The following is a 63763-nucleotide window of genomic DNA, read 5'->3' on the forward strand; positions in this document are numbered from 1 at the left end:
GGAGCCTTCCAGCTGTAAAGTTGCACGGCTCTGTGATGGAACTCGCTGACAGGTCATGTGTCGGCCTTCAAGGACAGTGCATCCCAGGGGCAACAGTGGTGTGGGGTGGACCAGACCCCTCCTTGGGCCAAGACTCCGACTGCACATTTCCTCTTTAACTGTGGATCTTGAAGCTGCGCCCTCTCCAATAAACAATGAACCTCAGCTTCCTCGGACAATTCTGGGGCAGCTGGATGGGTGGGTGACGTCTCGCTGTTTCTCAAGGCATTTGGGGAAGGACCCCAGGAAGTGATGTTGCCCTCAGTGTCACATCAGGATGTCAATAAGATGCCCTTGACACTCAAGCTTCCTCTAGTATGCTTTTCTAAATGTGTCTTCAGATACTTGGGGCCTTAGCTTGAGTGGAATATGCACTACCAAGAGAGCACATGATTTTTGGGCTGCAATAACGAGATACCACAGACTGGATGGCTTATAAACAACAGAAACATATTGGAGGCTTGAAGTGCAGTCCTGGAGGCCAGAAGTGTGAGCTCAGGGTACCAGCGTGGTTGCATTCTGGGGAAGGCCCTCTTCCTGTCTCATAGCTGGTACCTTCTCACCATGTCCACACATGGGGAATGGGCAAAGGAGCTCTCTGGAACCCATTTTTCAGGACACCAATCCCACTTATGAGGCCCCCACCCTCATGACTTAAATATCCCTCAAAGACCACACCTCCTAGTGCCACCATCTTTGAGGACCAGGGTTTCAACATATGAATTTGAGGGGGACACAAAAATTCAGACCATAGCAAGGGCATTCAACAGGGGCACTCATATAGCACAATGTGAACCCCTATATTTAGAGGGGACAGTGGACTGGGCCTGATGTGTGTCTGGAAAATCTAAAAAGCAGAGGTGGGCTGGTTAGACTTCCTGGGAACCCCTTGAGTCAATTTTCGTGTCCCTCTCTTTAATACATCACTTTTTATCTGGCTTTGGGATATACCTGTGTCCCAATTACCTACTGCTGGGCAACCCCCCCGTCCCCCGAATTCCATGGCATAAGACAGAAGTCATTTCGTATTATTATCTCTCACAGTTCTGGGCGTGACTGGGCTTAGTTGTCACCGTGGTACTCACTCAGGGTCTCTCCTGCGGTTCAGCGGGACAGTGGCTGGGACCACCATCATCCTGAAGACAGACAAGCTTCAAACCGCCGCATCTGATGTCCCCACTAGACACTGGGCTCTCTGAAAGCAGGAACGGCAGTTCATTCATTTTTCTCGCTCTGTTTTCCCCTCTCCCTCTAACTTTCATTGCTTCGTACAGAACAAGCCCTGAGTAAGGGTCTATTAAAACAAAATAATAGCTACAACAATATCAGCTCCCGTTGCTGCGTTTTCACCCCGTGCCGGGTCTTGTACTTGGTGACTTGACCACATTATCTCATCCTAGGAGGCCTAAGAGGTATGTATGCTTTATCCGCATTAAAGAGAAATTAAATATCTTGCTTGAAATCACACAGCTAGTAAATGGGAGAGCTGGGATTTGAACCTGGGAGTCTTTGGTTCCAAAGCCTAAGGTCCTAACCTTCACTCTTGACTATTAATATTACAAAGGGGGGGATTTAACCTCAGCCTGTTGGCCAACCAGCCAGTGGCCTCCACGACAACCACTTTCCCCTCAAAGGGGATTGGGCTTTTTAGACTGGTTTATGATGGAAGACTGAGAGACCCTGAGGCAGGGGCTATGTGTGACTCTCACTTGGCTATTCCTAAGGCTACACTTAGGGTCGCAGGACTTGAATGACTGGCCCATAAGACGGCAGAAAAAAAAAAAAAAAAAAAGACGGCAGAGGCGGCTGGGAAACCGAAGAATTCTGCTGCCTTTTCTCAAAATGTGATCCTGGGGTGTTTCATAAACGGGTACTTGTTAAAAGCAAAAATTCAAAGTCTTTCCCCAAGTTTCTTGACTCCGAGTCGTGGAAGTGCCGTAGGTTGGGTCTGGGAACCTGGGCTTTAATCAGCTCCCCAAAAGGGTCTTACTAGTCACACACACCCCGCCTCACAGCAAACGCTTTGCGGGACTCGGTCGCTGCAGTTTACCGTTTCACCAGCAGAGGGAGGGCCACCACTTCTTATCGGCCCCGGCATCTCTGCCACGGTCAGGAATTCCTAAAACCTTTTTCCTGGGGCTTGGAGTGAAAAGGGTGGCTTTTGTGTTTGAGGAAGCACACCTCCCCCTCTGCGATTCTGAGAGAGTTAAAGACAGCTCATCTAGCCAAACGTGTCCTCTTACAAAGAGGGACAAAACTTGCCAAGGACAGTTCGTGGCAGACCTGAGCTCAGAAAGATGGCACAGTTCTGTCCACTCTGACAGTCCTCTTTTCCTCTGAGCTCAGACTTGACTATAGGTTGGAGGGGAAATAGAAAACACCCAGTGGCTAGGGAGCAGAAGACTCTGGCTGGCCTCTGCATTCATTCATTCATTCATTCATTCATTCATTCATTCATTCAATCATCCCCAGCGATTCAATCAGTTCCTGCTACTGTGAGCAACATGAACACATTCTCATTGGTGGGGGACGGCGGCAGGAAGCGCACACTCACCTGTAGCCACACACTGTAGTATGTGGTTCTGAAAGGCAAGTTCAGGAGTCAGGGTCAACGGAATAGGGACTCGCCTTGACCAGGGGTACGGGTGGGGAGTTAGGAAGGGTTTACTGAGGAAGGGACTCTTAAGCTGAGCAGGATGAGGCAAGTTAAAGGAGAGGAGTTAGAGCAGGGAACCGTTTCACATAGGGGAACACCCTGTACGATGTCCTGCAGAAGAATGAATCCTGGAATGATGATGGGGACAAAGATGACAGTGTGCGTGGGGAGTCGAGCTGTGAAGGGCAGGGTGCTGGGAGAGGATGGGGAGAGCTGGGCATTGGGACACCAGACATAACCTTGACCTTAGGGGGGCAGGCGATAAGGTTTGAACACAGGCAGCATCAACATGAGGCAGCCCCAGGAAGGCCATACATCATAGAACAAGGGGTTGGGAGGGGAAGACAGGGTGGGCTTCATGGAGGAGGTGACTTTTGGTTGATCCCCAGCTTGGTTTGATTCAAGGGTATTAGGCTCCTCTGCCTGACTATGCAAAGCAAGTATCCTCTTAGCCATGTGGATTTTCTTTTTGATCCTAAGCAGATTATTCCAGAAGGTAAAAATCATTCTGACCTCAGAGGAAAAGGAGGGGATGAGGATTTCTGTTCTTTAAAGACCAGTACGGTCCTCCAAGCTCTGTGTCTCTCCCTACTGTGGCTTCAGCCCACCCCTGGCTCTTTTGTGTGCACTGCCGGTTCTGTATAGCTCCAACCAGAGGCAGGCCGAACACACAGTCTAGGATGGAGCTCCCTGCGTATGACCCTCTGCATCCCTCAGCTCAGAGTCACCTGGATCTCAACACGTCCGAGTTGCTGAAGATTATGGGATAACAAGGAGAAATGGGTTTTAAACATGTGCAGATATAAGGGGTGGACAGCAGGCCCTTGGAAAAGAGTCTGACTCCATTTTTTGATATTTCACTATTGACAGCTTTTTAGCCTTATCCCTCCCTCTCTTGTTTCCTACCCTCATGCACCTGAGTCCTCACACCAGCACCACCCTCAACCAACATAAAACCCCCAAGCCACCTACAGTCCTTGTTTTCTCCAGCCATTTTTGGACCATCTTAGGAGCCCGCCCTGCTCTCCCCAGAAAGCCTCGTTGTGTGAGCAATAAACCTTTCTATGTCCTCTGGGTGCACATGTGGTGTCATCAGTGTTGACACTCAAACCGAATTTTAGGTGCGGCTCTGTTATGGGCTGAATTGTGTGCCCCCAAATTATATGTTAAAATCTTAGCCCCAATACCTGAGAATGTGACCATATTTGGAGGTGGGGTCTTAGATTAGATGATTAAGTTAATATGAGGTCATTTGGGTGGGCCCTAATCCAATATGACTGGTGTCCTTATCAGAAGAGATTAGAAACAGACACGGACAGAGGGAAGACATGTGAAGACACAGGGAGAAGGTGGCCACCTACAAGCCAAGGAGAGAGACCTGGAGCCAATCCATGCCTCCCAGCCCCCAAAAAGAATCAACCCTGCCAACACCTTGATCTTGGTCTTCCAGCCTCCAGAACCATGAGACAATCAATGTCTGTTGTTTAAGCCACCTAGTCTGTGGTCTCTGGTTATGGCCCCCCAAGTTGACTAAGACAGAATCCATCCCGCCTTTCTTCTCAACAACCTCCCGTCTCTGGGGTCTGTCCGACATACTGGACAGTCTCCACAGCCATGCTCAGGCCTGAGACTCTGTCCCCCAGTCTGGAGCTGGTGGCAAAACTGAATGATGGGTCACTGAGCCTCTCTCTTAGAAGCGGAGAAACAGGGACAGGGAATCTTCAGAGCTGGGTCGCAGTTGTGGCAGAGCCTATAAGGTAGTCATGGATCCCTGTGGCTGAGGCCTGGGGTGACCCCTCTTGTGGTCCAGTCACCCCACCTTCCCTCCGACTCCATGATGTTCTCTGGCAGACTCCCAGTCCTCCCGATAGATTCTCTCTCTTTCTTTTGTTTGTTTAAGCAATCCAAAATGTCCTAAGTCTCTTTGCAATCCAAAGGAGAGTAACTAGCACAGCTCTTAATGTATTTTACAAATAATGAGATGATATTCTCTTAAGCTGTTCTCTGATATTCTCCTTCAATTTTGCCCTTAGTGTGAGTCGGGTCAGTAAGCCCATCCTTTATTGCTGAGCCCATCGTTTGGCGTAGTCTTCATGTGAATAATGATAATTCTTATGTAAGTGGCACTGGGTGAGACCCTACCCTGTGTCCCTGGAATAGACATTCCTTTATCCAGGTCCTTTAAGCAGGGCCTGGGAAGGGATGGTCACATCTGGCTGGCACGTCCTGGCTGCTCTTCCCATCAGGAGGTGGCATCTATTTCCCACCCCCTCCCTTTGAGTCAGGGCTTCCTTTGTGACTTGTCTTAATAATATGGGGCAGAAGCGACGCTGTGTAAACGCTTGAGGCTGAGCTGTGAGATGGACAGCTTCTGTTTTCACAGGCTGGAATGTTCCCTTTTGGAAGCCTGCTGCCATGTAAGAAGTCTGACTCCCTTGGATGGCCGTGCTGTGAGGAAATCCAAGCTAACCAAACAGAGAGAGGTCACGTGGAGAAGCACCAAGGCACCAGACATGGGAGTGACGCTTTTGAGGCCCTCCAGCCCAGCCCAGCCCAGCCACAGTCTGAGCGAGTGACCCTGGCCAACACCACATAGATCGGAAGAACCGCCTGGCCAATCTCACCTTAGTTCTCCACGCACAGAATCCCAAGCAGATTGTTTTAAGTCATTGTTTTCAGCCATTGAAGTTTGGGGGTGTTTGTTACGTTAGCAACAAATATTGCAAGATGTGGGGACAGAGTCCCGGAGAGCAGTTTCCAGGCTCTCGGCCTCACGTGGAAAGGTGCTGGCTCGGGTAGTAGATGGCCATCAGCTGTGACTAGTTGGCCATCAGCTGTAACCAGTTAGCCTTTGGCCACTGATATAACTGCCGTGGCTATGTTGGTTGGTTGGTTGGTTGGTTGGTTGGTTGGTTGGTTGGTTGGTTGGTTGGTTGGTTGGCAGAGAAGCGTAGGGCAGCTTGCGGATCATGTGGTTCCTGCTTCCTGTGTCTCCAACCCAGCCGCCAGCGAGAATATAGTGGTATAACTCCCCTATCTATGGCTCCGTGGGTGTTCCTTTTTGGCTTCACCATATCCTGCCTTCTTGTGTGGGGAGCGGGACTAAAGACCCTGCATGACCCAAGGCTTTTCTAACGTCTGTTCCTTCGAGTTTTGAAGAATTCCGAAGCACAGTTACCTGACAGACCTGAGGAATCCAACACCGCACCAGACAGATGATGAGGACCCTGAGATCGGGAGAGAAGGCAAAGGTCCACATGTAGAGTTGTTGTCAGTCACTTATGGAGCCCCTGCTATGTGGCAGGCACTGTGCAAGGCTTGAGGGATGGAGCGTTGAACAGGACAAAGTCCCCGCCCTCATGAAACTTACGTTCATGTCAGGGTGATTGTGGGGGCAGAGCCCCAGAAAGTAGTTTCCAGGCTCTCGGCCTCACGTGGAAAGGTGCTGGCTCAGGTAGTAAATGGCCAACTGTGATTGCATGGCCATCAGCTGTGGCTAGTTGGCCGTCAGCTGTAACCAGTGAGCCATTGGCCACTAATATAACTGCTGTGGCTATGCTAGCAGAGAGAGAGGAGAGAGGAAGAATGGGGGCTAGCAAGAAGATGGTGGCTGGGCTGGCAAGTGTGGATGGCGGTTTGCGGACAGTGTGAATCCAGCCTCCAGTGAGAGTATGGTGCCGCCAGAGAGAATATAGTGGTATGACTCCCCTACCTATGGCTCCGTGGGTGTTCCTTTTTGGCCTCACCATATCCTGCGTTCTTGTGTGGGGAGCGGGAGCAGAGACCCCGCAGGCCTCCCTGCACGACACATGGCGCAGCGAGCAGGGTCTCCTGCACGACAGTGATGGATGGTAAACAAATGAACAAAACAATTTTAGTTTGTGATTAGCACCAGAAAGAATACTGAGGGGGAAGAAGAGATAAAGACTGATTGGGGGTGGGGGCTCAGGAAGTCCACTCTGAGGAGGTGGCCTTTGAGCCCAGACCTGCGTGGAGGGAAGGGACAAGCCATGTGAATAAGTGTGACCAAGCGTTCCAGGCTGAGGGAAGAGCATGAGTTGCTCAAGTCACACAGGACATCGGCAGTGGGGGCAGGTGGTAGGGTCATCTGAGTGACACTAGGGAGACACTGAATCTACAGCTTCCATTGCCATGGAAACCTTCTCCAAAAAAAATTGGTATCCCTCTTCCTCACTCACCATAGGAACCAGGAGAGGAAGACAGGGCAGGGGGAGGAGAAGCAGTGAGGTTGCCAACCTCCAACAAGGGTGTGGGTGGACGATGGTAGGTGTCAAGGCCGTTAGCTGACAAGTCACTATGCGTCAGTTGACATGACTGGTTTCGGAACAGGGATGGCTGGGTTGGATGTTGCTGGTGATAGTTTGATCATAGTAAGTTAAAAAACACAAAATCACCAGAAGAGGCTGCAGTGTTACTGAAATGTAGGCTTCGTGGGTTCTGATTAGTCAGACGCCTGTGAGCCTGGGCAGGGAGGTTTCTGGAGCTGCTGACAGTGTGCTCATAACATGAACTTAAGCAGAGAGGTGAGAAAGGAACTGGCTTCACGCAGCTGGGAGGGGCCAGGTAGCTGCGAATGGGAGTCAGGGGGGCCTGGGTACCTCCACTCCATCAATGATTACTGGGTGGCCTTCAGCAAATCACTCTCCCTCTCTGGGCCTCAGTTTCCCCATCTATAAGTTGAGGCAGTTGGACCAGTGAGGGTGCTCAGGGCAGCTTTCTCAGGTCTAGGCTGGAGGAGAATTATAGAAGGGGAGTATTCCAATTGCTCCATGTCCTGCCCTGTGTGTCTAGGTAAGCGTCAGCCCGAGAGGCGGGGCCAGAGAGCCACTTGTTGCTTCCTCGCCTTCATTCCTGCTGTTCCTTCTGCCTGGGTGTCGTCTCCTGTTCCTGTGATCAGGAGTCATGGCTTTCTGGATCATCCTGGCTGCCCCCAGGCCCCGATGCCAGGAGACAGATGCTCCTTCCCATAACCCTGGGTGTTGTAGGTCAAAATCCATCAGTATCAGCAATATGTATGGTGCAGTTTAACACAGAGAGCATTGTGCCCTGCTCGTCCCACTCAGCATGAGACTGTGAGTCACCCCCTACGCTAAGACATGCATAACAATCCCTCTTCCAGGATCTGCCATCATTTATTTAGACAGTTGCTTATGAATTCTTTTTCAGCCTCGGGAGACACTGCTAGGTGGGCATCCTTAGACCTGAGTGCATGCCTACTCCTGATTTCTCCCTTAGGACAGGGTGCTAGGGTGGGGATTCTGGGCTTTGATGCTGTCCCAGGTTCCTGGGGCTGCCATAACAAAGTGCCACACACTGGGTGGCTCAAAACAACAGAAATAGATTCTCTCAGAGTTTTGGAGGCAAGAAAGTCCAAAATAAAGGTGTCGGCAGGGTCATGCTCTCTCTGAAAGCTCTAGGGGAGGGCCCTCCATTGAGGTCGAGGCCACCAGAGGAGGGTGACTCTTCAGCATGCTGTTTAGGTCGAGTCACAGCACATGCTGTCCATGTACTAGTGACTCGGGGCTTGGAGCAGTGAAGAAGTTCCAGGCCATGGAGGGGACACCTCCATCTCCATTCCCAAGCATTCTCCTGGCTCCAGGTAGCCATGCTGTGCAAAATTTACAGTTGGACAGAACTGCCATTGGGCCTGACCTTGGCACTTGCTGTTTGCACACCCAGGGGCAAGAGATTTGCCTAGTGGGCCTCAGTTTCTCCATCTGGAAAATGAGGATGTCCTTTCTACCACACAGCATTGTTCTAAGGATTAGCTGGAAGAGGAAACCTGAAAGAGCTTTGTGAATCTACAAGTTCTGGCCAAACATCTGGCACATGGATGCTTCTCAGACACTTGTAAGCCAAAGGCCACGCTGCCAGTGTACCTTCCTTCTCTTCCAGAAGCCGCTGCTCTGCCCTTCACCAGCATCTCTTTTCACTGACCACATCACCAGGTCCTGGGGGTACATACTTGGCCACATATTTCTATACATACTGCCTCTCCTACCTGCACCTGCTATGCCCTCAACCTCCTGAGGGTGACCCTATTATGTGCCCTTGAGTTTTCTCCCATGACTGTAGGGATGGGCGTCCCACTCACAGCCTGTCCCCCACCCATTGGGGGCTGGAGGTCCATGGGGAACACAGGAAGCCCCCTATCTTGGCCAGTGACCCACTGATCAATTGGGTCCCTCTCTCAGGGAGGCACAGAGTTAGCAGAGAGCAGTGATGCCCAGGGACCACCAGGCTGAAGGGGAATTGGGGAGGTAGAGGCAAGAACAGAGGCAGCACAGGTAGGGGGAGCAGAGTCACTTTCAGGGTGGTGACAGTGGCTTCCTCCTGGGAGCATGACAGCTGGGCTGAGTCCTCCCAGCTCCAGTTCTGCCTGTGAGCTGATGGAGCGGCCGCTGAGCCTCCTCCCTCCCCGTTGCTTCCTGGGGTCCCCTTACCATAAACCTCCTTCTGTGAAGCATCCACGTCTTTGTTCTTCACCAGTCACACACTATCAGAGTCACAGAATGCCAGTCGCAGAGGCCCTGCCTTAGAGTGACGTAGTGAGGATGCAAAGAGGATAACTGAGGAAGACTTCCGTAAAGGCAAACACCCGTACAGGCAACAACAGCAGCTGCTATTTATTGGGCACTTACGTAGCAATCACAAAATTCTTCTGTTGAATCAACCCAACTACCCTATAAACTTAGTACTATTGTTATGACACCCATTTCGCAGATGAGGAAACTGGGGTTTCTAGAGGTCAACTGACTTTCTCAAGGTCACCCAGTAAGAAAGTTGTAGAGCCAGTGTTCAAGCGAGGTCTTTCTGATTCTAAATTCAGGGCTTGCAGCTCTGGTCGGCCCCAGTGATCAACTGGCTTGTGCACTCAGCACAGGGCTGGGGCTTCAGAAACCCATGTAAATGTACACCGCTGTGGACTGCTTCCTTCACAAGGGGGAAACTGACCCTCTGGCTGGGTTGTAAGCAGACCTTCCCTTCGCTCCACCTCACCTGATCCTGCTATTAAAAATTATTACAAACTCATTTCTGAGGGTCTGGGGCATCTCCCCAGGCTCCTCGGGTGTGTGTGCCGTTTTATATATATATATGTGTTTGTGTGCACAAGGCCCAGGAGCTCTCCATATAGGAAAAGGAGCCCAGGGCTTGGTTTAGAGCCAAGTTTCTCAACTTGAAGCTATTGGCATTTGGGGCTGAATCATTCTTTGCTGGGGTGGGCGGTGCTGTCCTGTGCATTGTGGGGTGTGTAGCAGCATCCCAAGTTTCTACCCACTAGGTGCCAGTAGTCCCCCCTCACCGCCCACTCAGTTGTGACAATCCAGAATCTCTACAGACATCGCCAAATGTCCCCTGGGAAGCAAAATTATCCCCTTTGGGGAAACACTGGTGGAGAGAAACCTGCAGCTCTTCACCCAGGACCCTATGGACCCTGGTTTCTGCCCTGAGTTGTGAATCGTCTACAAAGCACACCCGCGAGTCTTACATTCTTGATTTGCTCTTCCATCTGGTTCCCCAGGCCAAGACTGGTCACCCATCTTCCGGTGTAGTTGCCCCGGCCAACGCAGGGCAGGTGGCCAGGTTCTGAGAGGACAAGGCTTCAGGTTGCCAGTAGATGGCACAGAAATGCTTTGGAGGCCTCTGAGGACACAGGTTTCTTTTCCATGTGTCTTGATTTACTCTGAGAACTGGGTAATACTGGGGTCGAGAGGGGCTTTGGTGCCCTGGTTCTCAAACGGGGGTGATTTTGCCTCCCAGAGGACATTTGGCAATGTCTGGAGGCATTTTGGGCTGTCACATTGGGGGAGTGGGTGCTCTGGTATCTGGTATCTGCTGAATACCCTACAGTGCACAGGACAGAGCCTCCCCCCCCACCCCCCACCCCCACAAAGAATGGTCAGGCCTGGAATGTCAGTGATGCCGGGTTGAGAAACCCTGGTTTAGAGATGAGTAAACGGGAGTAGCTTATCTGTTGGTGGCGTCCTGCCATGGATATATGCTGTGGTGACAAGATGGCATGAAAACTTTGTGATGAAGATTTGCAAGTTCCCATGCCGGAGGGCAGAGGGTCTGATTTCTTTGTCTCTCTCCCCCACGTCCAGCAGGAGTGCTCAGGAGAAGCTGGCTGAACTGGATTGAATCAGCCCTTACACCTCTGAAGATGGATGACAGCGAGAGGTGCATTTTGGCACTGCCTCCTGACCGGCTGTTAATGGCTGCCTGGAGCACTGGGTCGAGAAGTACTGCGCTCAGTAGGTAAGTCCTAGGATCGACTAGTAATGTCTGTTATGGGCGCAGAACTAGACGATTGGAAATTTAGTCTTTTTGCTGACCTTACAATAGATAACCAGAATACCAGAAGGAAAAGATTCCATGAGAGAGGATTTCTCTTACAAATCACAGGTCCTCTGAATCGATTCACTATAAAACAGATAAACACCAAAATGTATGTAGAGACTCACAGGCAGCAATGGGAATGATAAAAAAAGAGCTTTGTGGTTTCCTCTTCTCGTGCGGCTTATTACATGGTTCCAACGTGGAGAACAGTTTGCTCACCAGCATGACTCTGCCAGAGAGCTGCCTTTGAGGACGTGCTGGGCAATTGTCCCTGGACTCTTGCCTGGGTTGGTTTTTGCAGGTGCACTGTCTCCGTGGGTGCTACCTCCTGGCTCACCTCTCCATCTGTGGCATATTCAAAGCCAGACTCCCATATATTCTGACTTCAGTCTCTGCCTCTGCCAAGTCCCATCACCCATCCTACCTTCAGGTTGTTTTTCTTGAAATGGGGGTCACAATACTCCCCTCGCAGCCCTGTTGGGCAGGTAAAGGATGGGGATGTTTCCCTGAATTTGGAAGAGCTGAACACCTGTGAGGATTCAGTGATGAACCAGACAGCAAATCAGGCAACGCCATCATGTTCTCCCTCTGAAGAACATAATTACAAGCGTTCTGCTGTTTGTTTGTCTTTGTTTCCTCATCCCTGGAGGCCCTGAGGCTGAAAACCTTTGGAACTGTAGCCTCGCCCCCATGCTGCCCTTGTTTTATTGTCTCAGTTTGTTTTACATGATAAAGATGGCCTTGGCCTGGTTAACTTTCCCAGGCAACCCTATTGCAACAACAGTCAACATGGATTTTTAGGGTTTTCCATCTTTATTCATTAGCCTGACCTGTGCCCTTGCCTCACCGCCCAGAGCATCTCTGGGTCTGGCTCAGTCAGTGAGCAGAGGTTCCCACATCGGCTCCCCATGGGCCCAGCTGGGGCTCCTTCAATTGCGCTTTGATCTGGAGAAAAGACCCTTAGTTCTCACCACACTCTCCGAGGGATCACTAAGCCCAAGATGGAGAAGAGCTGACTGATTCCAACTCTTTGGAGAAATGGCTCGGCAAGATCTGAATGTCAGCTCTGATTCCAAATAGCTGGAGACAGTTCAAGTCACTTGGCTCTCTAAGCCTCAGAGTCCTCATGTATACGTGGGGACACCCACCCCATAGAGCGTTGTTAGGAATAAATTAAATAATGTAGATAACAGGCTGGCACATAGTAGGTGCTCAATTAATGTTGCTCTCCTTGTGTCATACCTATAAGTTGCATTAAAAGCACGGTAGAATCTAGAATAAAGGAGATGCAAGTCCCTCGACCTCTGCCTGTTTCTGACCTTGTGTGGAGCAAAGGGTCCCATCGAGGGTGCCCCTCTTGCGGGCATAGACAATGGGAGCATGGTTGGAGAACACAGACAGTGATGATGAGGGCTCTTGACACTGTGTCTTGACTAAGGAGAAGCTGGCATTTGCACTGGACAAGAGGTCATATAGGCATGAACTGAGGAGCATCATGTGATGCCTGAAGGCCAGTCAGCCATGCTTCACCCAAGACTCACTAAGTACGTCTGTGACAGCAACAATGCAGGGCTCTGGGAGCAACGCCAGGCACAGTCCTCGCTCTGAAGGAGCTTGCAGACTTTGCAGACTTTGCAATGTTTGCGAAGGAGGAGGCTCTGGCACTCCAATGTCCCATAGCCTCTTGTTTCACTTAAGGTGAAATCCGGAGTCCGTACGAGAACCCCAAGGGCATCAAACGGCCAGGCCTCTACCTACTTTCTGTTTCACCTCCTACCACCCTCCCCTTTATTTATATCACTCCACACTCCCTACCCTTCTCTCTGTTCCTCCAACATGCTAAGCTTTGTCATACCTCAGGGCCTTTGCACGTCCTATTCCCCTGCTGGGAGAACACTTCCAAAGTGGATCCCCTTGTCATGCAGGTCTTTCTGTTCCAATGCGACCTCCTTAGAGAGGGCTTCGGTGACACCCCATGGAAAAAGCTTTGCCCACCCTCTACTCACAGTCACTCCAAATCACATTGTCCCGTTTAGTCCCTTCAAACAATGATCGCTACCTGAAATTGTTGTGCCATTTATCTGTTTGCTGTCTGTCTTGTCCCACTAGAATGTAACATTCATGAGAGCAGACACCGGCCTATACAGGGGTCTCAGCGTCTCTATAGCACTGTGCGCAAGACGATCCACTGGGAAGGCACAAGAGAAACGTTAGAACTTTGTCTAGCTTTCATCGTTTTAATAAAAAAGAAAGAAACTAAGCTCTACTGGTACGTAATAAATGGGTTGACACTGGCACCCACACTTAGTCACATGTCTCTCAGGCATGCGATATGTGCAGAATCTGAGGTCTGTTAATGGGGGGGGGGGGTATGGGGCCAGTGTGTCCTCAGCCCTTGGTTCAACTTCTGACTATTGGTTTGCAGTGTGATTCTTGGGTGCCTGGCTAAGTGCATTTACAGGATATACAGAATATATTACTCAGGGGTTAATTAAACTAACCCTTATAAAATGTATAGCCCATTTAAACAGAGTCCTACAAAGAAGCTGTGGTTGTGGGTAATAAAAGTAATTGTGCAAAGAGAACTGGATAATAGAAAGTGGCAGAACGGACGTGTCTCGAACTCGAAGGCAGAGACATACAGCTGTGCAGGTTGTGAGCTGCACAAGGGCACTCAGGCAGGGAGTCAGTGGGGGTTGAAATGCTGTCTACGGCCCCCTGACCACATGCAGAGCTGTGTCCACCTGGACAGAACACCTTTTCCCTGTGTACACAAAGGCTGCAGTGGGCTCCCTGTGTCCCACTCTTATTCCTAGTACTGGCTCCTCATCAGCCCTGTCACAAGGGGCTCTGATGATCAAACCACATCTCACAAGGAATCAAGTACTCAAGAGGCCTCCAAGTCTGTTTGAAATATGGATTTGCACCCCTAATTGTGACTCCTCCAGCCTTGCTTTGGAGACCCTGCTCGTTGCCTCTCCAACAGCCAACCTCCCCTTTCTTGTCAGCAGAACCTTGGTTTTACAGGGATAGCCATGTGCCCAGTAAAAGAGGTATATTTCCCAGTCTCCTATACTAAGGATAATGACTGGGCAGAAATCTGGCTCACGAGACATAATGGAACCTCTTCCAAGGATTTTTGGAGAACTTTCTTTTTCTAAGATAGTCCCCTCTTCCTTAGGTCTTCCTCCTTATTCCTTTCTGGAGTGCGGATGGCTAGAGATGTGGTAGCTGTATTGTGACCTTGACAGAAAGGGCAAAGCAGTGGTAAAACTTCTCCTGACACCTCTGAGCTGCTGAAACAATGCCATGAACTGCCATCTTTCTGTTCTATGAAAGAAAGCAATCCTCTAACTTGTAGAAGCTATTTTTTGGTCAGGTTTTGTGTTACTTGCTGCAGAACACAATTCTAGCAGATTCACTCTTCCTCAGCCCATGTTGTTCCTTGAATGTGGAATGTGGAACCATCACAATCCACCAGCTGTTTAAGAACTAAAAGCAACCTCTGTAAATTTCCTCAGCAATGTCTAAAATCATGTATTATTCGATCCAGTACATTACAAATCGGTACTAATTTAAATAATACATGAACTCTCTTTAAATGTATTGCATTCAAGTATAATACACATACAGAAACAAGCACATATCATAAGTGTACAGCTTATTAATTATTCACACATCCAAATAGCCAAGAACCAGGTCAAAAAAGATGTGACCAGCTTGCCAGGAGAAGTCTCTTTTGAGATTTCTTTCTGCTTCTTTTTTATTTTATTTTATTTTTTGAGTTTTTTTCTTAATGGTGAAAACAAAAAGCCACATACTGCTGATCACAATAAAAATGACTGAAATTGTGCATGGAAAATAATATGGCAACAAACTAAAGTGAACCCGTTTGTCAGCAAATATTGTTTAACGAAGCAGAGAAGACAAAAGCAGGGTTTGAGCAGAACAAATTCCTCACGTGGGGACTTTGCTCTATGGCTGGATGACAGCACTGAGTCTACTACGTCTCAAATTGGGATGTTTGCTAGATCCTTCGATTCTGTTTCGGCAATGAATTACACCTAAAAAATCTATTATTTTTTTGGTGAAACCCTAAAGGAAAAGTACTCACCATACTTTTTGCAACAGTCTGTTATTTCTTAAGTCAAAACAGTATTTTTATGGGAAAAGAGTGTAGGCACAGATGCAATATTTGTTCAGACTAGAATATACAAAGGAACTGGGGTATGTTTATAGACATACAAGCACACAGGAAACACTTCCTTATGTCATTTGTAAGCAAACTAAAAGATATTATCAATGTGTTTAATTTTATTTTAAAATTTTACAATTCTCTACAAGAAGATGGAGAATCATTCTGAAAGTCTTGACTTGAAAGAAATTATCGGTATAATGACTTTTATAAAAAGAATATCACAAAGAGAATCTTTGCAAGATGAGGAATTGTGTTGGAAGTTTTGACATCACAGAAATTTTCTGCTTGTGAAAAGTACTTGAAAGTGTGATTCTTAAAGATGAATTGCACACACACACACATATATATGTATATATTTACATAGGACAGGTGTTTCAAATTTATTGATTTTTTTGTGTGCAATAAGTAGATCTCATTTCCTAGTGTATTTATTTCCCCCACTGAATCTGCCTCTTTGATATGAAAGAAGTTTTAATTATGAGTCAGACAATAACAGTTTTCAAAAGACAAACAAAAACCAGCCTCACACTTTGAAAATGTTTTGAAAACAGATGTATGGAAACACTTCTGTTGTTATATAACGTTGTTGAAAGCCATGAAAATGTGTTACCTATAACAATTCGGTAAACTTGAAAACTGGTGACAGAATTTTAAAATCTGTTTTAAAATGTTTCCAAACAAAGAGTTTCAGGGATTTTGAACTTGGGTAGACCGTTATGTCTGCTGCCCCTCCCTGGGAGAAGATGCGGTGTTGACCCTGGACAATCACATATGTCCTGAAGTGATGCGTGTCCCTTCTGGGAACAGACTTTAGGAACCACGGCAGCTCACCATACTCTTTTCCCCCTGTCATGGCGGTGACCAGCAGTGCTTGGGAAGGAGTTTGGGTCCTGGAGGGAAGAAGACGTGGAGCTAGTCAGCAGTCAGCCTGTTACTGACATGTAGTGAGGAGCCTGGCCACGAAGCAAGGAATGGGTAAGGATGGGTTTGACGGAACCACAGGGAAGAAATGGCATAAAACTGAGAGATGAGACTAGAAGAGCAGGTTCGGACCATATAGAAAAGGGCTGTGAATCAGACTGGGGAGTAGATTGTGTCTGGAGGCCCTGAGAATCTGGGAAGTGTTGTGAGTCTGGGAAGACCAGGCTCAGAAAGATGATTGGCGCGTTGCCCCCATCAACGCAGTGCGCGTCTGAAGCGGGTGTGTAGTGGTGGGTCGAGGGGAGGGCTTGGAACTGCAAGTTTCTCCAACAGTTTATCAATAGCAGTAAAAATAGTAGTTGTGACCCGCTTGACCGAGTCCTATACTCTGTGAAGTAGTTCACGTGCGTGATAAGAATTATAACGCTAGCTAACATTTATTGAGCACCGTTAAGATCCTCGTTTTTATACATGTTCATGATCTCAGTTAAGCACCTGTGGTGTAGATTGCAAACGCAGCCTCATTCCTCATCCCTCTATGAACGGAGGCCCTTTTGCACATAAATCTGTAGCGCCCTCTCGCGCTGGTTCCGGGTTTGGCCCCGAGACTTAACGCTAACAGACGGAGGTGGAAATTACGGTGTGCTAGTTCTCAGCCCAGGCCTTGCGTGCTTCCACTTGAGTTCTTTCGCCCCTGTCATCACCAGGAAAAGAAGATACCCGGGCTAGCCTACTGAACAATGAGAGACATGTGGAGGTGAGCTGAGTCACGTGCGCATCCTGGAGGAAGCCAACTTAGATTAGGTGGCAGTCAGCCAACTTCCAGATATGTGAGTCCAGAAAAAATGAACAGTGTCACCCAGTCACCTGGCTGACTCCATATGCATGTATCACAAATGCTTGTTATACACCACTAAAGTTGTATGGGCTCTTTGTTACACAGCATTACTATGGCAATAGAAAACTGATACAAGTGTCACAGCAATCGCCTAATGTAGTCAGGGATTGAGCTGAGAGTGGAAATCACATCTCTTTAATTTGGTGCTGTTTTGGTTCTAACATGTTGTCCACTGATGGGTTCTGCCTTGGGGGGCAAATCCCCAGGTGACTGGCAGTGATGAATTCCTCTGCTGTCAGGACGCTCTTTTCCCCTTCTCTCTTTCCCCTCCACCCCACCTGCTCTAAAACAGCAGACATGCCTCTGGTTGGTATCATTTTTTCTGAGCTGTTGACATTTCAAATGTGCTCTGGGCAAAATAAGAGTTTTGCTTAATTTTTTCCCCCCAAATACTCTTTTGTTTGCATCATATCTTCATGGAGATATAAAATCTGGTTGGGGATTTTCTGATCTTCTGCTTCGCCCGACTGCCTCCCGAGCCGCAGCGGGATCACCAGCACGTAGCACCAGCACTCACTACGTCTGGCCATGATGTTCCTTCCCGTTGCTCCCTGCTGTTCTTGCCCTTGCCCCAAGGAGCCAAAGAGAACTTTCCAAAGCCAATCCTCTTTCTTCTCTCTTCAAGCCCAGGCACTGACTGCATTTACATGAGTCCAAACTCCCTAGCCTGATTTCCAAGGTCCACAAAGACTGCACCACCTCAGACCTTTTCCCTCTCTCTACCTTTTCCATCTTCACTCTGCTAATCATTCACCTAAACACCTTATAGCTTCTTGACTTAAAGGTGTCAACTTCTCTCCTTCCTCCTTACTTTTGTACATGCTGGTTCTTCTACCTGGAGTACCCTGCCTTCCTTTACCCCTTTTCTTTCTGTCATCCCCCTCTAAGTCCAATGACTCCTGGAAGACCCACCTTAAGTGTCACCTCCTCTGGGACAGTTTTTCTCTGTATTCCTCTATGTCAGGCCGGGCTAGGAGCCTTTCTCTAGTCTCCCAGCATCTGGACTTCCTGGTCTTGTTACTGACAGCTGTTCTCTCTGTCTCTCCTTCTAGCCTGGTTGATCCTTGAGGTGTCGCATTCATCTTTGCAGCCCAGAGCGTAACCAGGGATGTCACAGGTAGTTACAGAACTAAATGTTTGGTGACTGGGTGATCATGTACACAGCTTTACTCCATCTTGGATCAGCTGACCTCATCCTTCAGAACTCAGTTTATTTTCATTGGTATTTGCTGAACATTTATGTTAGGAGGTATTGAAGGAGGGGGGTGTGGATATGAAGGTCAGGGGCTAGGGTTAGTGGCTGGCATTAATAGTTACGATGGTGGCTATGTGTTCCCACAGGCATGGCCTCCCCTGTCTGATGCTCGCCATCTGTCAGCTGGGTGACTATCCATCCCATAGCATTGCTGAGGAAATTGAATCCGATAATGTGATCCAAGGGCTTCGTGACTTGTCACGTGAATGTCATCACTGTACCACCTCCTAAGACTCTTGACAGCACCCTGGATATCTCTTTTATTGACAATGGTCTGTTTTGTTGCCGCTGAAAAGAGGATCAAGAGCGGGATAGGAGGTTGGGAACAAAATAAATGAGGCGAACAAATGTTTCCCCTGAGTTTCTATTTAGCTAACTGACATCGTTGAACTTGGTACATGTACCTCTCCATTCCTGCTGCTCCCCCACAAAGCCCCCAGTTTCCTCTGTTTTCTGGAGGTGGAATTGTTACCTGCTGGTGGGAGTGCATGCAGCTCCCTCGGGTGATAAACAGCACAGCCTGTTCCTAGCTGGCTGCTAAGACTGTTTTCATGGGGCTTCTGAGTTCAATGGCTTTACTGTTTCCAGTGCCCTTCAGGGACTGGGTCACAGGGTGAGGAGAGGATCCCTGTGGTTTAAAATTCTTGCCTGAAGTTAGTTGTCACTTTAACATAGGAGACAATCTAATCTCCAAATGCAGCAATGACCTCCTTTAAAAACCAGGTGTGCAAACAAAGCAGCTCTATAGAAAGGCACAGGGGAAATCAGAGGTGGTAAAGTCTCAGAAGCCTGAATTTGGGTCCTCGTTTTGTGTTTTATCAGCCCCATGACCTTGTGCAAGTCACTTAACCTCTGAGCCTCAATGTCCCTCTCTATAAAATGGGTAAAATTACCCACGTTATGGTGGGGGGTGACAATTAAATAAAGTAACGTGAACACTGGAACTGGCATGTGGGGAAAGCTCAGTAAAGATGAGACCCCTCTTCCCTGTAACTAGGGAAGATAATAGTTGCCTTATATTCGATTCCTTATACATTCTCATAGTTTGCGATCTTTCTCAAATAGTTTATTTTGAACAATGAAGTTCTGTATGAGGACGATACATTAGCCTGAAAAGAACTCTATCTGCACTAGCTAGAGATGCTTGTAGAGGTCATATAAGAGAATCCTGGAGATGCCTCAGGAAGTGAGCACACAGTTCCAATTGGCCAAGCAAGGCTCATCCCAAGGGGCTCACTGTCCAGCCAATGTGTCTTCACTGTGGTCCATAGCACCCCAGACTTCCTCAGCAGCCAGCCGGAGAAGGTGCCATGGCAGGGGGCATCACCTCCATCCTTGCCACCCTCTCATTTAATCGGAAACCACCTCCACTTTGTGTTTGTCATATCAGAATAGCATGTGAAATAATATTTTAAAAATAATTGTGCTGCAAAATCAAAGAAGGTTGAAAACCATTGGTAACGGGGAGGGGAGGAGAGGAGGGGCATGGCCCCGCTGAAAGGATATTATGACAGATGTGAGTTAGACTAGGGTGGAGGCATGGCAGGTGTCGTGGGTTGAAAAGAACGTGTGGAAGTCTTTACCCCAGTGCATCAGAATGTCATCTTATTTGGAACTAGGGTCTTTATGGAGATGAAGTTCAAGTTAAAATGATGTCATTAGAGTGGGCCCTAATCCAATGCAATTCCAAGAAAGGGAAGTCTGAACATGGAGACAGATATGCGCAGAGGGAGGGCAATGTGGAAACACAGGAGGCAGAGACGGGAGGGATGCAACTGCAAGCCAGGGCCTTCAGCCACCACCAGAACCTGGGAGGAGCAGGGAGGGTTCTCCCCAGAGTCTCCGAGACCGGGGTCCTCCTGACACCTTGATCTCGGCCTTCCGGCCTCCAGAACGATGAGAGAACACACTTCTGCTGTTTAATCCTCCCAGTCTGTGGTTCTTGGTGGCCTCCAAACTGAAACACCAGATGAGGTGTGATCCCAGAGGTGGGCGTGCTTCATTGTGTGGAGCAGGTGAGGGTGGGGTCGGGGGGTCGGGCAGAGGACCTACATAGGAGGGTACAGTGAATCTGGACCTCCCTCTGTCAGTGAGGAGAATGCTGACAGATGGAGAAGGGTGACCTGTTTGGCAGCTATTGCAGCAGCTGATTGAATGACAGGGCCCACGGTCTGTAGGTAGCTTGCAGGGTGTGGTCGCCTCAGAAGATTGGTGGCCTCAGGACCTGGTGAGGAGGGAAGGGTGGGGGTGGGGGCAGGCGACTGCAGGCATCTGGGCTGAGTGGCTGATGAACAAGGTGGCATCTCCTGAGATCATAAATAGAACAGTGCAGTAAGGACTGGGGACAAGAGAGACCAGGTGGGGCCCCACGGGGCCAGGGAACATTTGAGGAGTTTCCCAGGAGGCAGTTCGACAACAATAACCAGATAGAACAGCACTTTGCACGGCCGGCTCCCTCTCACCCTTCAGCACTCAGATCAAACATCTCCTCCTCAGAGAAGCCTTTCCATACCACCTGCTGTCTGTCTAGAATAGTCATCTCCAAGTTCCTCTCTGACCCATTACCCTGCATTCTCACAGCATTTACACCATTTTGTTCATTTATTCATTTTTAATGTGTCTTCCCACTCGTCTGTAAGTCTCACTTTGGCTGGCAGGTGTCAATTGCCCAGAACCGTGTCTGCACGTGGTCAGGGCTTAATCAAGATTTGCTAAATGAAAGAAAGAACAAATGAAGCAGCTCAGGAGAAGGCCCGGTGCTGCTGGCTGGGTTCTCTGGGAGCGAATGCTGCGATGGAGTTTGGGGTACAAGATGCTTGGTGGGGATCAACACCTATGAGCGGCAGTGGGAGGAAGCAGGACTGGGCAGATGGGAACCAGGCTGGGCAATGCCAGCCTGACGAAACTCCGGACAACTCCTGTGCTCGAGAAGGGACATTGCTCGCTAGAGTTGTCCCCTCTTGGGCTGAAATGGTGGGGCCTTTCAATTCCCAACTGGCTCAGTTACTGCACGCAGCCTGCCCAGAGGAGGGCAGACCCTGGAGGAACTGTCTGCTGCCCAATTCCCCACGGCTGAAGGCACCGACCTGGGCAGCACACACAGGTACAGAGTGTCATGGCAGCTAGTGGTGGTGTTGACATCAGGGCGGTGAGCAAATGATGAACACCAGACAGCCAGTGGTCTGTGCCATAGAAAACATATTGTTCAGGCACAGTGGGGAAGAGAAGAGTGTGGTCTCTTCTAACTGGGGGGAATCAGGGAGGCTCTCGGAGGTGATGAAATCCGACTGGTGGGTTTATTTGTGTGCAGCTAGAAGGAGCTGGAGCGGAGGGAGTTTCCGAGATGAAGGGCAGCTGTGGACTGGGAGCTTCTGGAAGTTGGTGAGAAGGAATGGGCAAAGTTTAGCTGCAGGTAGATTTGTGAAGAGATAGTAGGGATGCTTCTAGAAAGGTGGGCGGAGGCCAGCACATGGTGGGGGATGGAGTGCAAAGAAGAAAAGCACTTACTTAGCAACAGAAGATGCCTTTGCTTTCTCTTTTAAGAGCCAGCACCTCAGCAGGAAATCAGACTCATGTGGGAGCTGCTTAGGAAACAGAGCAGGTCAGCCAGGCAGGTGTGCAGATGGGAGGCTGGGCCCCTGGAGAAAGTTGTGTTATGCAATTGCTTCAGAATGAAAGTTCCCTTGAAAGAAAAGAGAAATTCAAGGAATGCTGGCAATAGGGCATCTTTTAAAAAACTGCTGTGAAGGACAGATAAAGGGGAAAAACAGGGATCACAAGTGACCCGAAGGATGACAGAAAAATGTGTTTTCTACCACAGTCCCCCAGAGGCATAGGGGAGCTTTCATCTTCCAAAGAAATCCCTTTGACTGTCACTGTCATCCTCCAAGGCGGGAGATGAGAGACACTAATGCATTTTATCCCTTAGATTAGAGACAGAATGGCAGGAATGGCCGTGGGGAGGGGAGACACACCAACCTGGAGATCAAGCGGCCGAGCTAAGGCCTCCTATTCCCACTGGGCCTGCCTGTGCTGGCAGTGGGCTCATGCAGGTGGCATTCCAGGTCCCAAAGGGGCTTCCGCCCACCCAGAACCCCTGGCCATGCCTGCCTGCTTCTCCCCGCCCTCTCCCCTCCTCCCAGTCCCAAGCCTGAAGCACAAGATTCCCAAGACCCTGGATTGTCACCTTAATCCCTTTGCCGACTGGAGCAAAGAGTTCAGCTGAGGAATTATGTGTCTGTATTTTTTCCCTTTTATTAAATTTCTGGGCTTGGGGACTTTATCTAGATCAGCAGACTGTTTGGGATAGCAGAACTAGAGATGAATTCTAATTATAGACATTTCTCTTACTGGATTCCAGATACAAGGAGGTGGGACCATTGTGCTTTCCCTTCGGGACACCTGCATTTGTGACAGCCTGAGGGGATTCTTTTAGCATCGTGTCCCACGAGCCTACCACAGTGCCAGGCACAGAGAAATAGGAATGAATGAATGGGAGTGGAAGACAGGCCAAGAGAGGGAATTCCATTTTTTATTCCTCCCACCTGTCTTGTCAAAGTCTACCTGGCTACCTTCAGAGCTTTAATTCCCATTCAGGGATAGATGACCAAGGCAGTTCAAAGCTAAGGACACTGAAGGTTGAAAAGGATTTTAATGTTAAGAGGAGAAAAGGGGATATAAGAGCACCTTTCTGTCAGCCACATCACAATTGTATTTAAATATTTATTAAGATAAGGATTTACTTAATGTCTGCACTGATACCACCACCACCATCACTACCACCACCACCACCATCACCACTATCACTACCACCACCACCACCATCACTACCACCGCCACCACCATCACCACCATCACCACCACCATCACCACCATCACCACCACCACCACAATCACCACCACCACCACCATCACTACCACCACCACCACCGTCACCACCATCACTACCACCACCATCACTACCACCGCCACCACCATCACCACCATCACCACCACCACCATCACCACCACCACCACCATCACCACCATCACCACCACCACTACCACCACCACCATCACCACCATCACTACCACCATCACTACCACCGCCACCACCATCACCACCATCACCACCACCACCACCACCACCACCACCACCATCACCACCGTCACCACCATCACTACCACCATCACTACCACCATCACCACCACCACCACCAACACTACCACCATCACCACCACCACCATCACCACCACCACCACCATCACTACCACCGCCACCACCATCACCACCATCACCACCACCATCACTACCACCACCACCATCACTACTACCATCACCACCACCACCACCACCACCACCATCACTACAACCATCACCACGACCACCACCACCACCACCACCACAGCACAAACTATGTCAAGGGCAAGATTCTCGTGCCCTTGAATTCTTAATGTCAGATATGGAGTAAATGCTTGTATCATGCTTGTTGAATGGAAATGAGCAAATGAGGAAGGAAAGAATGAAGGAAGAGAGGGGAGGAGGAAAAGAGGAAGGAAGTAAAGAAGGAAGGAAAGAAAGAAGGAAGAAAGGTTTCAACCCATCCATAACATCATCCAGCGAGAGCTGAGTGTCCCAAATCTGGCCATTTTATATTCCTGGTCTCTCCCTTTGTCTCTGCCTTTGTAGAAACAATCCCTTCTTCTTCTTCTTCTTCTTCTTCTTCTTCTTCTTCTTCTTCTTCTTCTTCTTCCTCTTCCTCTTCCTCTTCCTCTTCTTCTTCTTCTTCTCCTCCTCCTCCGCCTCCGCCTCCGCCTTCTTCTTCTTCCCTTCTCCTTCTCCTTCTTCTCCTTCTCCACCTTCTCCCTCTCCCTCTCCCTCGCCCTCTTCTTCTTCTTCCTCTTCTTCTTCTTCCTCTTCTTCTTCTTCCTCTTCTTCTTCTTCCTCTTCTTCTTCTTCTTCTTTTGAAACTTACTGGTGCTTGAATTTGGGGGTTGGGGTTTTACAAGGTGGTTCCCAGTGACTCGAGTGTCAGTTGCTCATGTATGTCAGCCATGCCCTCTGCTGTGTCTCAGTACCCAGTATACAGTTGGTGCCACATGCATGTTTGACAGAGATTTAACCAGAAAGCTGGGTGATGTTTTCCTGCAGGAAAGAAGCCAGTGAAAGCTTTACTGTTGGCTTTGAGGAGACAGAAGGTGAGTAATGAGACATGAGCCCCCCAAATACACCTGGAAATTCTCTGTTGTGCTTCCTATCATGACGGGTCCTGCCTGGGGTGCTGCGTTGTATTAGACATTGTCTCATGCTCTGACATCCATGGCAGAGTAAGAGAGTGAACCTCACACACGCGTGCACACGTACACACACACACACACACACACACACACACATTTATACTGGGAACAGTGGAAACCATAAAGATTCCTTCCTCATCAGATCCTTGGTTATGGGACCTACAGAATCATGTGTTATGGCCCCCAAAAAACAGCTTAATTGACATTTATGGTCAGCAGACTGGCTGCCCTCCTCTTAACACTGTTCCCCCCACCTCTCATTGTCCTATGGTATGAATTCAATGTCTGTGTGTGTGTGTAATGACTGAGGTGACACATATGGCTTCATCCTTCCTATCCTTAAGGAAACCACTCCCTTCCAGCTGCCTATAGAGGCCGCCATTTTATCACCTGTCCTGCCCTGACTCCTTGTGCAGAGGTGTTGGGCCCAAGGCAGGACATCTGAACCAGGCAAGGATGGTCTCGGCCCTGGGATTAAAGACTTGGATCAGGGAGAGCTCAGGCAGTACGTCTTGGTGACAGAAGATAAGATATAAACCTTGGAAGATGTTGGGAGTGATAGTTCCATCCAGGTGTGTCAACTGAGTTAAGAGGGCACCTTGAGGTGATGATGGAGCAGAGACCTACAGGGCAGAGAGAACAGCAAAGACAGAAGCCCCCAAATGGAGTGAGAACATGAAAGAGCAACAGTCTCTGTGGCAGGGGAAGAGCTATGGGGAGCGTGTTAGGCAATGTGCATGGGAGCATGCTAGGGGATCAGACCCTGGTGACGTGCCAGGGAGTCAGAGCAGTCCCCGAGATCCTGATCATTGCTCCTTCTCCCTGTCTTGACTCCCAGCCTAACTCTTGTCCACCTGCTCAGCCCCACCCCCATGAACTGGTCTCCATGCCCTGTGGCCTCTGAAGCCCTGGCTCAAATGACCGTGGACTCAAAGCTCCACCACCTGCCTGTCTCTAGACACTGCCGTCATCTCAGAGGCACCTCAGTTGTGCACTTCCCTTCCCACGGGCCCCCTAGATCCCTACATCAGCCCAAATTGAGTCCCTGGGGTCAGACCCACTCGCCCAGAGAACATCTGGGCCCCTCTGCATGCCCCCTCTCTGGACACCCACCTGGATCCAGATGCATCTCACCCCAGCCCCAGCCCCAAGGTTAGCAATCATGCCCAAATCAAGGCTTCAGAGCCACCTCCAAGGACCCACACAGGTCCCTGCCCAGCCCCAGCTCTGCCCCATCTCCCCCACCCTCACGCCCACCTTGCACTGAGTTCTGAGCATTGTTCTCCCACTGCCCCTAGGCCAGGTGTAACTGAGAGTTGAGTCACAGCCACCAGTGGCTGACTAAGAGTGCCTGTCTGGCGGCTCTGGTGCCCAGCTCTGCCGATATGCCCAGCCTGGCATGCCCAAGTCCACCAGAGTGTGCCAGGTGGGAGACAACTATGATTGAGAGGTGGAGTGGGTGTGGTGAGACGATGTGGAGATACCTGTGGAAATGCGCTGCCTTCTGTGGCTCCATTTATATTACCAGTGTCCCCATAAAATAATAATTAAAGTGACATATAATAATGATAATGACAACAATAGAACAATCAGAGCAGCTCCCATAGAGTGCCTCTATGTGCCAGGCAGGGTGCAAAGGCTTTGCATGCCTTCTCGCTCTTAGGTTTCAACAGTGGGGAGGTAGGAATGTTTGTGCTCACTTTACAGGTGAACAAGCTGAGGTGCACAGACGCAATGAGATTTGAGAGGCCACCAGACAGGACTCTGGTGCTTCTCAGATCCACACCCCTTCTCAGCCTGTGAGTCCCCCAAAGAGCCACCAGAAAAACCTGGCAGTCATCTGAGAAGGGAAATCATTTCTAGTCTTTTGAAGCAAAACAGAAGGGCTGACGAAGTTCCTGCGGGTCTCGTTAAACTCTGGTGTTCAGAAACCTGACTAGAGGATGCTGGCTGTTGTGTGGTGTTTAGGTTTCAGTCTTTACACCACACACATTTGGAGCTCATCATGCATTTTGTTTTTAATTATTATTAAATTCATCCCCAAAGGGAAGAATGTGACAGCGACTGGTCTGGCCCTCAGGGGCCCCTGCAAAATCCCAAAGTCATGGAACAGCCTCTGCTCAGGCCGTCATGGTTCCCACCGCACCTCTTCCAATCACTCGTTTAATGGATCCTCCCAATGATTCCCCAAGCATTTCCCAATTTTATGGGTGAAGAAATTGAGATCCTGAGAGATGAGGAGGGCTGTGCAGCTGGGAAGTAGCAGATCTAAAGCCTGGCCCCAGATGTTCTAAGTCCAGACTGCATCCTCTGGTCCCCACTGCAATCTTTCTCCACTCTAAGGTCTTTGCTTTCCGCTTCGGATTCCTGGCGCCCTACTGTTCCTTTGCTTGCCCCCATTAAAGGTAGCTGATATCAGTCATTTATATCTCAGTGTGAGTAAGTTTCAGTCAATATATGTACTCTCTCTCCAAAAGCAATTGTCCTTAATTTTGCCTCGGATTGCAGAGACAGTTCTCTATAAAAGGTCTGTCTGGAATCAGAAACAGGTGGTGCCGGCTCAGAATAAGCCTTGCAAATAAAGGGAACCTGCTTCCCAGCCCACACGTGGTGTTTACCAGCCTTCTTTCTCTCATCCTGGAAGGAGCGCTGGAAACGTGGGTGAATGAAGGGAAGCTTCCCGTCCACATTCCTGGTGCGCCTCACGGGGTGAGCCCCGTGATGACTGCATACAGACCCTCGTCAGCCCATTCCTACACCCCATTCCTGCAGCTGGACCTGGGCCCCAGGTGGGATGGCCTGGACGTTTCCTGGAGAATGGCTGCAGAGTCTTCAGTATTTCCTCACCACTTCTTCACCCACATGGCTCAGCTTCCCCAGCCTGTACCGTGGCCCTTTCCTTGGTCTTCGGCAGACAGTCATTCTGTTTTCCTGCATCTGAAAACTCAGAAGCGAGCATTTCCCATCCATGCCTGCACTGTCGCACAGAAAGCATCCAGTAGCTACCCAAATAGGGATATCTTTTCCTGTGCTAACTAAATTATTTACAGACCTTAAACTTTGATACTTGCTATTCGATCCATTATTTATAGCACATATTCCATTTGAGGGGAAAGAACTGCCCTGCGCCTGGGCCTCCAGCAGTCTTAAGCACCCAGTGCTCTAGGTGGCGGAGGATGAAGATGAGGAGCAGTGAGGGAGTGGGACGAGCAGAATCAGCTTCTCCTCTCTGTCACTGTCACTATTATTATTGTTGCCATTACCAGGTAGTACCCATTCACCAACTTCACACTGTTGCATCGATAGCATTACGAACAATTTGGTGAAGTGGGCGCTGTGGGTCCTTCTGGGGTCCCACCGAACAGATGGAAAAGGCGAAGCATAGAGAGGTGAGGTGACCCAGCTGACGTGTGATTGGTACGGGACTGGAACCCAGGACCTGTGACTTTGGGACCTGAGCTCCACCTCAGCATCAAATTCTGAGAATGGGAACTGGTACGGGGTGGGGGAGCGACGTGTTGCCGTTTTGGAGGCTTTGACTTGACTCATCGTGCACCTCTGAGGGGCCCAGGTGACAGCGAACTCACGCCACCCCAGAGTCTTGGCCTGTCTTGTCTGCCCTCCTTCCCTTCTCCTGGCCTGCTCACCTCCCACCCCACCCCACCCGCAAGCCCACTGTGATAGGAGAGGTTGACAGGAATGCGGCAGTGATATAGTTAGGTCAGGTGGAATTACTCTGCTTCTCCGTCTTTCTCACCTCCCCAGTAACTGAACGTCTGACACTTGGAAGGGTCCATCTCGCTCCTGGCCCCAGTTTCCAGGCAGGTGTTGTGCAGAGGACCCCACTGAGGCTCAGTGAGAAGTAGATAGACATCAGCCATGTGCCTGGGGTACATGTGCTAAAAGTTCACCAGGCTTGCTCTGTGGCACCTTGGAGAAGATGGACTTCCCAAGGCCAAACATCACCTATGCACGTCCTATAGCTTCCTGTGGCTTTGTTATGGCCACACTTCCTCCAGCTGCAAATGTGCTGAGGCTGCTGGAACGAAGCAGAAAAGCCTCGGACTTCACTTTAGACATCACCTACTCCAGGAAGTCTTCCTTGCTCTCCTGAGTGGCTGAGAAGCATCTCTCCACTGGGAATTCCCCAAGGTTTAGTCAGGCATCTGTCCCAGATCTCCTCCCGTGTCCATCCCTCTCCCGGTCTGTGAGCTCACGGAGGAGGACCGGATGCTTCCTCCCTGCTCGGCATCGGGCGCACTGCCTGCCACGTGAGACACTCCATCGGTGTTTGAACCCAAACTGCCAGTCAGTGGCAGGGAGGAGACCGCTTTGAAAGGAAGCAGGAAAGAGGACAAGGAGAAGGTGAGACAGATGAAACTCCATGAATGGCTCAGAAATTGAAGGTGGCACCAGGCTCCTGCTCCCCGCTGGGCCACGGGGAACCAGATAAACCAGAGGAACAAGACACCATCTGGAAGCGTGCTGCCAACTATTTAACAGCAAGGGCTTCGTGTGGGGTTACACAGGCAGCCCCAGTTTTCCTCAATTTCTCCCACTTTCTCTACTAAGAGTATCTACATTTAATATTTTTCTTCTTTTGTATTAAGATATTCTTAAGAAGATGTACATGACCTTAATAATCAGGTGATATTCAGCATGTTATTCACTATCGACTTTAAAAAAAATGTTTTTTAATTGGGGAATATTGGGGAACAGTGTGTTTTTCCAGGATCCATCAGCTCCAAGTCAAGTCGTTCTTTTCAATCTAGTTGTGGAGGGCGTAGCTCACTGGCCCAAGTGGGAATCGAACTGGCGACCTTGGTGTTATGAGCACCGCGCTCTAACCATTGAACCAACCAGCCACCCGTTATTCACTATCTTGCACCTCAATTTCCTAATTTATAGAGGGAATTACAATAGTCCTTCCTTCATAGACTTGTAAGAATTAAATTTATTTGTGTGTGTGTGTGAGCACACATATGTGTGTAGGTGCTCACTTGGATGAAATCAAGTGGGCTTATCCCACAGTGTAGTAAACATTATATTAGGGACTTTTTTTTTTTTTTTTTTTTGCAATTTGCAATTTGCAATTGTTCTCCCATAAAGATTTTTCTGGAACATTCTGCTCCTATACCTTCTGTTGCTCTGCTGCTATACCAGCCTCTAGTCCTGGCCACATCACTAAGCACAGTCTTGAATCTGTATTATTTTAAGTGGAATTGAGTCGCAGCATGATTTCTAAGAGATTGGCCCCTCAGGCAAACACCGGTCCAATGCATCCCCCTGTCCTCCATTGAACCAGTGGGTAAATTGAGAATCAGAGTGAGGAAGGGCTTCCCCAGTCACCTGGTACATTATGGGTCACCTATGTCTGGCGCCCAGAACACAGGCGCAGGCCAGTGTGTTCCAGACCTCCCAGAGCTTGGGGGAGGGCAGGGCGAGGCACCTGCTCCCAGCCAGCCCCTGGGAAGTGGGGCAGGGGCCATGCAGACATCTCTGCTGTGTGGCTGGTATTCTGTAGCATTGCCAGGGCACACACACCCACTCCTCTCCTGCCCAGAGAAGGAATCTGGGTGGATGATTCTACTCAAAGACATTACAGATATCACGGCTGTCAAGCCAGGGACTGGAATGGAGTGGCACCCTGATTTCTGGGCAGTGTGCCTTCACCTTTCTCTCTGAGCTTCACTGGGAGCCAAACATTTGGGTCCTAGCAAACCAGGCAGATGGATCTACAGAGTTCCCACCATGTGCTAGCACCATGCACGGTGCATGGGGTGGGAGGGGAAAAGCAGGCCTGAGCTTTTCCAGGGGCTGAGAAAGGGGACTCCCAGACATGTTGCCATCTGGGTGTTGACCCTAGCAGGGCCGACTGGCTATGCTGACCCAGGGGAAGGGGCGGAGGTGGAGGAGGCAAACTGAGCATGTCCTGGGCAGCAGCCCACCCAGTTTGCAGATGAGGCTGGTGGGGCTGGGGAGTCTAGGGGACCACACTTGAAAACTGGAGGCCACAGGACTAGGACAGAGAGAGGGCCAGGAGGCTGAGAGCAGCAAGACCTGGGGAAAGCCAAAGACCAAGGGGAAAAGAGGGGACAGGGAGACCAATCCAAAGAGTGTGTGTGTGTGTGTGTGTGTGTGTGTGTGTATGGTGTGTGTAGTATGTTTGCGTGCATGTGTGCGTGTGGTGTGTTTGTGTGTGTATGTGTGGTGTGTTTGCGAGTTTATGGTATTTGTGTGTGGTGTGTTTGTGTGTGCGTGTGTGGTGTGATGTGTGTGTGTGTGTGTGTGGTGTTTGTGTGTGAATGTGGTGTGTGTGCGTGCATGGTATATTTGTGTGTGTGCATGTGTCTTAGGGGAGAGAGCCAAGGACCAAGGTGACCATTCAAGTAGACGTCTGCCTCCTTCTCCATGCCTGGCTAGGGATTGCAGCACCAGTGTGGGCAGGGGCTCCCGAGGTCAGAGCTGGCTGTCTGAACACTGAGGTCACCAATGTCATTTCTGGTCATCCACAGCTGTCAATAGAACAAGGGATTAGAAACCAGAAGGCCTGCTTTTTGATTCCTTGGTCTGCTAATTATGTGATTCAGTTATCTCGTATGTAAAATGGGTCAAACAACACCTAACTTACAAAGTTCAGGTGAAAAATACGTAATACGTATCAGTAAATGTATCTCGTAATAATAATGTGTATGAAAGTGTTTTGCTCTGCAGAGGTAAGGATGAAGAAGAAAATAAAGAGGAAACACAAAGCCAGACCCCACTCATATTTCCGTACATATTTTCCCATTTTTTCACTTGTCTATCAAGGAACATATGTGGTTATTACTGATGTGTAAGAACTGTCATTTTAAAGAACCTTAGCCCTCTATCACGCACATATGTGTTCCGGTTTGTAATTGGTCCTCATTCTGAGCATAGTGTTGACTTTTAATACGTTACACCACAATATATCATCGTTTCTTTCATGGTCTCTGGCTTTTGTATGTGTTATGCTTAGGAAGTTCTCGCCTACTCTACTATTATAAAAAGATACTCCTTCAATATTTTTTATTTTAATTTTTAAATATTTAAATATTAAAAATTTTATTTTTAAAATGATGCTTTTGGTTTTCCAATAGCATTTATGGAATTGTTCACCTTTTTACCACTGTTTCGACATGCTATCTTCAATGCAATGATTATTGTTATTTACAGAATGCTTCTTCAATTCTTTATGACGTATATTTACTTTTTTTTTTCTGACTTAGATTTTTGTATGGAAAGACTTTCACCATTTTGTACTGAAACCTCTCTCGGGTAACCTAGGATCTTGTGCTTTAAAAATCTTACTTTTCTTTTAAAATCATTTCTGATGCTCTAATTGGAGCTTAATTTAATGAATAAAGTTACATTGTCATTAACTCAATATTTATCTTATTGCTTGGAGGTCCTGTTTAATTTGTTCTAATGTGATTTGGGTTCCATAGTGTTTCACACTCTTGGTCATTGTCTCCCATGGCTGCCTGTGATAAGCACCAATTAGGGACCCTGTGAAAGACAGAATTGTGGGGTCACCCATGGAAATGGAAATTATAATCTGGGGTGGTGGCTGGAATTTATCTTATTTTTCATTAGACTGTTAATGGACATTTGAGTTGTTTCTACTTTGGGGCTATTTGCATAAAGTTGCCGTGGACATCCCAGGACCTGTCTTTTATGAACCCATAGTCACTCATTTCTGGATCTAAACCCTGGGATACAATTAATAGGTCAAAGAGTAAACATGAATTTAGCTTTAATGGATCCTGCTAAGCAATTTTCCACAGTGCATGTGCCAGCTTATACCAGCCGTGTAAGAGAGTTCCACTTGTTCCACGCCCTGGAGTTCTCAGTCTTTTTAATTTTAGCTATTCTGTCATCAGGGTAATGCACATCAAAACCACAATGGGATACCACCTCGCACCTGTCACAATGGCTATTATCAATAAATCAACAAACAACAAGTGTTGGCGAGGTTGTGGAGAAAAGGGAACCATCCTGGGATTGTAAATTGGTACAGCCACTATGGAAAACAGTATGGAGGTACTACAAAATGTTAAAAATAGAACTATCTGTGACCCAGCAATTCCACTTCTAGGTATTTATCCAAAGAAATCCAAAACACTAATTCTAAAAGACATATGCACCCCACGTTCATTGCAACATTGTTTATAATGGCCAAGATACGGAGCTACCTCAGTCCCCATCAATAGATAAATGGATAAAGAAAACATGATACACACACACACACACACACACACACACACACACACACACACAATGGAATATTACTCAGCCATAAAAAGAATGAAATCTTGTCATTTGTGACAATATGCATGGAGCTAGATAATATTATTTTAAGTGAAATAAGTCAGACAGAGAAAGACAAATACCATATGATTTCACTTATGTCTGGAATCTAAAAAACAAAACAAATGAGCAAACAAAACAAAACAGAAACAAACTCATAGATACAGAGAACACACTGAGGTTTGCCGGAAGAAGGGGGTGGGGAGACGAACGGAAAAGAGGAAGAGGATCAAGAAGTACAAATTTCCAGTCATAAAATAACTCAGCATTAGAGAAATAGTCCACAATATCATAACAATGTACGATGACAGACGATTACTAGACTTATTATGGCCATCACTTCATAAGGTATGTAAACATTGAATCATTCTGTGGTACAGCTGAAACCAATACAACATTGCATGCCAACTATAATTAAAAATAAATTTTAAAAATCAATGAATAAGGTTAGCTATTCTGGTGGGTGTGTAGAGGTACGTTGTGGTTTCGCTTTGTGTATTCCTGATGACTGATTATGTCACCTTTTGAGGTGCTTCTTGGCCATTTGGAGGTCCTGTCGTGAAGCATTTGTTCAAGTCTTTGCTTATTTGTAAGTTGTTGTCTGTTCCTTGTTGCTACATAGAAACGTAAAAGATCAGTCATTAGTCCTTTATCAGACATATGTCTTACAAGTACCATCTCTCAGTCTGTGGCTTGCGTTTGGACTCTCTTAGGTGACTTTTGATGAACAGAAGTTCTTAATGTTAATGAAGTTCAATTTATCTCTTTTTTATGTTAGTGCTTTGTGTGTGCTGTTTAACAAGCCTTTGTCAGTCTCAAGGTCATGAAGATACTCTATTCTATTTTCTTCCAGGAGCTTTGTGGTTTCGATAATGGTGGGTTTTGAGGTAAAAGAAAAAAAAAAAAATCATTGAATATGGTTCAGTTTCATATGGTCCATCCTAATACCTTTCACATTTAGGTCTGTGATTTCTTAAATTGTTTTGTATATGGAGTGACATGGGGTTAAGGTTCATTTTCCCCCCCATATGGATATCCAGTGTTTCCAGGACCATAAGTTGAGAGGACCATCCTTTCCCTGAGGAATTTGTCACATATCAGATGGCTCATCTTGGGTGGGACCGTCCTGGATTCTCTAGTTTGTTCCATTAGTCAATTTATCTGTCTCTGTGCCAACACCTCACTGCCTTGATTGCTATAGGTTTGTAGAAATTCTAGATATCTGTGAGGTAAGGAAGCTCAGTGTTTTCAGAGATGTCTCAGGTCTTTCCCATAGTATCAGATGGGAATTATTCGCTTTAGAACAGAGAATCTCAACCATGGATTCTCATTATAATCCTCAGGAGAGGTTCTTCTGAGGAAACAGCACCCTCACCCAGGCGTTGTCCTAGACCAACTAAGTCAGAATCTCTTGAGGGATATTCGAGAAATGGATATTTTTAAAGCTCCCAGATGATTCTAATGCGCTCCCAGGTTGAGATGACTGCTTTAGAAGTAGGTTATTCCAAAAGGACACAAAAACTCAAAGTCACATTTTCTATAGGCATCGGATAGTTCACTCACTTTCTTTAGGCTGTGGGATCTTTGCTGTGTTACTCTTGTTGTCACTTTTCAAACTGGAGAACTCCTACTCATCCCTCAGAGCCCAGCTGAAGAATGTCCCTTCTAGGAAACTGTCCCAAACACTTCAGGTGGGATAAGGTTCCGCTTACCTCCCGGAGCTATCTCGACTTCAGCCTTTACTGAGCTTAGCTGTATCTTTGTGTTCTCCTGTGTTTCCACCAGACCTGGGCTCTCGGGACCAGGGTGTAGCATGGTTATTAATGTGTTCCTAGATCTCTCACAAGCCCAGTATCGGGGAGAGCCAAAGAGCAGCGGTGAGACTGGAAATTCCTTGTTTTCTCTCACTCCTACACATGGCCATGCTTTACAAACATACTCAGGCCACTCGCCAGGCTCAGGCCACTCTCTCTGGTCGATCAGCTCACTGTGGTGTCCCCAGACTGGACAATCATCTTTCCCTTCCTAGCCTTTGATGGACACCAGGCCCAAATCCGTGGGCCTCGAGTCTTCCCCTCTGCAGGTAGTCAGAGCAACCTCAAGTGTAGGCTGTGGCCCTTGATGAGTGCTGGTTGGGGACTGGCCTTCCTGTAGCTGTCTCCTTGCTTCTGTCCACTCACACCGTCCCTTGCAAAGCCACCTCGGTTGACGCAAGTCTGTAAGGACTCTTCTCCCTGACAGGAACGGGCAACTCCTTACTGAAATTTCGTGCCTGGCCAGGCCTGGCCTCCAGACCACCTGTGGTTACCCTCCGCTGTGGCTTCCCAGTCTCTGTGGGAGCACAGACGTCCCAGGGACAGCCTCCTGTCTGTCACTCAGTGGTCATCCCTCCTGGGCCTCCCCCCATGCACCTCCCATGGGAGTTGCCCTGCAGCAGAGTCTGTCTGGGACAGGCCAGTGGGTGTGGCCCACAGACTCCCACAGGCCTCACCCTGTCATTAGCAGGCAGTGTTTTCCCCTCCTAAACCAGGGCACAGGCCTGGATTCTGGGTCAGTGTCTGCTGGCTGGCTCTCGGCTTCCAGCATGATGGGACTGCTGCCCTCCCCTCAGGCTGTCCTTGTGTCAGGGTTGTGTTCCCATCTGCACCCATCAGTGAACAGAGCCAGACAGGGTGGCCTCTGCCTCATCTGGTCACATGATGGTATCCGACCTGACACATTCCAACAGAGAGGCCTGCCTCCCTGGGTGAGGGAAAGTAGCCACCCAGGCTCCTTCAGTGCACTTCCTGGTTCTGGCAGCTCTGGGGCCCCACATCCCCAAGGCCTGGCTGGTCTGGTCTGTGAGTGAGTCAGGACGTGGCTGAACCACGCCTGGAAAAGAACCAATTTCACCTCTGTTCTGGAAGGTTTCACTGGGGCGTCTGCTTTATATAGCTTTGGGGATGAGAGTCATGACTGCTAAAAGCAACACCCCACAGGAAGGAGACACGCGGTCCACAAGTCTTCGTGCTGTGGTCACACAACACCTGCTGTGACATGTCAGTACACAGGAAGGACAATTTAATGATGTTTCTGCTCGGTAGAGGTCTTCAGAGGAAGCCGAAGTGAAAGCAGGTCCACTGGACCCATTGCTCTCCCATCCCAGGACCAGGGGGTTTGACCATCACCGCTCCTCTCTCTGAGCAACCTGAAGATAAGAATTTCATTTTATTTTTAGTGTTTTAAAAATTAATTCTCAACTCATACCTGTTCCTTAAAGGAAACTCTGAAAACACAGAAAAGTAAAGGGGGGAAAATCAATCATGGTCTCATTACTTCACACAACAAATATGCAATCAGAAAACAATTTGTAATTTTCTTGAGTGATCGCAAGCTTGGATGTGAACTTTTTATCCCTGTTCCCCCGAACAGAAACTATGTATTTAACTGTCTATTCATCTCTTTTTGGTTCTATTCCCCAAAAGGACTCCATGTGAGCTAAGGTAATTGAACTGATAACTGTAGAGTATTTGAAAAATAGCAAAAGAAAGAAATGAAGTATAAAGGGAAGGACCCCAAGAAAGCCAGCTATCGACCTTTTCCGTAGATGGCAGTGGTGATGTTTGTGTTGAATATTTAATGTCAGGAGTACGGGCTGAACTACCTGCATAAAACCCCAGGTTCCACAATGATTGGCAAACACAGTAGTTGCAAAAGATACAAAAGGACTTCCTCAGAGAAGCCACCACCCAGCGGCTATGATCTAAATATCACCCTGCTGCCTGGGTAGCGAGGAGAAGTCTCCGGGGAGGTGGTGTGGCCATTGCTCTCGAACTTTCATCACCTGCCCACTTGAGCCAGCTAATTTTATTGGCCTCAGTCTATTTTTCCAAGCGGCCATGGAAGTATAACTAATAAAACAAGAACAGCAGATCCACTTGGCTGGCTCCGTGGATTTCTCCTGAATGTACTGTGAGTATGGTATCTTTCCTCTGTAAAGGTCAAGTGCTTCTTTTCTATTCCACGGTGAAATTTGCTTCAGATGCGAAAGGTAAACAGACCAGTCCCAGGGTGGGTTCTTGAAGAAAATCCTAGAGGATTTCAATCTGGGAAAGCCTTTTTCGGAAGAGGGAGGCCCTGATTCATTTTCATGGATGTCTAATGACCTCCGGTGCTTTTCTAGAGAAGAATTCTTGGCGGGTGCGGGGATGGGGTTGTCTTGGGAGGTAGGGGGGTCCTTCCAACTGAGGTCTGCCCCTGCCTTTCGGTTCTGGCCAGGGTCAGCCTTGTCTGTGAATGTCTGTGTATCTTAGCTCTCCCTGAGGGCAGAGGCTGTATCCATCAATTTACTATTTCATGGAGAAAGTGAGGCCAGGCACCCTCTTTTCACCTACTTTTTGCAGAATCACCTTAGTGTATTGGATTCCAATTCTGAATCATCAAAATGCATGCTGTGACCTCAGGTAGCTCCTTTATCCACTCTGGGCCTCGGTTTCCCCTTTACAAGTACAAGTGGCCCTGAAGCTGATGGTTTTCCAAACTTTCCAACCCACATGGTTCCTCATCCCAGCACGAAGTCCTGAAGGCAGGAGGAACAGGCCAGGCAAAGAGCTGCAAAGTGCTTGAGGACGTGGAGAAGCCTGTGGGGCCGGTTGCGGGCACCGCCTCTCAGACACAGCTTCGTGTCTGGGTTCCGAAGGAGGCTGTGGGTCACTCAGCAGCAGCCCAGACCACTCCTTGGCATGGCTCAGAGCCCCAGTGCCTGGCAGGGAGGGAAGGCCTAAAATATTTTTTTGTTTTAAATTTTTTATTGAGAAATATTGGGGAACAGTGTGTTTCTCCAAGGCCTATCAGCTCCAAGTTATTGTCCTTCAATCTACTTGTGGAGGGCGCAGCTCATCTCCCAGTCCAGTTGCTGTTTTTAACTTAGTAGCAGGGGGTGCAGCCCACCATCCCATGCGGGAATTGAACCGGCAACCTTGTTGTTGAGAGCTCGCGCTCTAACCAATTGAGCCATCCAGCTGCCCCTCCGGCAGCTCAGCTGCAGCTCATTGTCTTCAATCTAGTTGTGGAGGGCGCAGCTCACTGGCCCATGTGGGAATCGAACCAGCAACCCTGTTGTTCAGAGCTCACGCTCTAACCAATTGAGCCATCTGGCCACTCCTCAAAATATTTCTTCAAGAAACGAAGTCAGACATCCCCAGAGCAAATTTAGAGGTGGGGTGATGGACTTGTGTTCCATGTTGTTTGTTTCCCAGGAAGGAGGATCAAGTGTACTGCAATGGTCATTAGATTTCTTGTATGGATCTACTCTCCCTTCCACCAGGGAAAGGAAGGTGTGTTTTACCATCACTTAGTTGTAATTTGCTTTAAAAGATAATAACGTCTAAGATGTCTACAGAGATCTCCTCTTAAAACACTACTGATCCATTAGAATATGTGGACCACAGAGCACGCCTGGGAACTGTCCTCAAGTCCAGGGCTTTGGTGCTGGCCTTTTGGGAGGCCAGAGGGCATCATCGGGACCCCTCACATCCCAAGGAGGGCACTGAGTCTCTCCAAGTACTGTGCATTCTGTGGGGAACTCTGGAAAGGACCGGAGGAGAGCTGCGGTCTCAGAGACCTGGGGGTGCTCAGGGCAGGACGCCTGTGTCCAGCTGGGGCAGGAAGAGGCCCCTTTGTGAGTGGGGACATTCTGGTTGGCTGTCGTTGGCTCGTTAGGACTCCAGCCACGGGGATGAGAGACAGCCCAGCAAACTGTCACAAGAGAGGTAAGCCGGGGAGTGCTCTGCCCTCTAAAGTAAATGGTTCCAAACAACAAGGCATTGTTTCTTTTGTATCCGGTATGTGCTCCTTTTGTTGGTGTGTTGTTTCTCCTATCTACTGGTGATAACAAGTGTGAAAGTACTTCACAAAATTACAAATATTATTGTTGTTAAATGTGTCATTGCATCTCTCTATCCCCACCCCCCAGTTATTTTGATTGGCTGATCCCAATTACTAAGCTTATCAGGATGGTGTGGGAGGTGAAAGCGGGCCGGCTGCCCTGCGTGGGAGCCCTCCCAAGGGTCACCTCCTCCGTGGGCAGGCCTTAGGCACCTGCGCTCTTGTCCAGAGGGCTCCTGGTTTATACCTAGTATATACCTGGTTTGGGTGAATGACTTCTGCGTCAGTGCCATGCTATTTTACCTGTTCATAAGAGAAGGAAATTATTTTCCCACATTAATGGGGAGCGTGGGGGCAGGACAGTCAGAGAAGAATTGAAGTAGAGATTCCAGCTTTCTCTGCCCCCCGTGTATCCCACAGGGCTCAGATTCTATCTTGTTCTTTTTCTTCATTTTGTTTACTTACTTTATCTAGAGTGAAAACCAGTCTCTCTCTCTCTCTCTCTCTCTCTCTCTCTCTCTCTCTCTCTCTCTCTCTAAAATAAAAACCAAAAAAGAATTGCTCAACTTGGGCAATCTATCAACTTACTGGGAAATAACCAATCACTCAGTTTAAATAGACAAAAATTAGCCTACTCCGGCATGTGGGACTGGTACCCGTCTGACAAGTTTGGGTCAGTTTAGGGTCTGTGATGACAGATGGAAAGGCCCAGGAATAGAGCTAGTGTGGGCTATTTTGGGAGGGAGAAAGGCCTGGCTGTCGGCACTCAGTGGGACTAGGCAGGAGGCTGTGGGGACCACTGCGACACAGGCATATAAAGGTGGGGGGCAGCTGAGACCTGGCAGGGTGCAGACTGTGTCCCAAGGGGTGCGAACTGTGAGCTGATGAGCAGCATCCAGTGCAGAGGAGGCCAAAGTATTACCCGCCCCCATTTCATAGATGACAATATTGAGGGTCAAGAGGCTTGTTCTGTGCCACCTAACACATAAGCAAGAGAACACCAATATCCAGACTTCTGATTTCGTAATCAGTTCTTGTTCCCAAAACTTGATGGGGTAGAAAAAACTTACAGGAGTCACTGACTGGGCATCACTGTAAAACTCGTGTGTGTGTGTGTGTGTGTGTGTGTGTGTGTGTGTGCTGTCTGTGCCAGAAAATGTTTCTGGAATGAAGCTTCTAGTCGTTTGGCCCCCTGCTCCAGGTTCTGGCCTGCAGGTTGCTCAATGGCTTTGCATCTCACCTGGCTGATAGACCTATGGCTGAGAATGTTCTCTGAGCTCCGTGGTGGAAGTGTTTAAGCATCTTCACTCTGAGGCATTGGGAAAGCCGGGGAGGAAGGAGCTGAGAAAGGCTGTGTTTCCAGGTAACATCTAGCCTTGGCCTGACTCCCAGGGAGAGGGCCTGGAGCATGAAGCGCGTGGCAGCATTGAGACAATGCGGCAAGAGGACTGGCTTCCGGAGGGCATCAGTCAGGCAATGGCTGTGGTCTGGGGTATAACTTCCTGGGTCAGTTAACTCCTATCAGCCAACGACAGTTTTCTGGAGTGGGGAGGGCAGCGGTGAGCTGTCAGCAGCCAACCCTCACAGCACCACCCGCCTAGGGGAACTGGGCCTGGCACCAACAGGGTGCACTGAAGCGAAATCCAGTGCCTGGCATGGAGGAAGCTTTTTCAGGTTGGCTGAATGGGAGGGTAAAGGAACACCCGCACAGGGCTTCCTCGTGGGTAAGAGGGGCAATGGGGTTCTTTTGTTCTTTTTTCTACTAACCTCAGATCTACCACTCAACAGGACCATCTCCGAGGAAAATGAACCCCATGCTGGGCCTGGGCCTGCTTCTGGCTGGCCTCCTCACTGCGGAAGGTCTTCTGAAGCCCAACTTCTCTCCGAAGAATCATGGAGCTATGAGCCAGACCCAAAAGAGGAAGGGCAGGATGGAAGCCCGGGACCTCTCAAGGCGGAACATGGCCTTCGGCTTTAAGCTGTACAGGAAGATAGCCTCCACGGGCCACAGCAAGAACATCTTCTTCTCCCCCGTGAGCATCTCTACGGCCTTCTCCATGCTGTGTCTGGGTGCCCAGGATTCCACGCTGGCCGAGATTAAAAATGCCTTCAACTTCAAGGATATACCGGAGAAAGACCTTCATGAGGGCTTCCATTACCTTATCTGCAGGCTGAACCAGTGGAACCAGAACCTCAAGCTGGGCTTTGGGAACACCTTGTTCATTGATCAGAGGCTGCGGCCGGAAGAGAAGTTTCTGACAGACAGCAAGAACCTGTACAATGCAGACATCATCCCTACCAACTTCCAGAACTTGAAAAATACTCAGAAGCAGATCAATGACTATGTCAGTCAGAAAACCCAGGGGAAAATCGATAAACTGATTGAGTATATAGATCCGGGCACTGTGATGATCCTTGGAAATTATGTTTTCCTTCAAGGTAAGGCCTGGAAAAAGACATGCTGAGATGGAAAATGTAGGATGGCTGGTAGGCTTGGATTTAAGACTGAGTTGGTCACTTGCGTGCTCGGTGACCTTGAATTCATAAGTAATTGCTCAGAGCCTCACTTTTCCTATCTGCAAAATGAGTACCTTGACACGTCACTCATAGGGCCGTTATTGGGGTTGAAAGCGAAAATGTATGTGAAATGCACTTTGTGAAGTCTAAATTAGTCTCCATGTATGCCTTTTCATTATTACTGATTATACCAACACAAAACTGGTTGTAGAGTTTGCAGAAACATTCTTTGCCTCATTTCTTAGATGAGGAAAATGAAATTCAGAGAGACAGAGTAATTGACTTACTCGGTTACAAAGACAGTCAATGAAAGAACTGAAATCCACTTTTTTTGGCCCGAGGGCTATGCACTTTCCATCACTCCAAGCAGAGGCCCAGAATGGTGATGGTATTAATGACGATGGTGATGGTGATCACTTTGGTGGGGCCCTTGGCCTCTTATCTGAACCTGTAGATTCCCAAGTCTGAAGGTGAGAGACTGAAAAGAAAGTGGAAGAGTATTCCCAAATCCAAGCACCATCCCCCTGACCATACACACCCACTCACACACGATAGGCGCACACAAAGGTTGGCCAACATAGGCAAGAATCAGAGGCCAGAAGCCATCAGGCCAGGCAAGATTACTGCTGGGTTATCAGCAACATGGTTCTGAATATGGAAATTCCGCTATCCCAAAATCCACAGGAGGATGATGGCAATAGAAGAAAAAGAAAAAGAGTGACAACGGTAGACTGAAATCTCAGTCCTCCCAAAGCAGAGGGAGAAAGGAGAATCCGGAATTTCCCAAAGTCGCTACAGCCCCTAGATTACAAGAACAATGGTGACAATAATGCCAATGATGACTAGCATCCATTCGACACTCACTATACACAGTTATTAAGCTGTGCTGCCTTTTCCCAGACTCACAGCAATCCTATTAGGTGCCCATCAATATCCCTATTCTGCAGATAAGGACACTGGAGCCCAGGGAGGTTAAGACTCAAGGTTATCCTTCTAAAACAGTAACGCTAGAATTGGAACTCAGGGACTTGGCCCTCAGAAGCCTATCCTGAGGGCTCTGAGGGTAGTGAGTTGGAAAAGACCTAGGCCTGAGTTTATGCCTAATGGCATCGAAGAGTCTACAGGATAGAAAAGGAGGGGTCCAAACACCCAGGTTTGCCAGTCCACTGCTCTTCAGCCTAGTCCATCATTTTTCTTAGTCCCACGTGAGAGTGGCACCTTCAGGGCTGACTTACAAGAGAGCTGAGAATTTTCACTCATATCAGATCCAAATAGTCTCTGCTAAGTATAATCTAGTCCCTTCTGCTGGGACACAGTCCACAGGCTTGCTCACCCTCAGGAGTACGTGGGCTTAGGACAATCTACAGCTCTCTTCTTAGCTCAGTAGCCCTGGTCCTGGCTTCTTTGGGAACTGATAATGAAGCCCCAGTCCACCTCACCAAAAGTCTTTAGGGGCATGGCACGAGGACAGGGATGCCTGGGGTTCTGTCCTGATGTCTCAGAGTATTCAAACCCCTTTCCTTGAATCCATGTGGACAGAGACCAGTGGTGAACTAGATCTAGTCACCTATTCTCCCTCAGGACTCTAATGCCACTTTGTCCTTCTTTAATCTTAAGCCACATGGCAACATGAGTTTGATCCAAAGGCAACTAAAGAGGAAGATTTCATTCTGGATGGAAACAAGACAGTGAAGGTGCCCATGATGTTTCGTGGGGGCATGTATAAAGTTGGCCATGACAATCAGCTCTCCTGCACTATCCTGGAAATGCCCTACAAGAACAACATCACAGCGACCTTCATTCTTCCCGACAAGGGCAAAATGGAGCAAGTGGAGGAGGCCTTGAGGCTGGACACTTTTGACAGATGGAAAAAATTAGTCATGCGAAGGTAAAGAGGGAGCCTGCTGTATGCAGCTTCTTCCTTCTTCCTCCCTTCCTCCCACTCTCTTTACTTTTTCTATCCCCAATTTACTGAGCTCTTATCCCATTCCCGTCTCCAAGTTATTTCTGACAATTTCCCATGGAGCTGCAGCTCTGTGCCGGCCAGCAAGGGTGCTTCGTGCTCCCCTCGCCAAGCCCCTCTGCAACCCCGGAGCTGAGACCACTACAAGGGCACTACCAACCGCACGCAGATATCCCTGGGGGGCTGTCATCTGCTCTCTGGTTTCAAGAGATTGTCCATATTCCTCCCTTTGTTCCTCCACCCAAGTGTGGAATAGGCCCTGTGAGATTTCCTCAGGCCAGCACAGGCCTTACTGGAGGTTTGGGGATAACAGAACCAAAGTTCCCCACAAGGACCCAGGGATACTTACAGTACATAGAAGTGGCTTCTCATGGAGTCCTGGTGCCAGCTTCTCTTAGGGTCTTCTTCAGAGTGCCCTCCTAGCTAACTCCTGGTCTGTCCCCGGAAACATGCTAGGACTTCTTGCAGCTTCTTGTTCCTTAGGCCAGGCCTCCCTGCCAGGAGGACCATGGAAAGGATTGTTCCTCCCACTGCAGATGAGGTCCTGACTCTGCAGTCACTTCTGGCCCCAGGATGACGGAGAGCAGTAATGTCTACCCGCTCAGGGGAAACTTGGCATCCTCTTTCCATGGTCGTCCATGGTTCCCAGGGGGGAACTGCATTTCATCAGAACATGACAGGCCAACAGTCCTACCTTCTGAGCTCACATGGTCTGGGAGACAACTTGTCAAATCTAGACCGCTCCACTGGTCCTTAATGGGGAAGGGCAGGCAGACGGGCCCTTCCTGTGTGCTCTTTGTGTGGTCCCCTCCAGACCATAAGGCCTAGGACAGACTGAGGAGAAAAGTCACCCTTCCCCAGGGCAAGTGACCAAGCCAGCAGGCACACACCTAAAAGACGTGGGCCCAGCACACTTGGGAATTTAGGCTATGGATGGCTGCAGCCTGGGCTCTGCACTGAAGACTCCTGCTTTGTATGTGTGTAATTAGAAGCCAGCTATGGTGATTCCCCAGAGGAAAGGCTCAGCTTTCCCAAAAAGCAAATCAAAATCTCCACCTGTAGGAGGCACACATTGCTGGTGACTGAAACATCAATCGCCTGTTCAAACTTTCCAGGTCCACTCCTGGCCGGAGTACCCCATCACACCTTTACATATTTCCTGTGACATGAAGCCACCTTCCAGCATCGGCCCCACTTTTTCTGCTTTCCCACTTCGACATGAACTAAAGCCACTCTCCCCATCTACGCACCAGATCCTACCTCCTCTCACTACTCAGGAATGTCACTCGAGAAACTCTTTTCTTTCCTACATCAGCAAATGTGTTTGCTCTCTACTAATCATCTCTGTCAGATATGAAGATGATGTTATTTCTCCCATCATAAAACAATCTTCTCCTGACCCCACTACTCCCCTATTGCTGTTTTTTTTTTTTTTTTTTGCTCCGTTTTGCAGGTAAATACCTTGAAGCAGTTTGCCTCTATTCACTGTCCACAGCTCCTCTCCTCCCATCCTCTTAAGCCCACTCCAGTCAGCCTTTTGCACTCACCACCATGGAGACTTCCATCACCAAGGGCACCCATGTGGCTTGTTTCAGACCTTTCTCAACCTGCCAGCAACATCTGACCCAATGGCTCACCCTTCCTTCTTAAGAGGTATTTTTCACTTGGCTTCCAGGCCCCCACAGTCTCTTGGCTCCTCTCACCTCTCCCCTGTCCTGCAGGTCTCAGAGCTGAGTGGCATGGGACTCACTCCTCGGGCCTCTTTCCCATTGATATTCACTGCCTTAGTGCCCGCATCAGGCTCAGAGATTTCAATACCACTTGTGTGACCCCAGCTTCCCCGTGATTCTGTCCTTAGCCTCAGTTCTCCCTCTCAGACTCCAGGGTCACAGATCTGTCTGCTGAGCCAGGATCTCCCCTGGATGATGCCCGGTAAGATCTCGGTCTCAGTGTGTTGGGAACGGACATCCTATGGAATCTCCTCAAGCTTCTGATCTCCTTCCAGTGACTCCACCTTCTACTATAGTTGCCCAAGCTGAAAACCGTGGGGCCCTACTCAATCACTCTCTTCTCCCCAGCCTCTCATTCAATCTGTTAGGGGATCCCATTGGCCCCACTTTAAAAAATATCTGGAGTCTGATCCCTTCTGGTGAGCTCTATGACTCCCAACACCTGGTCTCCAAATGGTCTCCCAGGATCAACTCTTGTCCCCCCCAACCCCCCCGGCCCCACCCCACCAAGAGTATATTCTTCATAGAGCAGACAAAACGATCCTTTTAAACCCTAAGAAGACCATGTCACTGCTCTGTTCGAAACACTACTGTGATTACCCATTTCGCTCAGAAAAAAGGGGAAAAAAAGTAACTTGCCCAACTCCTTTGCCTCCTTCACAGTTGTCAAATCTTCCCTTTACTCCAGCATTCCTGATTCCTTTCAGGGAATCTGTATTTTTTCCCACAGCACATACTGCCTTCTTATACGCAGACTGCCGGTCTGTGTATCTATGCTACGCTCTGATTTTTGTTGTGTTGGTTTTACTGCCTGACTGTCCTGCTAAAGTACAAGCTCACGGGCATGGACTGCAGCCTATTTTGTTCGCAGATGCATCTAAGCATCTAGAACAGTGCCTGGCACAGAGTAGGCACTTAATAAATGCATTTGTTGAATGAATGGATGAATAGAAAGGTAAGTTGAGGAGTCACTGGGCCTATCGCTGGTGTTTAAAGTGGTGACATTGAATGGAGTCCCTTGGGAGGGAGAAAAGATAGCAAAGAGAAGAGGACCAAAGTCTGAGGCTTGGAGCATCACAGCGATGAGATGAGCCATGAGGCGGAAGCAACAAAGGGTGAGAGAAGGAGTGGCTGGTGAGGAGAGGAAAAGCAGGAGGGCACAGACTTGGGTGGGCATGCATCGAGATGGAAAAATGCATCAACTTTCTAGTGCTGGCCCCTGACAGCTGGCCATTGGATCCAGCAAGCTGAAGTCGGCGGTGACTCCGGAAGGAGCTGCTTTGGTAGAATGTGGAGGACGAAGGCCTGATTGGAGTGGGTTGAGGCCGTAATGGGAGGAAGCAGAGAGTGCTGGTAGGTACAGCTTCCACTAAGAATGAAAGAAACGATGTGGGCTGGAAGCTAGAGGTGACTCAAGGCCAATGGAGATGTGTTTGGTTTTGTTCTTTCAGGATAGGGGCTATTATAGCAGATGTTCTGCTTCTGAGACTGAGCAGGTAGACACCATTGATAGATGGCGTGGGAGAAAAAGGAAACATAGGCGGGAATGAAGCTCTTGGAGAGGCAAGAAGAAATGGGGTTCAGAGCCAGGTGGACAGGAATCCAGAGCTCGCAGGCACCTCATGGACACATGTGCACAGGTCCTGGGCAGAGAGGCCAAGCCAGGTGCCACTCACAGAGGATGGGAAGCTGCTGCTAACTCCAGAGCAAGAGGATGAACCCTTGCTGATTGCTGACTCTGCTGAGCACCTTACGTGCCTTTCCTGTGCGACTCTTATTCTCCCTGGCTGCTATGATTTTCACCATCACTTTTGCACAAGTGGCTTAGAGAGGTCAGATCCTTTGCTCCATGTCACAGAGCTCATGAGACACAGAGCGGATGTGACCTCAGCTCTGCCTGGCTTCAGCTCTCGGGCACTGCCGCCTCTAGCATTAGGCCTGCTGGGGTCAGGATGGCTCAGAGCCTGGGCATGGCTGAGACTGCAGTGGGGAGACCTTGGTGGCTGCAGCTGAAGGGACCCTGAGGCAGCGGGGACTTGAGAATATTTCTGCGATGAGGGCTCTGGAACAGGTTGGATAGGAGACAGGGGCGTAGTTCAGAGAGCACAGGTGTTTCTAAATCAGGATCCTGAGATTAAGGAGCCCCTCCTCATTCTGTGAACACAGAGAAAGTCTGAGACCTCGGGGGCTGGGAGGACAAATGTCTCAGTCACTATCTATCCTGGGGCCTGCCCTGGAAAAAGGCAGAACCTTGTTGCTCACCTTTGTCACTTCCCACTTCCCAGGGTGGTAGACGTGTCCTTGCCCAGGTTCTCCATTACTGGCACCTACAACCTGAAGAAGACTCTTTCCCACCTGGGTATCACCAGAATCTTTGAGGAGCACGGCGATCTCTCCAGGATTGTCCCTAATCGAAGCCTGAAAGTGGGCGAGGTAAGCCTGCCTGTCCCGGGCACTGGCCCAGGGAGCCTTCACCCAGCCCTGGGCCAGAGCCGCTGTCACAGCAGCTGTACAAGCCAGGATTCCACCCACCAGGGAGGCTGAGCTCGAATCCAGCTCTGCCCTCACCAGCCATGAGATCCTGGGCGAATCATGAACCTGCCCAAGCCTCACGACTTCAGTCTTTAAGATTGGGACCAATCTCCTGGGGCTACAAGCAATTGGTCAAGGTCCAGACCATTTATCAGGTCTGGAATGGGTCTAGGTCTGACCTGGACCCTTTCTCAAAGGCTTCACGGGCCTGTTAGGAGCAAATCCTAAACATGGTCTACGTGATGAAGTGACGAGCAAGCAAAGGACCTGTGGTCTCCAGCAAGGCTGGGCAGCTGCCTGTTGGGGCAAGCAGAGAGGAAGAGATGAGTAGGGTTCCCAGATTTAGCGGATAGAATACAGGGCATCCAGTTAAATTTAAATTTCAGATAAGTGATGACTTTTTTTTTTAGTATAAGACTGTCTCAAATACTTCATGGGATATACTTACACTAAAAATATTCATTATTTATATGAAATTAAAATTTCGCTGCACGGCCTGTATTTTATCTGGAACCCTACTTTTAGGTTAATAGGGCATGGTGGTAGGAAAGATTTCCACAAGCAGAGATGGGTGAGGGGAGAATCTTCCAGTAGGGGGAGCAGCTGGGAGGTAGGAAACCAAGTCGTGGGTAGTAGGGATTGTCTGGTACTTTGTGTGTAGGTCACGCTGACCTGGGACGGATCCAAGGTGCCAAAATGAGCTGTCAGGACTGAATCAGATTCATTCCAGCTTAAAAGAGGAAGCAAGATAGGCTTTCTTAGTAGAGTTGTCTCACTTTTAAGTTTTCCTGCCACAGACTGCCTATAAATATTCCGTGCCAGCTACCCCTTTCCTGTAGGCCTTTATTGAGTTCAATGGCTCGTTTCCTTCTGCAATTAGGTGTGTTGATAGCTGTGATTCTCCATGACACCCACGGCTATTGGCCTGCTAGAACACTGTTAGAATTTGGTACACTGGAATGAAATGTGTCACTGTTTTGCAGAAGCCCATCCATTTCCCAGGTCGATCACCTAGTCACAGATGTTGATGGTTTTGGGATGGATCTGGGATCCAAGTTGCCTCCAACAGCTATTCTGGAATCTGGCTCCCTCTTAATCATCTACCAACCACCCACCTGGCAGATGAAAGGCGTGGGGAGGGGGCGGGAGGCCTCTGCACAGGATGCCACCTCCTCCCTTCCATCTCACTAAAGCTCAACAAACACTTTCTGCCATTTGAACCATTGATGCTTCCCTGTAATTCCTAGGAAAGATAGCAAACGCCACTCCGTCCGCCAGCCTCCCCACTCCACCCCCCATAGTCATGGTCCCCCTGCATCATTTTGTTTCTTGATGCTGCAGCTGCTTGTTCAGTATCCTTAGTGATGACGTATGACAGCAGAAGCCCCAGGGAGGTTGGCACCAGCTAAGCTACTGCTGTGCTGGGCAACTTCGGTGGAGGCGTCTCCCTTGCTGAGCCTCTCACTGTCCTCGGCTCACGCCTGGTCTCTGAGTGGCTTGGCACTGCCCTTTTTTCTGGTTCCCACAGGCGGTGCACAAGGCTAAGCTGAAGATGGATGAGAAGGGCACGGAGGCAGCCGGGGCCTCTGGAATGCAGACGCTGCCCATGGAGATGCCGTTCACCTTCAAGCTGAACAGCTCCTTTCTGCTGGTGATTACAGAGGACATCATGCCGAGCGTGCTCTTCATGGGAAAGATTGTTAATCCTGCTGGGACATAAGGAGGAATTCCAGTTTGCTGCCAAGCCCAACCATGGCCTGGGGCTGAAAACGCTTCCTCTCCCTGGGACTGAGACCACAGGGACATCCTGATCTAATCCCACATCACCGTGCGCTCCCAAGACCGTCCAAAGAGGCAGCACTGCTGGCTCTCAGGGCCTCATGCTTAGCCCCTTCCCTGCTCATGCACAGGCTGGGCTTAGACACCCCACCCACATCCACTTGGCAGGCAGAGGAGTTTTATGATTTAATAAACATCCTCGCAGGTCTGCCGACTGTTGGTGCATCATTTGAGGCAGCTGTGAGCCAAGGCGAGCATCTGGTCTGCAAAGTGAGAGGGACCTGGTTCCAGATGTTAGTAACAAGGGGTCTTTGGGAAAGCCACACACCCTCCCTGAGCATCTATGTCAGGATTTCTGAGATACAGACAGTGATCCTCCCTTTTGGGGCGCTCCGCTGCTTTAGAGAAGTTAGTTCACCTGCGTGAGCCTTGGCCTTGGGTCTTTGGCATGTGAGCTACGAAGCTGTCTCTCCCAGAGGGTCCACATAGGAGCTCTGGGCTCAGCTGGGCATCCAGGCGGATGGCAAAACAGTGGTGGGGCTGGTCCAGCATTAGAAGGATACAACCTGGAGAGGCTACAGCTAGGATTCAATGCCAGTTTTGTCTGGTTCCAGAGCACAAAAAGCAGAGCCTGGCGTTTGAACCTGTTAGGAGTCTCAGCTGAAGAGTGAATGGGATCCATGCACCTGCCCCAGAAAACACGGCCCTGCAGGCTCTGCCTATGGTCACTAGTGGGCACCAATGCTCACGGGGATATTTAGAGGATGAGCAAGGGGCACTGTCATTTCCAGCACAGATGTGGAAACTGAGGCTCAGAGAGGTGCAGTGACTTCCCCGTGGCCTGGCGGTTTGGGGCAGGAGGAGAGGGGTTCCACATGGACCTGGGGGCCGGCTAGTCATTCCTCAGCTCTTCTCTAAGGCAGATTGCTGCCCAGCTCGCTTTGGCACACGTGCGTTCAGCAAGCGCCTCCTTCCTCCTCCCTGGACGTCCACAGGGCCCTGGAGACCCCACCCACGCACAGGCTGGCGGAGAATGCAGCCTGGAGAGAGACTGGGCTAGTTTTGGTGGTGAGTACTAAGCTCAGGAAGCACCAGAGTAAGCAGCTCCTCTTTGAGAAGGTGGGGAGGGGGAGGAGGTTGAGAGCCTGCACGAGGGACACACATGTGGGACAAAAAGCTGGGAGTCCCCACGCAGTGCTTTGCTGACCATCGTCACCATGTCCCCTGCATCAGCCTGAGGGGTAGGGGTGGGAAGACACCAGACAAACACAGTAATTGTTTCAGGTCTGCAACATACGCCACTGGGGATATGGGACAGTCAAGTGAGCCACTTTGAGGCTGCGTGACTTGAGCATGTCATGTAACCCTCCTGGGGCTCAGTCCCTCCCTCATTTATGGAAAGGGGGTAATAATACCTACCTCCCGGGGCTGAGGAGCTCTGAGGGTTACACGAGACGGCACATAGCCATGCCTGGCACGGAGCAGGCATTCAGCAGAGCCGCTGTCGGATCCACCACCCTGAGACGACCAGCTGTTTTCTAACAGCTGTGCCCTAGGTATGTGCCTTTGCCATTATCAGGATGCTGCCTGCTGCCTAATGAGCTCCTGCTCGTCCCTTAGCATCCAGTCCATGGTGACCTCTATGAAATTTTCTCTACCTTTCTGGCATCTTCCAAGCAGCCCTTCCATGAGGCACTGGTTTCCATGCATTGTGATGGTTCCTGGGTCTGAATTTTCTTTCCACCCCCATGTAGGCTGCACTGAATCCAGCATTACACAATGACTTATGGGGCAGCGACCCCTGGACTAGCTGCTGATACAAACAGACCTGGCCCCTGCTTTCACGGAGTTAATGTCCGGTGGGAGAAGCAGCCATGAATAGAGTAACCACACACATCAAAGTATGATCATGAGCCCCAGTGAGAACAGTGAAGGACGATTGTCGTGCACTTTGAGAATTGTAGCATGAGGGTCTGACCAGTCTGGGGGCTCAGGAAAGGCTTCAGGATGTAACAACTGGGGAGAGCTCTGAATGCTGAGAGCTTATCGGTTTTTGAAATATAGCTATTAATTAAAACTGCATATACCTGTGTTTTTCCCAGTATAGTTACTAACATATAAAGTACTGGCTGGCCTTTCAAATAGAAATTGAGCATAAGCTCTAATGCTTTATTCATCTTCCTTTTAAACTGACTATTCTAAAAATAACTGTTACGCATCTTAAATATTTTTCTATTGATTTCCTACTTCACAGCCCTATTTTCCTGCTTCACTCCAGAAATAAATTCTACCTGGGAGAGAAAAAATAAGGGGAAGAAGCTGGGGTGGACACAGGGAGACTACCGAGCAGCAGGAACAGCATGTGCAAAGGCCCTGGGGTGGGAAGGTGGCATGGACAAGGAGCTGAAATGAGATTAATATTGTCGGAGCAAGAAAATAGGGGCAGAGGAGGTGGGCTGGAGAGGTAGGTTAGGGGCTTGTGGGCCACAAGGAGAAGCTGCTCTTTAACTGAAGAACTATAATGAGCTGTGTGGGTGTTTAGTTGGAGGGTGATTCAGGCAAACTCGTGTGTTGTAAGTGTCCCTTTGGCAGTAGCCAGGCCAGTGTGTGTCATGGAGAACATGCGCAGTCAGTGTGTGCTTGCTGGAAAGGAGGACTGCCATAGCGTCTGCCCATGTTCCAGACCCAGCCGGCTCCCTCCAGAGCTCTGCTCTTCTCTGGAAGGGAGGCTACATGCCCGCTTCTCCATGTGAGTCTGACACTCACACCCTCTGCACTGCCACCTCCCTGAGTCTGCTCATGCCATCTCACGCTGCCCGGATGCCCTCCTTGTTCCCCATTCTCTCCCACGCCCACCAGTTCCTCTCAGGTGTTAATTATCCTTCTTCTCCTAAAAGCCTCCCTGAGCGACATGCTTGTGGCCTGACTGACTGGATGAACAAATGAATAAATGAATGAATGGATGGATGGATTTTGACTTTGATGTAACCAGCACTCACTAAATGGCTCGCAGACCCCAGCACTGCAGAGGTGCCTTCACAAAGCCCCTGACCCACAAATCCTCCCAGTTAGTGTGACCATTCCATTTGATTGATGAGAAAAAACAGGCTCAGGAAGACCACATAATTTGCCCATGGTCCTACAGCTAGGAAGCCACAGAGCTGGGACTGTTTGGGACATCCATCCATCCATCCATCCATCCATCCATCCATCCATCCAGCTAATATTTGCTGGGTGTCTGCTTTGTGCCAGAAGCTATTCTAGTGGCTTGAGTCACATCAGTAAACAAAATACACAAAGCTCCTTGCTCTTATGGACATTCCAGACAGACAATAAACAATAGGGGTAATAAATAAATAAGAACATTAAGTAGAGCAGGTAAATGTGATCGGGGTATTGGTGATGCTTGTGGTGGTCAGGTCGGCCTCATTGGGTAAATGACACTCACCGCTGAGACAACAGATTTTGTGATTCTACTCTCCATGGTCTCTGTTGCATAATCAGCCTCTGGAACCTTCTGACCCAGGAGATGCCCACGCATGGGTGTACTTGATGTTAGGAGGGGGGCTAGCCCCACCAAAGAATGAAAGTTCCCAACGTCAGAAACACAAGGTTCAAAGGCCCCTTTGACGTGATCCAGCCTGACTTTTTATGAGATGCAGAAAGCCTTTGTGCAGTTTCCAAGCAGATGGTTTTTCGAGCACACCCACGGTGCCAGGAGGCTGGTTTCCTGTTTGTCCAGGCTGAGGCCGTTCACATGGGCACACACCAGAAGTGACAGGCTGGTGTGCTGGCAGGTGAATCACACATAGGAAGTCTCAGTTCCCAGCCCTGCTTTCCAGATGTTGACTAAGTGGCTTGGGCAGATACCTTCTCCTTCCTGGTCTTCAGTTTCCCGTTTGCGCAAAGAGGTGGCTACTATTCTATCTCAGAGGACACTTTGACGCTCATATTGGAAATGATGGAACTGGCTCCAAAGTTTCATCTACATATTCATTCTTCCATGCATTCATTTAGTCAACAGATATTTATTGAGCATCTACTATGTGCCAGGCAGTGTGCCAAGTGTGGAAAAGCTAGGTGAGAACTCAGGGGCAACCTGGGCAGCTTCCTTCCATCCAGACCCAGCCAGGAGAGCATTTCCCACCCTCCTGAGTCACCATGTCACTGCTCAGGTGTGACAATAGGAGTGCAAGGCCCCGGCATCCTTTGACTTTGGAAAAAAAGCTTTCCATTCCTGCTCAATTTCCAACATTTCATTCATTCCTGAACTACTTTGATGATGGTGGCTGACTCCTCATCTCTTTTGTATAATTATTTACTCAAGATTGATCTTTAATTAAATTAAAAAAACAGATTTGTTTACACAGAAAAATTAATATCATAATCATATATAGAAACCTAGAAAACTTACCACAAAGAGAAATTAACTAAAAATGCTCAACACAAAACCAACCCAGTGATTAAATTCTACCAAGGCTGTCGTTGCGTGCTGCAGCCCCGAGCCTGTGGCCTCATCTACTTTGTTCAAAAGGAAAGTTAGCAGGCGTACAATGGCTGTAAAGACTGCTGGTGCCAAGCCCAGGTGTTCTCCTTGAGGAAATCAGGAAAGAACTGGGGAGGCAGGTGTGCCACTCTATGGTTCCACATCATGGGCAGAAAGCACCTGAGATGGGTTAGCCTGTGAGCTCATGGAAGTCCCGGCCCGATGCCCCGCGGTCTTAGGCCACGGTTGGAATGTGTACATGATGTACGTGCCTGGTGCTTGGCCTTTCTTTCTTCTTCTTTTTTCAATAAGTGTCGAAATCTGGGCATAATTTTAGATGTACAGAAAAGTTGTGAAGACAGTAAAGAGTTTCTACATGCCCTTTGCCTCGTTTCTCAGATGTTAGCATCTTACATAACCATGAGACATTAGTCACAACTAAGGAACAAATGTTGGTACACGACTACAAATATTAATGATGCTATTTGGATTTCAACAGTTGTTCTCACTAATGTCCTTTTGTCTGTTCCAGGCCCAAATCCAAGATGCCGTGTTGCACTTGGTGGCCTTTCGTTTGGCGAGGACTTCCAGAGTCTAGAGGCTGGTGGGAGGCCCTGGAGTCCAAATCCCACCTCTGCCTTGTGTTCGGTTTGTGACATTAGGCAAGGCACTTAATCATACCCAATTCTTAGTTTGGACTCTCCGTAAAGTGGGGGTCATCATATCCATCTCCCGGAATATTGGGGGAATTAAGTGATACCATACATGTGAACCTACTTTGCCCCAGGTAGGCACTCATCCATAGTAATGCCTGTTAAAGGCTCTCAGGGTGGGGGAGGGACGTCTACTCCGTGTGCTGCTGTGAAAGCTGCTTGTCCTCCCTGTCTTGGCCTAGAATTAACCCCTGGTCATTTGCAGAATGTAAAAGCATTTACGAGACTCTACAAGAGTAAGAAAAGATTTCTTGAAAGCCAAAGAGAGACAGTTCTGTCAAAGGGAAGTTTTGCCAGGACAGCGCTCAATAGAGACAGCTGCGGAGACAGAGGGTAAGACAGGGATACTGGCAAACGGAGTTTAGCCAGGGTAGAGTCCAGTGGGGGACAGCTGCGCCGATGAGAAGGAGTGCTGGGGTTTTATATGTTTCCATGCAGGATGTGGGGTGCCTGTCAGCTTGCAGGGGGGCTGCCAATACAATTTTCTCTTCCTGGGAACTGTCCTGTTCCCATCTATGATAGATGTCAGCTTGCAGGGGTTTGCTGTTGCGATTGGCAACTGTTCAGTCCCTACCTCTGATGGATGTAAGGTCCTTGTCAGCTTGCAGGTGCAGTGCTAGCCAGGGGAGTCAGAGCCAAGCCGTTAATGTTTAGTTCATTCCTGTTAACTCTTTGCCTGTCCCACCCACCCTGCCAGCTCACAAGCCCGATCCTGTTGTTAACTCTTTGCTTGTCTCATCACTCCCAGCACAGGTAACCTTTCATCCTTGTTTCTCTCAGTGTGATGTGAACAAAAGAATCAGAGGTTCCTGGACTAGGCTGAGGAAAGAAATCCTCAGGATGAAGGTCTCATTTGGTGCAGGAAGCCCAGGTGTCCTACAATGTTGAAATAGTGGTCCCTTGCCCCAAACCAGCTAGAAACACATGTATAGTCAGACAAAACTCCTCAGGGTCTCTACCCCCGTCCCTATCTCCACTCTCAACTTGGCTCACATTCCTAAAAGTCACGTGACCACTCCAGGTAGGCTAAGAAATGAACAATGATGCAGCAAAAGACATCTCAGGGAGGTCTGGGATCACTTCTTTCATGAGACAGGTGCACATGTCCACAAGAGGTATTGTTGGGTCCCTCCTGGGAGGCTTCTGAAGGGGAGCTTCTGGTTAAGGTGACATTGCAAGTCCAGCCTTCAGTTACCCAATCTGCTGCACAGTTCACAGCAAATATAGGTTAAATTTGTAAGTAAATTAAAAGAGAAAAGTATAAAGATTAGCTGGATTTTTTAAAAGTGATATAAAGATCTCCATAAACCAGAAATGGGACAAAACCATAAAGATATGTGATGTAGGCAAGCGATTCTATAGTCAAGAAAGGAAGAATCTAGAGAGGGCTGGACGTGACAGGAGAGTCTCCATGGAGGACCATGGACTTGACATAAGGCTTCCTGTTGATGGGATCTTAAATGGGCTCTGCTCTTGCTTTGCCGCTGCTCCAGCAGGATTGGTCTATGAATTTGAAGAGAAACAGCCCCTCGTTTTCTAGGACGCCCTAAGGTCCCAGGAACTGAGCAGCTCAGACCTGGAGTTAATCTTGGAGAGCTTCTCTCTGGGGCAATGGCAGAGGTTGTGAGGGGAGGAAGACCCAGCGCCCCTCACTCCCAAGTCTCCTCAGCATTCTCTGTGAAGTCTGACTCAATCGTCCTTGGCGGGGTCTGGGAGCCTGCATTTTAATGAGACAATTCTCCTGATAATTAAACCAGCTTGGGAAACCCCATACTCCTTCAGACTGCCAACCTGCTTCATTAGTTGGCCTGTACAAAAGTTTCTGGGGGTGGGTGAGTCAACAAAACCTGGCCCTTGGGTTTCAACAGTTCTTCCCACTGCCCTTCCACCTCCGTTTTATATTCTCCTTTATTCTTCTCTCTCTGTCCCGTCACTTGCTAATCACTGTTCTAGAGGAAGCCGGACAAGGTCCAGACTATCCAATCAGGAAGACAGACACATCAGAAGGTAAACTGCAGTGGTTTCTCCAGGCATGGTCTGCTCCAGGGAAGGGTAAGTTTTCTGTGGGATCTAGGAAGACTCTAGAATGTATAATTTAGAACTGGAGCTGGCAGGATGAAAAGGGATTTTTCAGGTGGGGAGAGTGGGAAGGGCGGTCTAGGCAGACTGAACATTATGTGTTGTCAAACAGCACAGGGAAAGAAATGACAGGGCTGCATTCACTTAATTTTATTGTGTTTAGTATTTTTTCTTTAGGTATAGTTTACAGAGTAAATTAACAAATATTTCTGGCCGTTGTTTCTTCAAAAGTTTTTCTGTTCTCCCTGACCCTCTTTTTGCCTAGAACTCTAAGTGCACATACTGGGGGTGCCCAAAAAATGTATACACATTTTAAAAAAAGAAAACTGTATTAAAATTGTAATACTCAATATATACCGATAACAAAAGATGACTACAAGTCTCGTTTGACAAGAGGGGCTCAAAGTGGTTCCCATCAGCGTCCAGACACTTCTGATTATGGCGAACTATGGCTTGAGTAATGTTGACCAAAGTGTCTACTTGTATGCATTTTTTGGCACCCCCGGTCTGTTAGATTACTTGATTTTGACTCAAAGGTCACTGGGGCTGTTATGTTTTCCCCCCAGTTTTCTCTCTTCGGTTTGAATTATTCCTACTGCTATGTCTTCAAGCTTGCTAATCTTTTCTTCTATCATTTAAATTTTCTCTTAAGCCTAGCCAGTGAAGTTTTCATTTTGGATATTGAATTTTTTATCCCTGACAGTTCAATTTGATACTTTTTTATAGTTTCGATCTTTCTCACATTATATTAATGTTTTTCTTATTTAAGCATATTTTAAGTAGCTGTTTTAAAGTCCTTGTCTGTTAATTCCATAACCTCAGTTATGTCCGGCTCTGCTTCTATTGACTGAGTCTTCCTTCCCATCATGGCTCACAAGTTCCTATTTCTTAGAACATCTAGCAATTTTTCATGGGATGCTGGACATTGTGACATTACAGTTTTTTCCCCTGGATTTTATTGCCTTCCTTTATATCTGTTTTAACAGCCAACTAAATTACTGGCAGAACTGCTTAAACCATCCAGGCATGTTGTCAAGCCTTGTTAGGGTGTCTGGAGTAGCTTTAAATCAAAGTTAGTTTAAACCAGGGGTGTTCAAACTGCGGCCCGCGGGCCAACGGCGGCCCATGATCCATTGTTAATTGGCCCGCAGCAAATTCCAAAAATATATTTAGTTTACTTAAGTAAACCAAGTGAGGCAATACGTACTTCACCTCGAGTGAGTGGCCCGGCTGTTTGTGTATTTTACCGCATATGGCCCTTGGTAAAAAACGTTGAAAAAAGTTTGGACACCCCTGGTTTAAACCCTACTGTCAGGATGCAACACTTCTAGGGTCTCTACCGAATGCCCCTACTGATCAAGGAGGTCTCTTCACTCCGGCTGGTCGTGACCTAAATATCTCTCCACACGATGTGAACTCCGGAAATTGTTCTGCTTACATCATCATAGCAGTTTTTCTGTTTTGGTTTTTGGACATTTGTGCTTTTTTATTCCCCCTTGGACCAGCCTCATAGAATTTCACTTTATGCATGCAGGGTTTAGAACTTAGCTTTGGATTTAAGCTAATGCACACTTTTGCTGCATAATTGTGGCCTCCTTAGCTTTCCCAAACTCTGATTTCTGTCTCCTAAGCTCAGCAAGCTTGCTATTCTCTCCTTGGGTTTCCTTCCCTGTGTCTAGAAAGTGCTTTTAGGCAGAAAATATGGAAAATCGTAGGGTTTTCCTCATTTGTTTTCCTCCTCTGCCTATTGTCTAATGTCTGAGTTTTTTCATATGTTTTTTCAGTGTCTCGATTGTTTTATGTATTTTTCTAACTGTTTACAAGTCCAATGTCAGTTATTTTGTTTTGACCAGAAGTATATGTCAACTCAAATTTTATGTATGCACATACCTGTGTAACTATCACCTTTATTAACCCTAAAAGACCCTGAAAGATTTCTCTTGCTCATTTCCAGTCAGTATCAACCCTCAGAGGTAAATTGCTCATTTATATTTCCATTCATTCGTTTACTCACTCATTTATTCATTCATCAAACACGTACTGAGCTCTTGGTATTGGCTGAATAGTGATTTACAGGGAGAAAAAGATTGGCAACTTCTCTGATTCGTTAAATTTTCAGTCCCACAAATACATGTGAAATTATGACAGAGATAAGTCTTTCACGAAAAGGTTCATGGTACTATAAAAACATTTAATAGGAGCAAGTTTCATTTTCTAGGTGGCCAAAGAGAGCTTCCTTGAAGAAATAACATAAGCTAGAACCTGAACAATAGATAGAAATTAGTTAGGGGGAAAAGTTTGGTAAGGGGAGTGCAGAGAACACTTCATGAGCAGGGAACAGCAAATATCACTTGTGACAATCATAAAAATGGGCAGAATGGCTGAACATAGCAGTCCAAAGCAAGAGGCTTTTTGAGTTGTGTGATGAAGTTAGAGGGGCCAACAGAATCCAGGCAACACAGGTTTGATTAAATATTTCACTGCCCACTCTAGGAAACAAGAGGCTACTGGAACACTTTAAAATAGGTAAGTATTGACATGGGGAATGGGCAAGAAAAAAGTTCATGGATGAGTTCTAGGTTTGAATAACTAGGTGAGTGGCGGTGCCACGAACAGAAATATTGAAAGAGGTTTTGGTTGTAACTTTTTTAAATAATTGTTTTATTTTTCACTTACAGTTGACATACAATATTATATTAGTTTCAGGTGTGCCACATACTAATTAGGTCTTTATATAATTTATGAAGTGATTGCCCTGATAAACCTAGTACCCGTCTGACACCATACATAGTTATTACAATATTATTGACTATATTCCCTATGCTGTACTTTACATTCTCATGACTATTTTGTAACTACCAATTTTGTACCTCTTAATTCCTTCCCTTTTTTCACCCATCCTCCCACCCCCTCCCATCTGGCAACCATCAAAATGTTCTCTATGTCTATGAATTTGTTTCTGTTTTGTTTGTTTGTTTATTTTGTGCTTTAGGTTCCACATATAAATGAAATTATTTGTCTTTCTCTGTATAACTTACTCCACTCAGCACAGTACCCTATAGATCCATCTATATTGTTGCAGATGGCAAGATGTCATTCTTTTTTATGGCGGAGCAATATTCCATTTTATATATGAAGGTCTGATAATTAAGTTCGCGAATTTGCCACCATGCACTTACATTGGCAGCACTGTACAAACAGCTCGGGAAGATTTCATAACCTTGGTACATCGGTGTCTCACAGCTGTGTTCGTGTCGATGTGTGGGGGTGACCTGCTGAGTGGCGTTCATTATCGTTGTTGTGTGTTTTTGTGTGCCGTCACAAGAATGTCTGAGCTTGAGTTAGATCAATGAACAAACATTAAATTTCTTATTAAACTTGGCAAGAGTGAAAGTGAAATCAGGGACATGTTAGTCCAAGTTTATGGGGAAAATGCCATGAAGAAAATGGCAGTGTACAAATAGAGTAAACATTTTTCTGAGGCGAGAGAACCCATCACTGATGAAGAGAGGTCAGGGCAGCCAGTAACGAGCAGAACTGACGCAAACATTGCAAAAATTTGTCGAATTGTGTGTCAAAATCACCGTCTGACTGTGAGAAGCATAACAGACCAAGTGAACATCGAAAGAGAAACAGGAAAATCTTAATTGAAAATCTTGGCATGAGAAAGGTGTGTGCAAAAATGGTCCCAAAGGAGCTCTTGCATCACGACAATGCACCAGCTCACACGGCACTGTCTGTGAGGGAGTTTTTAGCAGGTAAACAAATAAGTGTATTGGAACGCCCTCCCTACTCACCAGTTCTGGCCCCCAATGACTTCTTTCTTTACCCAAAGATAAAGGAAATGTTGAAAGGAAGACATTTTGATGACATTCAGGACATCAAGGGTAATACAATGACAGCTCTGATGCTTTGAAGGGTAGACTAGGAGCTGGCATCAGTACACAGCGTCCCAAGGGGAGTTCTTCGAAGGTGACTGTAGTGATATTCAGCAATGAGGTATGTGGCACTTTTTCTAGGATGAGTTCACAAACTTAATTGTCAGACCTCATATGTACCACTTCTTTATCCATTCATTCATTGATGACACCCAGGTTTACCTCCACATCTCGGCTATTGCAAATAATCTTGCAGTGATTACCTGAATGCACATGTCTCTTCGAAGTAGTGTTTTGGGTTTCTTTGCATAAAGACCCAGAAGTAGGATGACTGGGTCCTCAGTTGTAACTTTTGTTGGGAGATGGTGTTTGGGTAAGAGTCCGAGTTCAGTTTGGGTTTTATTGAGCTAAAGATTTATTTGCAACATCAGGAGCAGATATCAAGTAGGTAGTTAGATAGATGGAGTTCAGAGGAAAGGCCTGGGCTAGAGATTAAAACGAGTGATTTGCGTTTCTCAGCGATGAAGCAACGGATGTGTTACGATGAGATCAGCTGATGAGAGAGGAGAATTGAAGTGAGGAAAGCACTACAGGCGAGTCCGGAGTGCTGCAGCTCACGGACACACAGGGCAGGGCAGGAGAAGGGAAAGCCGAAAAGGCGACCAAGGAGGAGAAGCAGACAGATAGGAGAAATCCAGGACGACATGGTGTCACGGAGCCAAAGGGCGGGGCGGGAGAAGAAGCCGAGTGTGGTCTCTCGTGCCAGATGCTGAAAAGTCAGGTAAGACGAGAACCTAGACTCGTTCACAAGCTGGTCCCATTTCTGTGGACTCAGAAGCCAGACTGCAGTGGAACAGAGAGTGAGTGGGAGCTGAGGCCACGGAGGCCATGGGTCCCCAGCTATTGAAGATTTGGGCTGTGACCTGGGGAATGGAGATAGGGCAGTAGCTAGAAGGGAAGGAGAGGGTGAAAGGAGGACTTTTATTGTGCTGGTGGTGGTTTGTTTGTTTTCATGGGCAAGACTTGAATGTGTCTAAAAGCCAGTGGCAAGGATCCAACTGGGAGGGAGCATCTAAACATAGAAGAAAGAGTTGGAAGGGTCCTGAGATGGAGATAAAGGATGCTTTCTAAAGTTTGGGGAGGAGGATTGCTCTTAGAAGGAAGGGTGGAGTGGAGGATGTGGGAGGAGGCGGAGTGCTGGGGAAAGTAGGGAGGTTAAGGCAGTTCTTTTCGGAGGGGCTTTCTTTGATGGGAGGTAAGAGGCAGGCTCATCTGGTGTGTGTGTGTGTGTGTGTGTGTGTGTGTGTGTACGCACACACGTGCATATATGGCAGAGTGATGAGTCCATCTTAAGGAAATGGAAAAGGTTGAGATATTCCCTGCAGTCATTGGGGGAGTGAGTTGATCAATGCCATGTTGCCAGACAAACAAAGATGGGTGATTGGGAATCCACAGTGGACCAACCTGCCTCGCTGAGCCACCTGCCCCCCAGCACTTGTCAAAGAAGGAACAGCTAGGTGGATTATTTTAAGTCTGAGATCTTGCTGCAAATGTGTGTCACAAAGGCACAGGCCCCAGGGAGTGCGGGGGTTGGGAATAAAGTGAGGTCCTTTGATACTCAAGCTGGATAAGAAGGCAAACGAAGGCAGGAGAGTGTGAGTGGATGGAGGGAGATTCAACCTTTCCAGGAAACTGGAACAATGAAGTGTTGAGGATGAAGCTGGGAGCATAAGTTGAGGCCCAATGGAGAAGAACCTGATATACCAGGCACTTGGGTGTGTCTCCCACGGTCAGTGGGGAGCCACTGAGGAATCTGAGTAGGTGAGGGATACGTGAGTTGCATTTAGAAAGCTCACCTTGTCTGCAGGGTGGATGGTTAACTGGAGCTGGGAGACAAGTGAAGAACTGAACAGGTGAGAGACGATGGAAGGTGGGATGGAGGCAGTAGCAGCTGAGAGAGAAGGGCCCAGCCAGGGTCAGGCCTAAGGAGGATGAAATGTCCCTGCCACCCTGATTGGCAGAGCCTACTGGCAGGACACTCTTACACACCCTCAGGCCACAGTCACGTCACAGCAGAGAGAGGACCTTCTTAGGACTGGGAGAGAGAAGTGGTGGGAGGCAGAAGGGGCACCATGTGAGGACAGGAGTTGGAAATGGACAGAGGCCAAGCATGCAAGGTGGTTGGATTTTGAGAGCCGACTGAATGAGCTTTTGCCAGAGCTTTTCCTCAAGAGTGTAAGGATGTACTCCTGGAGGCCCATGGCCACAGAGCCCAGACTACCAAGGAAGGAGCCCTTTAAGGCCACCTCCCCATGGCCCAGAGAGAATCAGCAACTTGCCTAAGGCCACATGAATCCTTAGTGACTCCTTGATGGATGGCTGGTTCAGGCAGGTTTCCCCTGCTCTGCCCAGGCCTCTCCTCAGCAGGGCTCGGTATATGGAGTCAGATGTCTTCTAGCAAAGCCATGTCTGCTGGTGGGGAGGTGGGTCCTCTGGGAGGCAGAGCTGGTGTCAGCAGGTACCCTTGGGAGCCCCTACCCACACCCACACCTCCCTGGTGCTCTGTGGCAGCCCCATCGCTGTGCCTGGAGTGTCTCCTCTCCCCTAGGGCTTGGCTGGCATTCTCTTCCTTCAAATTCGTCCCTTTTCACAGTCATAAATATCCAGGGATGTGCCTGTCCCTTCACCCTGCTTCCCAGTGAAGAATGAAATACCACAAGAGGCACGCAGGAAAAGTAGCTTTGATCTCATGCCTGCTGTGGGCCAGAGACCATGCTGGCTGTCACACAAACTGTCTCACTTTTCCCTCAGAGCCACCCTCTTCCCCAGATGGGGAAAGTGAGACTCTGGTTGGTGATACAATGTAAAGGTAATTGCACAAGGCTGCATTCTTTAAGCATAACTTATTGCTCTGAGGTTGTGAGGAAACAAATGGTCTTCCTTAGTCTCTGACTTTTGGTTGGTTGTCAAAATCAAGTGCTGCTACTCAGTCATTGCTACCCGAGTTAGCACAGCGGACCCCCAGTGCATCACAGGGTGTCCTGCAGCCCCCAGCCCTTCACAGGTACGCTGCAGACCCCACGGCTGCAGACCCCACATTCTCACACAGCTTCCCGAAGACCCCAGCCTCATCAAATAGGAAAAACTCAAGGTTTTAGCCCCACATTTCTCCCTCCTTCATTTCCTTCCACCCTGGTTCTGACGCGGGTGTAAACACTCCCCGACTCAGTCTAGGGCACCAGGTGTCCATTGAGCCCCGAGACTGTGCATTGTAAGGGGCTGGCGG

General features: G+C 48.4%; 1 protein-coding gene and 1 long non-coding RNA gene across 4 annotated transcripts; both read left to right on the forward strand.

The window, feature by feature from the left end:
- The first annotated feature begins 10348 nt into the window (after window positions 1–10348).
- On the forward strand, window positions 10349–18682 carry LOC141570506 (uncharacterized). Of its 2 annotated transcripts, XR_012494547.1 has the most exons (6): window positions 10349–10411; window positions 10822–10975; window positions 13166–13325; window positions 16883–17005; window positions 18126–18190; window positions 18415–18682. It is a non-coding gene; the product is annotated as an uncharacterized LOC141570506 (long non-coding RNA). The 2 variants fall into 2 exon arrangements; XR_012494548.1 differs by lacking the exon at window positions 18126–18190.
- A 14498-nt stretch (window positions 18683–33180) lies between these two features.
- Window positions 33181–49529, forward strand: SERPINA12 (serpin family A member 12). Of its 2 annotated transcripts, none has more exons than XM_019746017.2 (5): window positions 33181–33283; window positions 40589–41239; window positions 42935–43205; window positions 47296–47443; window positions 49071–49529. In XM_019746017.2, the coding sequence occupies exons 2-5, from the start codon at window positions 40606–40608 to the stop codon at window positions 49260–49262; spliced, it is 1245 nt and encodes a 414-aa protein (XP_019601576.2). In that variant the 5' UTR covers window positions 33181–33283; window positions 40589–40605; the 3' UTR covers window positions 49263–49529. The 2 variants fall into 2 exon arrangements, with proteins under 2 accessions (XP_019601576.2, XP_074183087.1); XM_074326986.1 differs by lacking the exon at window positions 33181–33283 and adding an exon at window positions 36668–36886.
- Window positions 49530–63763: the final 14234 nt, after the last annotated feature.

This window comes from Rhinolophus sinicus, linkage group LG03, assembly GCF_036562045.2.
Source record: "Rhinolophus sinicus isolate RSC01 linkage group LG03, ASM3656204v1, whole genome shotgun sequence".
In the NCBI taxonomy this organism is placed as follows: domain Eukaryota; kingdom Metazoa; phylum Chordata; class Mammalia; order Chiroptera; family Rhinolophidae; genus Rhinolophus; species Rhinolophus sinicus.

What these genes read in the sequence shown, in the direction of transcription:
- SERPINA12 (XM_019746017.2), top strand. Translation starts at nt 40,606, where the DNA reads ATGAACCCCATGCTGGGCCTGGGCCTGCTTCTGGCTGGCCTCCTCACT. An exon ending in AAATTATGTTTTCCTTCAAG is followed by an intron (nt 41,240 to 42,934) that starts GTAAGGCCTGGA and finishes TTTAATCTTAAG; the next exon opens with CCACATGGCAACATGAGTTT. An exon ending in GAAGCCTGAAAGTGGGCGAG is followed by an intron (nt 47,444 to 49,070) that starts GTAAGCCTGCCT and finishes TGGTTCCCACAG; the next exon opens with GCGGTGCACAAGGCTAAGCT.